We start from the raw sequence: 72089 nt of genomic DNA on the forward strand, positions 1-72089 counted from the left end.
TCTCTCACTACTTACTATATGTAGTAAAAATCATAAATATAAATTGTGATACGTAGTGATACGTAGTCAAGGCAATCTCATATACAACTCCGTAGGACCTCATGTACACCTATGCATGGAATGCATCGTGTGATCCTTTGCAGACAGAAAAACGGACGGATAGATGGACGGAAGGACAAAATTCTGACGGAAGAAGGCCTAGAATGCTTACGCATTAATATAAGTACGCCAGGAGTACCTAATAACTACCGGGCGTATGTAGGCTCTTCCACTTTTCCAGTGCGCTTGCGTATCCAACGCGATTTGCTTGCAGCAGGAGTTGCGCTGCAGGCCCCGCTCCTTGCGCAACTGTCTTGCGAGGAGGGGGGGGGGAGGTTCCAGGTAATTCTAACGCGCACTTGCCTATCGGTTATGCCTCGTTATTCTGGCCGCCAACAGATGACGCTACAAGCAGACGTGCTTCTCCTTGCTGCCACTTGCTGGCGCTCTAAGCAGCCTCCGTAGAGCACGGGCACGCATTCGCGTGTTCTCTTTCCTAAAGGACCACCCTGTACCTCGTTTTGTCGTGTAATGGCCATCGATGTTTTTGTAGCACGTGGGTTTGTACCTGTATACTATAGCATAGAAGTCATTTCACGCAAATGGTAAGATTGGAACGAATTTTATTACGGCCGGTAATAGGCGATGCCAGAATTTGCAAAATGTCGCCCTCATTTATCGTGACGGGCGAAGGAACATTGCGTTGAAGCGCTTTTGTATGTAGAATCACATTAAAGGAAACAATGAGCCCAGTAAATTTGGGTTCATCTGTGGAATTCATATTGAGGTAACAAAAACGAGCTCAGGTATAGTGGCGAGCAGCCAATAAGCTTTCCGATGCAGTGCACAGAGGTAAATTCTATCACAACTGGTTCAATTCGTTTCCGAGTCACGCATTCACACGAACACAACTGAAATTGCCAAAACAATTCCTTTGCTGAATTTTTGGAACCTTTTGGAAGAAACTCAACCTGGTGCGCTTGGTTGCTATAACCCTTTCCCCTGGTTTGAGAGATTCTGCAGGCGGCAGCTGTTTGCTGTGTTCCTCCCTCACTCGAATACTCCCCTCGAATACTCCCTCGAATACGAATTCCTTCCTCCCTCGACTACTGCAGACTGCGAGAGCCTACAAGCGCCAGTCAACGGACGCAGACAACCTTGTTACACGTATCGGCTAATTATATACAAAAAGTGCACCCCGACTCATAAACAGAATTCTCGTTTGGTCTCTCAAGACACACCGACCACGTAACTTTGCAGTTCCCAGCCACGTTTTATCAGTACACAATACCCGCATGCAGCTTCTGAAAGCACGATAGACGTCTCTGCTCATATAATGTCAGATGCTATATTTTATATGCGACAACAAAAGTCGCACTGTGGATTTGCCTATGAAGGTAGAAAACAGTCAAATATTGTACTTGTAGAAATAAATCAAGCCCTCGAACAAGTATTTGCACCTGTCGGAGGCCTGCAACACACAAACGCTTCCCTTTTTTTAACCTCTGACTCGCTTGAAAAGCAGTTTTTTTTTAGCAAAATTCAATGCGGTTCGCTGGTGATAAGGTGATCTGTTGCAAGTACCACGTGGCCTTTCACGAAACACCTCGATTCGACGTCACTAAAGTGCCACAGCAACAAGCGAAAGAGTCGCCATGAATCTGGATGTCGCAGCCATCTTTGTTTATTGGACAGTGTTGCCTGCTCAAATAACGGATTCTGAAGTTTCCATTAGGATATTTCACCATTTGCCATTTACGGCTTCTATATTGATCGTCAGGTGAGCCATAAGCGCAGTTTTCCAATTTACCCCACTGCCACACATTGTGCTTACGACACGACCACGAACGAATGCCAGGTATTGCAGCTAGGCTACAGCGTGTCTCGCACAGCTTTGATATCTTTCTTTTTATTTCCCGAACTTCAACCGCGCGCAGTCAAAATGTCTCAGGTTGCGTGGAATAGCTTTTGAGCTGTATATTTTTGTTTCTGGAATCCGTAGCGGAAGTTTCATACACGAGCCTGCAGCAGGTTGCCTAGCTGGGGCGTGTGGTCGCCCGTACGGAGCAGGTGTGAACGAGTCTGGTTTTGTCATGTGTGCGCAGCAGTTTCCAGATGCAAAATACATGCTTCCTCACCCACGGTCGATTCCCCAAGTAGAGTGGTATCTTGAGTGGCTCCGCACTTCAATGACTGCACGATGACTGTGGACTAACTAGCAACAGCATAATTATTGCAATTGAAACCTTAATAGTAGTGTAATCGCCGTGCCGAATGGAACGTATAACGAGTTGTGTAATGTAGTACAGCGGAATAATAAATACTGCTGAACAAGTAATTTAATACAAGTGTTCTTATTTGTTTTCTGATTCGTTTTATACTCCAAGGAATGCGGCAAAAATGCAATGTACAACGAATAGTGACCTGAAAAATGTGTCCCTTCAGTGAAACTTCATTCAATACGTGGCAATAGCAAGTTTACGTGGCGTGGTACATCGTAAGAAGACAACTAGGGTCAGAAACTAGGGCACAAAGAGCGCACTTATGGTGCTCGTTTTACATGGCAGCTTGCGACTAAGGTTCCTACGAGGAAAATATTTCATATTGCATATATCAATTTTTTTATACAGAAGAAGTAGCGCAGAAGATGAGCCACAGTAAAATTAGTGCCATTGAAACTGACATACTGCACAGAGCTATGCAGGCCAGCGATGAATTTACATGTGTTCCCCTACAGCACGTATTCCTGGGGAGGTTACTGGCAATTAGTGTGAAGCACGAAGTCATATGTTTAAGAACACGTGAGACCACGTAGTTCATAACACGGCATGCTCTCACACATCCTCAAAACTTTCCCGAAATATTCCCCTATTAGATATTCGGGTCTTCCAAACAACAAGCAATGACTATCAGTTGCTGGCGATAAGTATCATGACGGTAGACGCAATCGTATGTAGTGGAGCACATGACGGCGCGTCTCGCGTAGAACCTTTAGCTTTATCACAGCCTGCAATTACTTGGGCAGACGGCACAAAGACGCGATCAAGCTGAGGAAGCACTCAATTTTTGGGGGCTCGAAAAAAAAAAATACACATCAACTTTGTGTGGTCAGGGGCCTACCTACGATGAGGCTAACCTTATGCATCACGCCAAAACCAAGATAAGTATACCTGTTAGCGAAGCTTTCAAAGAAGCCCATAGGTTCAAGATATGGCGGTTCATCAGTGGTTCATGGGACTTCGCGCCATCTGTGGCAGAAGGGAACACTTCTGGCGGAGGAAAATACAATGTGACGTCATATACGTTGAAACAAAGTGACGTAATTTTGATCTCAATTGCGCGAATTTCATTTTTTTTGGCCGGCCACTAGAGCTGTATATTCAAATGCTCCACCATTCGACTTAATGAGTGTTTCGAGATTTCTGTTCGGAAAGCGATGCAGGAAAAGGCCAGCCGTACGGTTGTCAAACTCGCACCGCTGAACAGAACACACTTTCTTTGGATGCCGACGAAACATTAAGTATAGAGTGCTGGTCATATCACCGGACGACAAGCCGGTCAGCCTGCGCAGTCGCACGAAAATAGCTTAAGTAAAGAATTATCTGGCAGTCACAACTCACTATTTTTGACTGAACAGGTTATGGAACAATGAAGCTACCCGCGCCACCAAATCGACACAAACGTCGACAAGCGAAACAGCCCAACGTGCGAGGGGGGCGTATTGTAACAGGTCATTTTCACGAGTGCGAATTTGTGCCCACTTCAACAGCTGCATTGCATTGCAAGTGATAGCATCGTCTTACGAAGGGCGCTTGAAGAAAGCTGTTTATTGATCATTACAAAAAAACGGTGTTGTCTATTTTTTAATCATCATGCATATATCAAATTGTTTAGGAATGTTATTTTCGTTGAATAAATGGAACTGTATCATGGAATGAATGGAAGTGTAGCTTTCATTAAAGACGTTATAAAAACGTTTTAATTAAAGCCAACGAACCTATGAACCTATGAGGTCAGGTAGAAATTTGTACGGTGGGGGTGGTTAATGAAGCTGACGGCTGTACCTTGTGTATTGCCATTGTTTACATGCAACGCTTCTGGTTGTATTCGCAGTTTAACATGGAAATAAAGACGATTTATAGCCGGCCGAAGAAAGTTCTTCTACACGTGACCTGTCACGACATAGTTATTCGTGAATACCCGAAGTGATGGAGTTAGGTGACTGTCGATTGCCTTCCACCGACTTCCCGAGGTGATCTCGTTTGGTAACACATGAATATTATGAAGCTTGGGTTGCTTAGGTGAAACAGTTCACGGCGACCATTCCTAGGCTGGTATCGCGTAAAGCACCGCTACTGCAACCGCCCACTTCTAAGCCATTCTGGAATCCTGCTCACGTGAAAGTTGCGGTTCACCAGAAGAGTACGCATATGGGGCTCGATAGTTCATCATTGCCTGGCACTATCATCATCACACTGCCTGGCACTAATTCACCCTCACTGGCACTCACTAACACTCACGCCTTTTAGATGAGTGCGAATGAATGTGAGTGAGTGCACTCTTGAGTGAGTGTACTGCCCTCTGCCACTCACAATTCCTGTATGTTCAGACCGAAGCTTCGTGTTTAGCACCTATTACATCTGGAGTGCGAGAACGCAGTGCCTTGCGCACAGTTTGATCTTTAATAAACATACGCTATTTGTCTTGCCGATCACATGCAAACGTCCGCCTATTCGCTGACGATTGTTTTTCGTACCGCGCAATTGATTGCAATGATGATCACTATATACAAAATTCTGCCTTTTGTTGGTGTCAGTAGTGGCAGATGACCCTAAATGCACAAAGATAAGTAATGCTAGCAGTGAGTAGAAATAAGCAGATATCTGATTTTAGTTACTTTTAATGTGTATTTCCGGGTAAATATTTAGGTGTCACTTTACCACGGTGCTCTCCGATGGGAAACCCATGTTAACAACATAACCTCAAGTGGAAATCGATGTATACGCTGAGCACCAAAGCGACTCATCTTTCTGAGAAAACGCCTTCATCTTGCGCCAGCAGATACAAATCTGCTGGCCTATATTACGCTTATTCGACCAGGGCTAGAGTCGCATGTATTGCTTGATTTACGTATCGAAAAAAACTCTTAAGAGGGTGGGCAGAGGAAAGCAATAAGGTTCATTTATAATAGATACCAGTTAACGGCTTCATGGACTGAACTATAGAAAGAGCCCGTTTATTAACACTGCGAAATAGGGCAAAACTAGCACGACTAAAGCTTTTGTTTCAATTTATTCATGGTGACAAAGCGTTAGACACATCTGTACGAAGTTCTTTAAATCGTTGTAGGTCAACACGCCAAAGGCACTCTAGATTACCTATGGAATACACCTTGAACTCAAGTTGCTTTAATATTCATATTTCTTTAAAACGACGCCTAGAGAACGGCAGAACACTAGATGGCGCGACAAAATTAGGAAATTTGCGGGTGCTAGCTGGAATCAGTTGGCGCAGCACAGGGGTAATTGGAGATCGCAGGTAGACGCCTTCGTCCTGCAGTGGACATGGATAGGCTGATGATGATGATGATGATGATGATTATTTCCTTAAAAGAATTCGGGAACGGAAAGAACTTCGTCCTTCCATTACTAACGCTTTATATTTAAATACCTTCATGACTTCGAGCGGCCGCCAACTTCAACAGCGTTCGCTCGGAGTTGCCCCTCGTTGACCATCGAGGAGGGAATGGCACGTAGACGCCACGACGTAAAACAAACGGGTTTACTGCATCGCTACGGGCGAGCGGATATCGAGCAACAGAGCACCGTAGTGTATTCGAGGAACTACAACAGTTAGAAGCATTCTTATTGATAGGGCGGCGCGCTCTTTCTTTATATCGCATACGGGATATATATCCCGTCTTCACAGCACTGGAGTCTGGAACAAACAACCGCAATGCGTCTTTGTTCTTCGAAAGACGCATTGACGTTATTTGTGTACTGGCGCGCGGCGTGGCGTCCATTCCTTGTATTTGCATGGAAAAGGAAGGAAGCTACTGCCCAGCGTAACGCGCGCGCATAAAGAACGCGCCGCAAACAAAGACAAAAGCAACAAAGAAATTGCGCACGGAATCTAAGGGGGGGGGGGGGGGAGTAGGTGAGCGAAGCGGGTAGCGAGCCGGACAAGTCGCTATAGTAACTTTTAAAAAAGCTGCTTTAGAGAGGAGTTGCCGCGAGGCTGCTGTTCTCTTGCCAAGACGACGTAAACAACCATGTGCGCCGTCACCTTCTTGAAGCATCGCCCGCTCGAAAGGGCTGTAACTGAAGGGCGCATTGGCGCTAGCGTCGAAAAGAGCGGCTGCATTAACTCGACCAATGGGAGCCATGCGGAGATTCACACGGCAGTCTGGAACACGAGCACGGTTGCCTAGAATACTGGGAGAGTGCCCAAAACGCCTGCTCCAGCGTGAGGCTTTTACGGGGAACCGCCGTGCAGCGCCGCTGCTGCGCCGGACCCGTGGGCTTTCTGCGCCGGAGAAGCAAGTGGAAAGCAAGGGGCGTCTGCTACGCGCGCTAGTTTCCTTGCGTTCACTTTCTACGCGAGACACTTGGAGGCTATTTAACTACAATGGTGCGGTACGGCATGGAACTTACCCATGTTTAAGCGCTGTCTTAGTGCTGGAGCAGCAAGATAATGAAAAAATCATGCGTCGAACGGCATCAGCGCGGCCTATAGTTCCGGTGCTAGAGTTCGGAAACGGTAATGTGAAAGCTGCGCGTGCGCAGAAACGCACAAAATGAAGTCGCACGCACAAGGAGAGAACGAAAACGAAGTTATTCGCATGAGTAATTGGACGAAAGGGTGATCTATGCAATAGTTAAGAGTAACGAAAAATAACAACTAAATTGCTCGCGCTGTCAACTGCAGTACATAGGCCCATTTACAGCTTCGCTCAACACTATGAGCTTTCCAGTCACGGTTGCCAGTGGTTTATAGCCATATCCAAGTGTCTTCATTCGACAATTTGGTAGCATCGACTAGTGCTTTCCTATACAAAGAGCACCGAAAGAGAGCTTAAGGTAAACGAGATAAAGAATAGAGACGGCCGTAGCGACATAATCATGTTAGCTTATTTCGCTTCACAGATAGCGCGCAGCAACGAGACTCGCCGTGCTTAGAAGAAGCTTCCAATAAATTTAGACAGAAATAAAAATTATGCCAGTTAAGCTTTATTCCACAAGGTTTTACACAAGATGTGTTCCGAAGATAGAGACTTTACAGATATCCAATTAACTTAAATTAAAATCATACGTATACCAGCATTTTTGCTGTATAAGTTATGTAGCTGCCAAATCAAAAATGCAGCAACCAATGTACAAATCTAAAAGTGTTATTTTAAATACCTTAGAACATTGATCAGGAATACAAACCGGCCCTATATAAATAATGAATATAATCAGAAAATATAGCGATCTCCTATGTTCCATGCATGACAAAAACATAACATGAGACACCGAATAGTCATTATAAATAGGTACAGAGTGGACGTTTCGGAGTATGCTGGGGTCAGACGTGCATCAACTTTGTGTCTTTCTACTGTGATCACTGTACATCAATAAAGAATACCCATCCGAGGGGCTGAGATTGATTCACCATAAAAAGTGCAATAGGTGCGGACGTTCATAATAGATTCAAACAATCCAGTCACACGTACAACAGTTTAACTTCAGATATTTTGAAGATTCGCGGGGGTTAGCGTTCGCGCGTTTGAAGTACTTTGCAAAAAAAAATGAAGATGAGTGTTTACACAAAAAGCAATAATTTCAGTGGCAAATGAGTGGTGGGCATGGGACTCCCGACCACAACTTCCCGCTTTTTCCTGATGAAGCTCCCGAGTAGTTAAACACCTTCTGAAATGGTTCTCAAAATATCTGATAAATCTACAGAGATGGCCAGACGGATACACAGCAAGCCTCCCCTGTCCCGCAGCTAGACGTGTGTAATCTGCTGCGCTACGCAGAATAACATACTCTTTCTTGGTTAGTAGAATATCGCGACAGTGTTCACATTTTGTTTTCACAACATGCTTCCTAATCACATAGCCGCGGTAATGTAAAAAATGAGCCTTTCATCACTTTTTTTCAGACACGCGTTTGGCGTGATCCGGTTATGGAGTGGACTGGCTGCCTTCTTCTATAAGCCTTTCGATCAAGCCGCATTTTCTGGCTATGCACCACCTGCATCATCTTGAAATCAGCATTGGTTCTGAATTGATGCAATGATGTAATGCTTAGCAAGGTGGCGGAGGCGCGTAACTGCGCGATCAGCGAAGAGAAGAAAGTAAAGAAACATCGGGAGCGGTGATGCAATGTTGGGACGACATTACGCCGTATGATAGCTCAATATGAGAAGCGAGAAAGGTTAAGAGACTGGAAGTGATGACGTAATGCGGAGACAACATTATTAAGATTACGCCGTAAGAATAAAAAGGCGCAGGGGCTTTACTTTACGTATAATAGGTCAATTAGAAGAAAGGAAGGAGCGAGCTCTGGAGGTGATATGACGCAAAAACAACCGGTCAACCCGCCAAAAGCATTGAAGCATACATTTGCGTCGTCTGAATTTGTCCAGCCACTCTTCCTTTCAGGAAATTTTCCATTTATATAGAGATTTTTTTCTAGATTGCAATGAATATATAACTATTACTCGCCCAGCCATTTCCAAATTTATTATGTGAAAGTTTAACTGTTACAACAGCCTTGCTATACAATCTGTGAGTCCCCTCATAAATCATCAACATGTAACTTGCCTCATGCTGTCATATGCAAATGGCACGCCTGTGGGATAAGCGTAATTTATTGCCTAACGTGGATCGTTAAGTAAGCTAGCCAGAATGTATTGTGCATGACAATGTTATGTGTGTTTGCATTAAATTACCACCCTTGACGCACTCCTGATATTTCTGTTAACTTTATATATCAGTACTGCTATTGCCTTCAATGGAAGTAAAGCGTGAAAAGTTTACGTCCTTGCACGTTGTCTCTTGTCATTATGTAATTACAACTTCGTATTAATTGATCAGCAAGTGTAGCTGTATGTACGAACCGGTGAGTATACACCATAAATTGCTAAATTTACTTTCATGTTACGAAGGAAACAGCAGAGAGCGGCAGGCGGTCTTGTAGAGCAAATCCAATGCACGAAATAAAAGAAAGTAAATAAGGCGCAAAGCATTAGCCTGAGCAAGCTGTCTATATGTGCTTCTTTGTCCTGACTACGGGCATCGTCTCGTGCTTATTCTATTTTGCAGCACGTTTACGTTCGTCATGCCACACTTAACTAAAAACTTCCGCTCATAATGAGGTGCACGCTCAATGTGTGCCAGAAATAGCTCCCTAAGTGCGGACTACTGCGGTGACAAACCTGTAAGCATAAAGGGAAATATACAAAATCCCCGTATTTGCAGCACACAAACGCGTTGTCTGTATGGCGAGTCGCTGCAATATTATCTGACAGTTACGTAGTGTAATATAGGAGCCTAATTATCGCAATGTTGGCTAATGGCGACCAAATGTCAAGCACATAGCAGACGCCCGCCGCTTTTGCGCAGCTTCCACAGCGGAGTAAGCCCGCAGGTGCCGTAAAACTGTGCGGCGGCGTGGCAGTTCGCCGGAAAAGCTTCACCCTCCCAGTATTACAGCATGGTTTTTTGGTCTCATCAGGAACGCAGGTGCAAGATCGGACCATAAATGTGCATAGCAGTCTCCTACGCGCACCTGCAAGCACCCAGCGCCAACTTCTCGTGTCGGCAGACGGGGGGAAGGGGGGAGCGTGCCAAGAAAGAGTAGGCGCTGTTGGTGCCCACATGGCTCGCATGACTTCCAACACTCGTGTCTCGGGGAGTCGCCGGCGCCTCGCTAAAGCCGAGGTGCCTTACCCTTACAGCCCTCTGGCACCGTCCGCAAAGGTATTCCCATGCCTGATATTTAATGTCTGCGCGCTTTGCGCTCGCGCTAACAGTTGCCGCACATGCGAAGCGTAACATTAGCTACGGTGGAAATTGATGTCTCTGCTGAACAGTTTCTGTGAACAATTTTTAAAAACATCCGTATCGGCATTTTCTTTGAATCCTTCCATTGTATTTTGCATGATTTCTATTTTTATTCCTTCAAGCGTACTACTAATAATATTTCATCTATACAATCTGCTAGCGTTTTTGCATGTTTCATAGTATATATTACTTGATTGCGCTTGTTTTGTCTTTATATGTATGCCCTCCCTGCAACGATATCTTGCAAGATCGGCAGTGTTCCTGAAACAATAAATACACGCTACGCGATTTCCGCTCGCATGCTTGAAGGCACTCAATCCGCGCTTTTTCGCGCGCATGAAAAGAAATATTTTTCCACCTTTGGCCAACCTGATAACGAGGTTTAACCGGAAAAGCCATTTGCGCAATAAATGTTGAGAACACGAAAAAAACTGTATAATATACAGCAATGTGGTACGCGCAAGTTTCGGAGGGCTGGAGATAGTCGTCATCATTATTATCCTCATCATCATCATCATCATCATCATCATCATCATCAGCCTGGGTACGCCCACTGCAGGGCAAAGGCCTCTCCCATATTTCTCCAACAGCCCCGGTCATGTACTAATTGTGGCCATGCCGTCCCTGCAAACTTCTTAATCTCATCCGCCCACCTAACTTTCTGCCGCCCCCTGCTACGCTTCCCTTCCCTTGGAATCCAGTCCGTAACCCTTAATGACCATCGGTTATCTTCCCTCCTCATTACATGTCCTGCCCATGCCCATTTCTTTTTCTTGATTTCAACTAAGATGTCATTAACTCGCGTTTGTTTCCTCACCCAATCTGCTCTTTTCTTATCCCTTAACGTTACACCTATCATTCTTCTTTCCATAGCTCGTTGTGTCGTCCTCAATTTGAGTAGAACCCTTTTCGTAAGCCTCCATGTTTCTGCCCCGTAGGTGAGTACTGGTAAGACACAGCTATTATACACTTTTCTCTTGAGGGATAATGGCAACTTGCTGTTCATGATCTAAGAATGCCTGCCAAACGCAGCCCAGCCCATTCTTATTCTTCTGATTATTTCCGTCTCATGATCCGGATCCGCAGTCACTACCTACCCTAAGTAGGTGTATTCCCTTACGACTTCCAGTGCCTCGCTGCTTATTGTAAATTGCTGTTCTGTTCCGAGACTGTTAAACATTACTTTAGTTTTCTGCGGATTAATTTTTAGACCCACTCTTCTGCTTTGCCTCTCCAGGTCAGTGAGCATGCATTGCAGTTGGTCCCCTGAGTTACTAAGTAAGGCAATATCATCAGCGAATCGCAAGTTACTAAGGTATTCTCCATTAACTTTTATCCCCATTTCTTCCCAATCCAGGTCTCTGAATACCGCCCGTAAACATGCTGTGAATAGCATTGGAGGGATCGTATCTCCCTGCCTGACGCCTTTCTTTATTGGGATTTTGTTGCTTTCTTTATGGAGGACTATGGTGGCTGTGGAGCCGCTATAGATATCTTCCAGTATTTTTACATACGGCTCGTCTACACCCTGATTCCGTAATGCCTCCATGACTGCTGAGGTTTCGACAGAATCAAATGCATTCTCGTAATCAATGAAAGCTATATATAAGGGTTGGCTATATTCCGCACATTTCACTATCACCTGATTGATAGTGTGAATATGATCTATTGTTGAGTAGCCTTTACGGAATCCTGCCTGGTCCTTTGCTTGGCAGAAGTCTAAGGTGTTCCTGATTCTATTTGCGATTACCTTAGTAAATAGTTTGTAGGCAACGGACAGTAAGCTGATCGGTCTATAATTTTTCAAGTTTTTGGCATCCCCTTTCTTATGGATTAGGATTATGTTAGCGTTATTCCAAGATTCCGGTACGCTCGACGTCATGAGGCATTGCGTATACAGGGTGGCCAGTTTCTCTAGAACAATCTGTCCACCATCCTTCAACAAATCTGCTGTTACCTGATCCTCCCCAGCTGCCTTCCCCCTTTGCATATCTCCCAAGGCTTTCTTTACTTCTTCCGGCGTTACCTGTGGGATTTCGAGTTCCTCTAGACTATTTTCTCTTCCATTATCGTCGTGGGTGTCACTGGTACTGTATAAATCTCTATAGAACTCCTCAGCCACTTGAACTATCTCATCCATATTAGTAATGATATTGCCGGTTTTGTCTCTTATAGTCACATGGCTTCAAGTCACTTCCAACTAGCAGCAGACAGCAAACACAACGCGACAAAAGAAAAAAGAAAACGAAGAAACGCAGATATTCTGCCAAACTGCACTGAAATCACTTGAATCGGGCAGGTTAACAGCGATTTCTCATTGTTTCTCAAGTATTATACAATATAAAATACGAGAAAAACAGATGGGCAAACGGCAGAACATGTTATTTAATGCTTAAACTCACGTAACTCTATGGAAGCTGGTCTACGCCTCCCGAGCGCCGAAACTGGGAGGGAGAGAGTCAAGTGACCAGAGGAAGCCCACAAGGCGTTTGGGATGAGGAGATATATCTCTACGCTTAGTTTTTTCAATGGTGAAGAAACTAGTTAATGGGATCATTTTGCGGAAATTATTTCACTTTGCTACCAAAGCAGGTTTGGGCGGAAATATAACAAGGATGATGAAGAGGCCACAATACCTGTAATCCTAAAATTTACACCAGTAGGCACTTCGAACTGAGTGTAATAGATTCCGTTGGCTTTTGTGTTTGTGCTATCGGTTTAAACCATCCTTGTGGTTCTGCCAAGCATAACTATATTTGAAAAGTAGCACTGGTAAGCTCGCCCTCAACGGGTTCCAAATACCGGCCTGGGAATCTAACAGGAACGCCATCAACTTCAATGTCCAGTAGGTTTCCGCATGTAGGCAGGGTCAACAGAGGATTTGTGGGCCGGGTCGGAGTTGCAGCTTCACCTCCGGGAGCTGCGCAGCCTAGTTTCCCGAAGCGAAGCGACCGGTTGCAGAACGGGACGAAGAGCGGTGAACGAGAGGCGAACGGGAGCTACGGCCTTGCGGAGACGGGGAGCGGCTGGATCTTAGTGAAACACTGTCGAAGTTGAGGTTCCTAGTCCGCGTATAGGGCGAGAAAGTACGATTGTCTGGTGCTTGGCGGTATTGACTCGGAGACGACCACCGAGGAGGCGACGACCAGTGGTTGCGGCAATGACAGGCGATGTGTCCAATACCGGAACAATTATCGTAACTGACTTGGCCCATTGTTTATCTTATTGTGATTCTGCATGCAAAAACTCTTCAACGCAGTGTTCGTTCGCACTTCACTGCGTTTGAATGTGACTTGTTACAAGTTTTAGCATCGCCTATTAACGGAGCTGCTAAAATTTGTTTAAATCTCGCCATTTTCGTCTAATCATTTCTAGTTGAGTGAGAATGTCCTCTCGTAAATACGTAATCACCCATGTACTACGATACCACGAATGCCCATTACACGATAGAAGACTGACACTGACAGGAAAGCAATACTTGGTGGCCCTGAAAAAAATAATATCTGAGTGTGCTCAAAAGGCAAATGAAGAGAATTCTAGTCGCAGATTGCTTGACACATTTGAAGTTTCCTAAATATAGGTCACCTGTCTGCTTTACATTAATTTGGCTGCGGCTTAGCTCAGATAACCCTAGATATGCAAAGGGAAAGAGTGGTTTAGCCTGGTTACATCTTGCTTTGACTTGGTTAACATTTGATTTAGCTGTAGTTATTGAAATTAAGTATAAGATCATCGTTAAGCCAGATATGACAGCGGTGCCTAGGTCGGTGGCTAGGCATGATTGTAGTTAGGCTTGGGTCGACACTCGTCATTCGACAGTGCGACGCCTGTTGTGCCACTGGGAAAACGCAAATGCTCAACATGCAAAGAGATGCCGCGAACTTGCGCAACGTCGAAACACAAACGGAGCGGGCGCGAATGCAGTCGCTGTTCGACCGTGAGGCTTCTGTTGCATTCCGGAGCATCTCCAGTAAAGCAGTGCGCATTGCTTCAACCGCGGAGTGGTCAGATGCCGCTTGGCGACGACGGCTCAAGGCCTCCTGCTTCCGCGGAATGCTCAAAGAAGACGGCCCGGCCTCGCTCTCGTCCATGGCAAAGCTCGTACTGACTAGGCGAGTGCGGCGCTCCTCCTAGCTAGACGCGCGGCTAGCCACATAGTCAGGCAGCGACCCAGCTCCGGAGAGCGCATGCGCTATGCCGGCGGCACAGGCTAAGCTTGACGTGGCGAGTCACGTGATGCGTTGCCATGCTGTGGCGCACCTGCCTTCAAATGAAGGTCAAATTGCTGGCGACGGCAAAACTAGGCTCGACGTGGTTAGTAAAGCTTTCGCTTTAAAGATCACGTTTCCTTGATGCAAAACGTTTACATTGCTTATACGTGTTTGCATAACGTAATCCCAGTGAAAGAAAAGCCAGAGTGGCGAGCGATCGGCTGCACTTTTTTTGTAGAATTATCCTGCGAAGGACGACGTCGTATCTCAAATGAACTTGTGCACTTGCAGCACCGCGAACAGTGCATTTCCTCACAGCAAACACACAGCAAGAATAGACGTGAAAGGAAAGCCATGTAGGCAAAAGCGCTTAGCAATAGCCAAAACAAAAATATGAATTCGCTGCTTTGGTGTCGCTGAGTGACTGTACGCGCGTGGCTTAGAGTGGAACGTATGCTTAGCAATCGTGATATGTACGCTATATATGTTTCAAAAAAGTAAGGAAGTTATGTTTCGTAAGCACAATTCCCAGAAACAACCTCAGCGGTGCACATCTGAGAGAGCTCTCGCTTTGAACGCTGAAAGAATGCGCACTTGTGGCGGCTTTCTTTCCAAGGCCAGCGAGTGGGTATGTTTGCAGAAGTGGGACGAAAATCAACTGTTAGGACGCAAGATTTCTTCATTTTTTTAGTTTCTTTAATTATGCCTCAAAGGCGTTATAGATAGGGCATTTCATGAAGAATTGGCTGAGTTAATACAGGACATTGACTTGAGGGCAGCCTTGAATTGCTCTTCGTTGAAGTGGTGCGGGGCGTTGTAGGAGAAGCCGTTTCAATTCCTTGCTGTTTTAAATAGTTAGTGTAGACGGGTGGTGGACATGGCCGGCGGAGAACACATGGCTTTACCATGGTTTACGCGGCTAAATTGGCGATGAGCTTGTCATATAGCTGTAATTTGAAGTGGTGCACGATATATTTAGAGAGGAAAATCAAGGCAGGGATGTCAACCAGTCAAGAGTCTGGTTGGCTGCGCTGTGGTGGGTAAGGCAGAAGGCGCATGGAAAGAAGGGAGCGAAAGGAAGAAATGGGAATAGATAGACGTGCATGACCAGCATTGCAGATTCAAAGGCGCTTGCACAAACCAGGGCACACGATAACTTTTGTGAAGACACAGTGTCGAAATATGACTTAGTAACTCCTGATTGGTAAGACACAGTGTCGAAATATGACTTCGTAGCTCCTTATTGGTAAGATGGGCACGGTGTTTTACTTTGTAAACGCTTCTATGATAAGAATATTCAAGTGAATTAGATAGGTTATGCTGATTAGCATCTTAGGCACCGCGTGCATATTCTATATTTGGGCGGACACATGACGTAAGGTAATATTTTTACTGAAGGGGGAACGAGTTACGCTCCTGAAAAGATAACCAAGGCTTTGAACCGTGGCATTGGCTATGTTAATTATATGATGTGACCAAATTAGCGTAGTATAAAAGGGTAAGCGAAGTATTTATGTAATTAAAAGAATGATGTTAGGCCACCGTATGTGCTGTAATTCCCTTACTTGTGTTACCACGATGTAAAGAAACTATGGAGTTCTTTTTAAGCATTTAAAGACATCCGCCTTTGTTAGACAAGAATTCAATGCGTTTGAGGCAATACTGAAGCACGTCAATATCTGGATTATCAGTTATGCGTTGATAAATTACACAAACATCTGCAAACAATCGAATATTAGGCCAGATCTCCTCAGGAAGGTCACTAATGTAAATCTAAAAGTCGTGTTTCAAGAACTGTGCCTTGTGGCGAAGCCGAAGGCACAGGAGATCTTCTTAATCAGTGCGAGTTAGCAAATGAAAGCTGTTGCCAGTTAGTGAGAAAGTTACGTCTGGTTCAGATTGATTCATGTTGAGGCGGGAAAGCTTTAGGAGTAGCGGTTGGAGTGGGAAGTTGTTAAATGCTTTTCCATTTCAAAATCTCAGAAAATGGCGTCCAAGGGTAGGTTCAAGTCAAGGTTCGAAGTTATATCATAAAAAACAGGCTTGCTTAATCACATCTAAGACCTTTCGAAAGCCATGTTCCACAGGATGAAATAGGTTATTGGATACTATAAGGTTTAGAATCTGAGACTAAATAACATGCTCCATTAGTTTGTGACAAAGACTGGCGAGTGAAGTGATATGATAGCTACTGCACCACAACGGAAGAGCTTTTTTGTGGAATGGAACAATCCTGCACACCCTCCTGTTTTCTCGCACCACATATGAAGAAAGTCACTGCTGAGAAATAATACACAAGATCGTGCTCACACTTGTGTTTTTCTGGGTCTGAGCATTTTTGCATTTATTTCGTCAACACCAGATGTTGGCGTGAATTTTGGTGAATAAATTAGTTTCTCAATTTCGTAAGAACACAAAGTAATAATAGGCATGACTGCTTGATCGAAATATGGAAATTGAGGTAATATGTTACCATATTCAATTCTAAAGGAGGAAGACGAAGCGCCCTCAAGTTTCTCGGCAGTTTCGTGATCGGGAATGTGACAAATTCATTCATTCAAACACCTAATCGTTGTGAGGTATTGAGGGTGTAATTCTTGCCAAATTTTACGTTTATTTCTAAACATAGTCCGACGCGTTTGAGAAAAAAAAAATCGATTTTCATTGTTCGCTAGGGTTAAGAATTATTTTTTTGCAATGTACTATTTATTTCAGGTACATTCTTTGTTTGAACCTTACCCGAGGGGAGAACCGCTTTTTATTTCTAAGACTCTTTAGCGTGACGTTAAACCACGCGGTTGACCGCTTTTCTGTTAGGGTGATAACGGGTGCGCATTTTACAAGCACATCGGACATTTTGTCTTATGGTGTTGGGCTGCTGAGCATGAGGTCGCGGGATCGAATCCCGGCCACGGCGACCGCGTTTTGATGGGGCGAAATGCGAAACCATCAGTGTACTTAGATTTAGGTCCACGTTAAGGAACCCAAGGTGGTCCAAATTTCCGGAGTCCTCCACTACGGCGTGCCTCATAATAAGAAAGTGGTTTTGGCACGTAAAACCCCATAATTTATTTTTTTATTTTTTGCCTTACAAAAGGAGCGAATTAGTGCCGACCGAACGCATGAAAATATTGGCTTGAAATGAAGCAGAAAAATCTGCGAGCTCTGAGTTAATTTTCGAGCAACTCTCTTTTTAATACTGTCTGATCACTTTATCTTGGTGGATTGTATAAGCCTAGCTGACAGGAGCCCGGTGCACAGATTGTGGAATAATCACTGAAACCGAGAAAATGGGTCAGTGAATATACTTTGTCCCAATCAGAGGCAAAAATGAGCTCAAATATGGTAAATGAATTAAATTTTGTCGTGTCGGTTCAGTGGCAATTTGCGTAAGTCCAAAGGCTGGGCTTGAGTTGACAAATTCGCTTTCGGCACTCTGTTAGGAACCTCATGCAAGCAGTTCTTCCCGTCAGGAAGATCTGCTGTCTCCCCTACTCTTCAACGTGGCTATGGGAGGACTCCCCGAGCAATTGGCAAAGCTCGAAGGATTAAAATTTAGTATATATGCGGATGATATCACCCTCTGGGTCAACCGGGGAAGTAATTCAGCCGTCGAAAGCCTGCTCCAGGCCGCCACCGACATCATAGCCGATTACGCGGCCGAGAGAGGCCTAGCATGCTCGCCGCAGAAATCAGAATTGTTTATATACAATCCGAAACACTTAAGGTGCAAGGCACCATCGGAGATCAAAATTAAAGTGGCGGGTAAAGAGGTACCAATAGTCGAGGAAATTAGAATCTTCGGCCTGATTCTCCAGTCACACGGCCACAATGGCGAGACCATCAAGAGGCTGCAGAATCACGCAATACGGACCCTGAGCCTAATTAGGCGGGTGGCCAGCAAAGGCCGAGGGCAAAAGGAGAAAATTTTAATTAAGCTAATACAGGCGTACATATTCAGCCGGGTGAGCTATGCAATGGCGAGACCATCGAGAGGCTGCAGAATGACGCAATACGGACCCTGAGCCTAATTAGGCCGGGTGGCCAGCAAAGGCCGAGGGCTCAAGGAGAAAAATTTAATTAAACTAATACAGGCGTACATATTCAGCCGGGTGAGCTATGCAACGCCATATCTCGATTTGAAAGTGATGGAAAGAGAAAAGATTCATTGTCTAATGAGAAAATGCGTAAAGCGAGCGCTGGGACTGCCCATGTGTACATCAACAGAGAGACTGATGGCTCTAGGAGTGCACAACACATGGGCAAAACTGGCGGAAGCGGTGCGAACCTCTCAGATTGAGACTTAGCACCACGAGGACAGGAAGGGCCATATTGGCGAAAGTTGGAATAAATCCGGACAGAGGCCCCACCCAAAAGGTGGAAGTAGATAGGGAAGTTAGAAAAATCTGATTATCCTCCCCCGCCAAAAAACATGCACCCGAAACATAGCAAATACCGGAGGCATAAACGAGCCGAAGCATTAAAAATTACATTCGGTAATATCTCGGAACATGAGGTGGCCTATGTAGACGCGGCGGAAGGTAGCGGCAGTTTTACGGTGTGCAACAGCCGTCAGCGACCGGGGTATTCCCGTGACCGCTGTCACTCTGCGCGGACCCAACATAGAAGTTGCCGAGGAAATTGCGATCGCATTAGCTTGTGCTGGAACGGACGCGAAATTTGTGATCAGTGACAGCAAAACTGCCATACAAAATTTTAGCAAGGGAAGGATCTCGCCCTTAGCGGCCAGAATCCTAGGCCCGAGAAAGCTGCATAGAAAAATTCAAATAATTTGGACTCCGGCGCACGAAGCCGTCCCCGGCAACGAGGCGGCCCACGAGCTGGCTCGAGATCTCTACCGCCGGGCCGCTACGGGGCCCCTCGATGACCGAGGGAGCGGAGAGCGTATGCTAAAATATGGGGAGATCACGCAGCATTATAGATTGGCTCGTAGACTGGTATCCCCGCCAGACCCAAAATTAAACAGACAAGCAGTCGCGTGGAGACGACAACAAACTTACAGATATCCGCACCCGGTTATGGCGAACCACATGTTCCCCGAGGCCAGGAGCGATAGATGTAATCTTTGTGGGGCGAGAGGGACCCTCGACCACATATTATGGGAATGTCCGTATACTCTCCCGGGGGAACGCACAAAATAGGTAGTAGAGACACCTGGGAGACCCTGCTGCGCAGCTCGGACTCTGAGCTCCAGCTCCGGCTCGTCCAACTGGCTGAAGAGGCTACTGGGACCCGACCTCCCAGCCTGCATCTGAGACGGTGGTACTCGCCCCCTGAACTGCGTGTCGGGGGGTGGGTAGATCACCTTATCCATTGGACATTAAAGTTTATTCTATCTATCTCGGCACTCTGTTGCGAAGTTTCTGATTTCAGGTTAATGCAGTTTTTTGGGGCGAAAGTAAAAATCACCACACAGTAATATCTGCGGGTTGTGACATAGGGCCCGATAACGTAAGACAATTCCAATATGTTGTTGGTCCAACCTCCTGAACTCAGATTTGCGTAACCGCCGACACAAGCATCGGGCGGTTACCCGACGGTTTGTCTCAACAGACCAAACAAACGCTATCCTCGTTTTTAGGCGGTCACTTTTGTCTGCTTTAAAAAAGAATAGCATTGCTTACAGTGAGCGGCTTGTCTTATGGTATCGGTTGACATGAGGCGAGGAGCAGTCCCAAGAGGAGAGGGATTGGATACGGTCGAGCTAGTGCGCGGAAAATTTATAACTGGATGAAGAGGTGGTGCCGGCGTCTGCGATTGGTCTGCTTTCCCTTACTTAGCTTGAGGTTGCAGGTCGAAAATCGCGACTGCATGCAACGGAAGCTTAAGGGTGCCGCTAAAACTGATCCTCAGCCAAGAAGAGTTGGCAGAGCAAGGTCGTAAGCGTGCCGAAAGCGCTCGAAAACGTTACATGGTCACACAAAAAGCTTTATTGTACGCAAATAAACCGATGCTTTCCGACATGTGCGAGTACCCAGTACCATAGCGATCGGCGGCAGCCGCCTTTTACACTTTTTGGCATAAAAGCCGGCTGCCGCCGATTGCTCAGGTACTGAGTACTCGCGCATGTCGCACATGTCGCACATGTCGCCAACCGGTGGCAGGAATTCATTGAGAAGGAAGGCCTCTACCCTGACACAATGATCGGCTTCCTGCGCAGACTCAGCACACAAGATGCCATGCTACAACTCAAACAAGAAATCATCGACAACAAGACACAAGACAGCAAAGTAATTTTGGGGTTTGATTTACAAAGTGCATTGGACAAAGTCAAACACTCAGCCATATTAGCACAAGTATCAAGACTGAACATGGAGGTAACGAGCTACAATTATATTCAAGACTTCTTGATCAACCGCACGGTGGAACAGCACGCCGGAGACCTCAAGCTCCCTGAACACAAGCTCGGCAGTACGGCTACTCCGCAGGGTTCTGTCATCTCGCCGTTGCTCTTTTACCTCGTCATGATCGGGGTAGCGAGGGCCGTAGCGGGGACCGGCGTCCGGCATACGATCTACGCTGACGAGATTACCCTGTGGGCGGCCGGTGGCACCGACGCCGGTACCGAGCAACAGCTGCAAGCGGCGGTTACTGCCATCGAGTAGCACCTTGACGGCGCAGGCCTAATGTACTCGCCCGCCAAATCAGAGCTGTTCGTCCTCACACCGTTTCGACCGGGATGGAAGTGCGCTCCCCTTCGGGAGTGTGGCCACATCAAGATTGTGACTGCATCGGGGCAACGCATCCCCGAAGTTCCCAAGATCAGGGTCCTGGGCCTGCTGCTCAACAAGAGCGGCCACAACGAAGAGACCATGAAGAAGCGTACCACCAAGGCAATGAACGCCATCCGGCTCATACACCGAGTCTCTACACGACGGGCACGTCGTCACATCAGTCACATCGCCTACGTGGCGGCCTACCTCAACTGACAGGTCACTTACAGGACCAAGATCAACACGCTGATCAGATGGACATACAAGACGGCGCTGGGCTTAATGGAGACCACGAGTACGGCTGGGCTCCTACAGCTCGGCGTCCATAACACCCTAGAAGAAATAGTCGAGGCGCAGCTCATCGCACAAATGGAGCGCCTCTCTACCCCTAAGTCGGGCCGCAGTATATTGACGTACCTGGGTTACAACCCCCAAGCTCCCAGCCGGTAACCGTGCGAGATGACAGAGGAGGCGCGGGCCCAATTTTACGTGGACCCCATGCCGAAGAGCATGCACCCAGAGTACTACCAAGAACGGCGACAGGCGTTGGCCAAGACCCTCACCTAACAACACGCCCACGACCGCACGCCCGGTACGTGGACGCAGCGGAATACAAGCGGGACGGCTTTGCGGCAGCGGTCGTTGCGTCGGCTACCGGCAGCAAGACAACGCCAGCAAGCGTGACGCCACAGGCGTGAGGAGGTTGCCATCGCTCTGGCGATCACCGAGGCCGAGTGTCGCACCGTGCTCAGCGACTCGAGGAACACCGTGCGCAACTTTACCAAGGGGCGAATGAATATGCGCGCCGGCGGCCGCCATCATCGGCAAGCTCCAACTTCAAAACCGCGGCAACATCATCCGTATCAAGTGGTTCCCGGCCACGCCGGCGAGTGTGCATCCTGACCGAACCACAACGAGAAGGCCCATTGGGCGGTGTGAGCACTCACCTTCCGTGCCCCCGAGAGTGACCTTTCCGTGTGGTGGTTAGAAACCAAAGACAAATTGACCAGTTATGCCGAAGTAACCAAGTAAGTAAACAAGTAACGAAGATGCATGCGTTAAGAGACGAAGCCGGAAATGGCATTACTAATATGGGTGAGATAGTTCAAGTAGCTGAGGAGTTCTACAGAGATTTATACAGTACCAGTGGCACGAACGACGATAATGGAAGAGAGAATAGTCTAGAGGAATTTGAAATCCCACATGTAACGCCGGATGAAGTAAAGAAATCATTGGGAGCTATGCAAAAGGGGAAGGCAGCTGGGGAATATCAGGTAACAACAGATTTGTTGAAGGATAGTGGGCAGATTTCTCTAGAAAAACTGGCCACCTTGTATACGCAATGCCTCATGACCGATGGTAATTAAGGGTTGCGGACCGGATTCCAAGGGAAGGGAAGCGTAGCAGGGGGTGGCAGAAAGTTAGGTGGGCGGATGAGATTCAGAAATTTGCAGGGGCAACATGGCGACAATTAGTACATGACCGGGGTAGTTGGACAAATATGGGAGAGGTCTTTTCCCTGCACTGGGCGTAACCAGGCTGATGATGATGATGAACCAAGTGTTATCGATTAGCTCGACGGACAATGCCGTCTCCTCACGCAGCTCTCAGCCGGGAGGAGGCCGTAATCCTGAGGCAAATACAGACCGCGTCACTCCTCGCCCCCGCAATGCTGCAGGTGCTTCACCCAGAGCTCTATCCGAGTGGGATGTGCGGTGTTTGTAGAGCAAGGTCCAGCGGACCAATGGTACATCATGTGGGACTGTGCCAGGTTCCCCACGGCAGCTACCTCCAGGACTTACCCGCCCAAACTTCAAAGTGCACTACAGTCTGCAGACAAGGACACACAACTATGGGCCGTCCACCAGGCGCGGGGTGCGCTCGAAAAGCACAAGCCTCATGACCCAGTACAAACCGACTGCACTGGGGTAGTGCAGAGGAGGGTATAACCCCGGGCCGATGCTTGGCCATCGTAACGACGCGTTAAACCGTCGGTTGCCGGCACTTTCTTAGAGTTATTCCTATCCTATCCTATACCATTCGGAACGGGGTAGCCTGCGGCTATTCAGAAAAAAAAAATTCTGTTTTTTTGGCATATTAATGCATCTTTAATGTATACACGTCACTTTGACGCGGTGAGTTTTCGCGGTTTTGTGACGTCGCGTGACAGGCAGGTGAAGTGGCCGCAGCCCAAAAGCTTTTCACCAATAACCGAGGGCTAATGGCGAAAAGGCGTAGAATCAGAAATGACTATTTTTCTTTTGTTCGGTGCAATGATGCATAATCAGTGTGTACGCATCATATTAGATGGGGAGCCATCGCGGTTTTCGTGACGTCTCGTGACAGGTAGGCGAAGTAGGGGTGATTCAAAAAAGTTTTTGACCAATCGCGAACGGCTGATTGCCGAATTCGAATAGAAAAATTTGGAATAGCTTTGCGTTATAGCGCCCATAATTCATTTAACGAACGGATGTTTTCTGTAATTCTCCAACAGAGTTAGCATCAGTAATGGGAGTGTGGCTGCAGACGCTACACATGACAAACTCGTTTTCTAAGGATGGCGATTTCTTAATTTCAGTACAATGAAGGTTTATGCGCTCCAAATATTTCGCCACGACGACGTTTGTTAGTTTGACCATGCCGGAAGATACCGATTAGGAAACACTGCAGAATTTCAGAATATTCTACTGTATAATATAAGCCATGTTTCAGTAAATACGATCAGATCTGACCATGGCGTATAGGCAGAACTACTGAGTACATGAGGTTTCGGTAAGATACTTATAATACCAGGGAAGAATAGCTAGAATGCTAGAGTATTTATTGCTTCAAGTGGGCCGATTGAAGAAATTATGCTCTGAGGTTGGATAAAGGAATCTATAGGACTTCGTACATAACGTCAATCGTTATATCACTTCGCTTGTGCGGCGCGCTTCCCAGTACTTCTGTAGGGGACGAGTTGACACCGTAGCCACATGACAGTTTGTGCACATTTTAGAAATTACCGCTGACTACAAAGTAAGTGTCAAATTTTGCAGACAGAACACGTGTATTAGAACCTGAAGATGTTAGACCTGCTATGTGATGGAGTTCCTGCTTCTACGCTGATGTTCTCTGCGACGCTGGTGGTGAAAAGGGCGTTCAGTGTCCGACAGCTTGGTTTTGAGCAGCTCTGCCTTAAACTAATGGAACTAATAAGTTACCTGAATACCCAATTATGTGGCCAAGGAGTCGGAGACGCGGTAGCCTTATCAGGAAGCCAACAATTCGTAATGTGTTGGTCGGTTTCCACCTGCGGCAGGTTACATTTTCGTCCGCTTTCATTTTGCTTCACCTTATCATTTTCCAATTTCAATTAAACATAATGAATTTGCAGCCCAAAGATTCCGGTGGATTCATGTTCTGTCGCTTGATATGGTCATGGAAAGTTGTGCACTTCCGGTGCCTCTATTTTTCTAACTAATCTTAGACAAGTTTCATAAAATATTTTTAACAGGATCCATAGGCATTGTGCTGTTTGGAAATAGCCGAATGACAGCGAACGCATCCTTATTCACAGCATAATTCTTTGAGAGACAAAACGGAGAATATTTCTTTTCACCGTGCAACAGGATTGGTAGCTTTACATTTGTGAGCGCGTTATTTCAGGCCCAAGATATATAGGTAAGCTCTTATCTAAACGTAAGAATTGTAATGGACTGACAAAAGCATCAGTTTGAAAGCGAAATGTTTAGTTCAACGAGGAGAGTGTCTTATTGTAATGCCTGCGGTAACTCGAGAGTACGGTAGCCTCGGTAACACGGGCCCTTGTATACTGTTATCTTGGGACAGTGGAACCAACTATACGTAGTTATCAACGTGCCGGTGCCGCGCACACGATGGCAAGCACAAAAATGAATACTTATGAAGGAGAATCACGCCAGAAAGTCAGCTATCACAAGGCAGCCTTCCCTGGCATTTTGCTCTCCTTGCTTTCATTTGTGAAAGGCCCACAACGAGCATTGAATCATAGAGACTGTACGCCGCATCTTACCTTGGTAGTTGTAGATTTTACTACTCCCCGCCGCAGGAGTTGCCTCCGCTTTCTCTAGAGCATACCACCCGCTCTATGCTCGCTGCAGTTTGGGCCATTTGCTTTAGGCCACCTCAAAAGGAGTGGCGGCTTTGCGACGGCAGCGAATGCTACGTAATGCCGGCGTAGTTAGCAATGCGTTAGAGCTTCCGTGTGGCGCAGCAATAAACCACATGACATATCCAGCGTCTAAGCGCGGGGTGTCCTACAGAAATGATCGTTTCCCACTACACGCTTAGCCGCTTTTCACGTGATATTCTTATTTTTTTAGAAATAGGCCTCTTTATTGTCGCGCGATGGTCCCTCTTAAGTCTGCTTTTCACTTTCCTCCATTCCTGCACATAGAATTGTGGCCTTAAAAATCGGCGGTTTCAGTGTCACGGTCATAGAGGCTTCCCGCACGCAGCAATTAGAATTTTGCTTGCGTTATGCAACTTACGCATAGTAAGGTACGTTTGCGTACGCATAAATATATGCATGCAGGAGGTTGCGCAAGTGTACGTTAGTTGCTTCCTGATTTAGGTAGTGAAATATTTTTATCGTAGCACAAATGCTGGAGCTTTGCGCAGCACCTGTACCTCCTTTTCTGTTCCGAAATAAAGTGAGCTCTTCTATAGCTGTGGTAGCAGTTCCTTGCGGTTATGTAAATTGATAGTTTAGCAGAAACTTATGGGCTTCTTGTCACCACTGCTACTCACGTAAAAAAATGCTTTTTCGAGTCTGGCGTCTGTGCTAATGGGGGAAAGTGCGTTCTACGCAAAACTGTTCGAAATTTTGTCTCTTTTTTCTAGCGGGAAGAGTTTACAATCATCATCATCATCATCATCATCATCATGGTTACGCCCACTGCAGGGCAAAGACCTCTCCCATACTTCTCCAACAACCCCGGTCATGTACTAATTGTGGCCATGTCGTCCCTGCAAACTTCTTAATCTCATCCGCCCACCTAACTTTCTGCCGCCCCCTGCTACGCTTCCCTTCCCTTGGAATCTAGTCCGTAACCCTTAATGACCATCGGTTATCTTCCCTTCTCATTACATGTCCTGCCAATGCCCATTTCTTTTTCTTGATTTCAACTAAGATGTCATTAACTCGCGTTTGTTCCCTCACCCAATCTGCTCTTTTCTTTCCCCTTATCATTACACCCATCATTCTTCTTTCCATCTTTCCATAGCTTGTTGCGTCGTCCTCAATTTAAGTAGAACCCTCTTCGTAAGCCTCCAGTTTTCTGCCCCGTATGTGAGTACAGGTGCGTTCGCGTCTGAGTAACTTATTTTCTTCAATTCAAGATGTATCCTATTATTGCAAACAGCGTATAAATTCTCTCAGAACTCTAGACATATACAGCTGCCGCCCTCTCACATGTACGTGAAAACATTTCACGCCCCAGGAGCAATTGTAACTACTGTTTATGTGTTTACATCTTCATGTACCCTACGCATTACATGGCGTGCCCAGCACCTTTTTTTTCCCCTTAGTGTTGACTAGAATATCGGCTACCTGGTTTGTCCTCGAGATACAGAGAGAGGCAGGATGGGGATAGCTTCACAGACTGGCCTTTCAATGTAGCAACCTTTATATCTCTTCTTTAAGACATTTTATCTTCACGTTCTGCACACATGCATCTTTGGTGCTGTTTTATTAGTACGAAACATGTAAAAATGCGCGTGCTGCTATCTATTTTTCTATATATGCATATATCACCTGGAAATATAAGCCAAACGCTGTACTGAATTGAATTTCGAGGCCTTACGTGGCAAAACTATGGTTTGATTAAGACTCACGCCGTAGTGTGGAATGCCTGATTAGTTGCCACCACAAGAGGAACTTTAACGCGCCCACAATGCACAGGACGCGGTCATTCCATGCATTTGGCCTCGTAGAAATATCGCCGCCGGGCCCCGGGTTCGATCTCGCGAACTCGCGCTCGGCAGCGCAATACCAGAGCTGCTATGCCGCCGTGACTGATAAACCAAATGTAAGCTAGCGCTGTGTGCACGTCATTCCTTTCAGTCCTGTGCTCTATTTGTGTGCTAAAATTACTATGCATTACCAACATGCCCAAGCATGCTCTTTCAAAAAACTATATATGAGCTCGACGGGAGTAAAGTGTTCGTGCATGGCTCCGTATGGGTTTCGGTGCCAGTAATGCGCGAGGTGCTCGACGAGTGAAATCATTTACTGCTGCTAAACGAAGTCTGTAAATGACTGAAAAAACTGACACTAATCCGGATGCAAGGATTTGTGGTAGACGCAGAAAGCAGCCTGCTTTTGCTGGCTGCATGCAGAATGCGCCGTCCAGTTGAGTTCCAGGTGAGCTCTCGCGTCTTCCCCAACCACGCACAGGCACCGGTACACTTCATCAAAGAAAACGATTGCCTGCGAGAAATTTTAGCACGGTACTCCCAAAACCAAGAAAGCGAGTTTCATTTTAATTTTATCATTTAAATACTGCTCGTGCCCTCATTATTTTGGCTATTATACACCTTATTGAATGTAGTTGAGAACTTTAGCGTTGTTTTGCCGCATTTTCCGACCGTAAAATTGATTGTATTAATGTGAAAAAAATTGAAAATGACCTTTCGTGACTTGCTGAAAGAACCTGTTCAATGCTTCGCGTTTAAAAAGAAGAGGTACTGGATGGGCCGCTGCATAATGAGCCACAATAAAGCAAAAACACACAATTGGGAGACGGAGAACGCGCACGGAAGGAGAGAGAACTACGTGAAGACAAGAGAGGAAGTGCAACTAGAAAGAATGGGGGCTCAAGAGAAAGTTCGGAACAGAAAAAAGTCAACATGCTTTGAAAAATGTGAAGATGGAGAAAATGACTTTTGCAAAGATGCATTCAGTAGAGAGGCGAGCGTCTGTTTAAAGACGCACGACCACTGAAAGGCCTGCGTTCCTCGGTAGTTTTCTGCGGAACCCACAATGGAAATGAAGCTACTTCATGCGGGCATGTAAAAAAATCAACCAATCTCTTTGTACACAAAAGAGACGTCAATACGACTACGTCCGCCACTAATTGACGGAAGTTTAGCATGATTATTCATACTTTAGAAGCTTTTGGTGCGTGATGTGAGACACCGATGTTTATTATGTTCATGGGCGTTTTCTGAACACGCACAAATAAAATGCCAGTTAAATTTTTTGTGCCCTTCGAAACCTGTGAGGCACGTTCAGGTAATGCGACACAGATGTATGTTAACATTTCGAGGAAGGCAAATGGTCTAAGGAAATCTATTGTAAGTCCGCAAAGGAACTAGACGTTCGTATGTCTATTGTTGCCACGCGCTTAGTGGAGGCTGAGAGGCTTAACGTACAATAAAAAAAACACACCGCAGTCGCTTATTTCAACAACACTCGTGAACACTGCACAATCAACGGGTGAGCATAGTTCTCGGGCGGGGCTGACGGCGCGCCATACATTACAGCATGTCATGACCATACTTATTGTGTACAAGTGCGCATCCGTGTGCCTTGAAGGACTATATGCGCGCACGACGGCCTATGTGACGCAAGCCAGTGCGGAAGATAAGCCAAAGGCGGGGACTGTGTACACAGCTGCCGAGCTGTCACGCAAGCAACTCTCGCGCGCGAATAGGGAGGAGAGATCGCTGGATTTTTAAGATGTGTTGAGGGAGTGGTTTGTGCCCAGCGGCGCCGGCTGTGTCAACCGCTTTACGTGAACCTTACGCAACTGCTTAGCGCTCGCTCGAAATGGGTCCTACGCAGTGCGATGTCATCTGGGGCTTTGCTTTTAGCCGTCGCTTACTATGAAGTGCGGCGTCAGCGACTTGTGCATAGCAACCCCAGCAGGAGGGCGGCTGCACCACGGTTGGAATAAAGCACCGCAGATTAGATGCCTACCCCTGGTGCAGCAAAAGATTCAGAAGTCATCTTTGCTGAGTAAGTCGGCCCCGGCGCGTGTTGGCGGAAGACGAGGTTTACAGGTTGGTTGTCTTGTTTTCACATTGTATATGTGAGCACGCACTGCGGAGAAAGTCTGCGGGGGCTGCACTAAAATTTGTTTCAATTCTGCTGAGTTCATGTATTATGCTGTGAGCACTATTATCACATATACTTTGATTCTTGGGTGTCCGTACGAAGCCGTAAATTTCAGCCCATTAGCGATTTCTCCTCTCGCCCCGAATGAGATAAAACCACCGGTTTAACGTGGTTAACCTTCTCTCGCGTGCCCCTGTTAGGTGCGCAACTACAGTAGCGGTTTCCCGGGGGCCGCGAACATTGATGCCAAGTGCCCGAAACAATAGTGTAGCGGCTGTGGCATTCTACCACTGAGCAGGAGGAAGCGGGTTCGATTCCTATCCGCGGCGACCGCATTTAAATAAAGCGGAGATGCAAGAACGCTCGTGTTCACAGACTAGGTTCACCTTACGGAGTGCCAAGTTGTTGAAATTTATGCAGAATCATACACTACGGGGTCTTTCATAGCCGCAGTGTTAGTTTCGAATGCTAAACCCGATGAATCAGTAAACAAAGTTAATCCTAAAGGTCGTGAGCGCGAGTGGGCGAACATTGGCGGAAATGGTGGCGTCGGTCGTTGACAGCCCATTTTGTGTGCTCTCAACGTGTGCATATCTCTGACATAGCACTACGCTGCCACTTTGGTGCAGACAACGTAGTTCAACGTGATTTGGTATATTTTGGACACATGAGATATTATGATTGGAAGCAGCCAGCTCAGGCGCTGTTTCGCGTGAGTTTGTGTATTTCTGTGTGTGTATTTATTACCTCATTTTCTATGCCTTCTCATCACGATGGTTGAGTGGCTAATGCGTTCTCGTGCAGATAAAGTAATGAGTCCGATTCTCGGCCGCGCGGCCGCATCCCGATGAGGGCGTTATTTAAAAACGCTTGTTAACCAAGGTTTCGGTGGTCACTAAAAGTAGTTAACTGCTATTTACTTTGTTCCACTGTAGTGCGTCCCATAACTCGCGGCGCTCATTTGTTTAAATCCTTATTGTGTGCGTATGCTCTTGGCATTGCTAATAACGATGAAGGATCCCAGGTGACGAAAATACTCACTGTTTCTTTTTTTTTTCAGATCTGTCTTTTAAATAACGCGATATTCCGTCAAAGGCAGGATGACGTACGCCAACCGTGCCTAATGGACCTATGTACCTTCAGGCGTATGATGGGAAACAGTGAAGCGGCGAAGTCGATGGATTGTGCCCCTGTCAGCTTTCGTAAACCAAGTAAGCGTGAAAATTGGCGAAATGAGCGCGAGTGGATCGCAACGTTGTCCCGAGCAAATCATCTGTTATTGCTGAAAAATAGTATGCGACTAAGGCGTTGCAATTTACCTTCGCGATATGATATGGCCCGGTCCCGTTATGATTTGGGCCGGCCGGTGTATCGTCACGAAGGCGCTCAACGCAGCGCAAAGCGTCCGGTGTGCGTGTGCCTACAGCATTACCCACAGTGAGGTATGCGTGCCGCGTTCTTTACGTAATTGTAATATTTGCACTGATTGAGCACATTTAAAAAAGGCTACAGCCAAATATACTTTTAAAGTACGATCCGTCTTAACTGCGGCACAGCAGCTAGAGGCTCGAGACAACGCTGCCTTTTTCCGTCCACAACTTACGCGAAATTCGATAGCTATTGCTGCCACAGTTGCTATAGTGTTCTCAGGCGAACACTTCATTTGGAGCTTCATCGCTGCAACGGTTAAAGGAAACATATCGGCAAATCCCATCTCTGCTAGAAAAAAGGAAAAATTGTGGTGTGGATGACGGCGATTTTCTTATGATAGGACCCACCCACCAGGGGGTTTGCCAGGAAGCGGTTGGCACGATTAAAGTTGCGTAATAACAAAGGAAGCAATAAAGGGAAATATAAATGTACCAATGATAAGCAGAAAATGAACCTTGCAGTATTGATCAAAGGTGAACGAAATAAAACTGAGAATCTTATCAGAGAAACTCTCAAGAAATGAGAGTGAGGATAATATTAAATTCTTGCGCCATTCTTTCTCTGTTGCCGTTGAAATTGCCAATGGCAAGACAAACGTTCCTGTCGTTGAAGCCGCCTAGAGCTGAGGACCCGAAAGCAAGCATAATTTGGGAAGGTAATGGTATACTGAGATTGTGAAATGACGCCTCAAGATGTCTTGTCCGTTGCAGCAAAAATCCCCGACAGTATAACAAGAAATTATCAGTTGTTTCAGGTTCATTAAGAAGTGGCAGAAAGTGCGCTCCCTCAGGCCCCCAACCCACTGCAAATAAAAATTTACCTGTGTAATGCTGCATCGCAATCGCGTTGTTGCAAACTCAGTTGACCCCATTGAGAATTCCAGGGGAACTGGAGAGTCCGCAAGCCCGAATTCAAGAGAATTGTTTGCTTTGGAGCTGTTCGATTAAGGCTGAATTTTCTGTATCTTGCTGAAGTGAAGTAACCGTAACCGGCAGAACGGCAACTACCGGCTCACCTAGGAAAGCTTTGGCAAGAGCGTCTACCATTTCAACTTATTCAGCAATGACCCGGTATAGAAATCAAGTTTACTACCTGCAAATCAATGAAATGTCCGCAATATATTATAGTCTGTTCTAGTGATTGCTGAGTACTCGGATAGCGCATCTGTTAAACTAATTGATGTCCCCACATTTGATGGCAACCTGTGCAGGGCTAGAATGATGCCCATTAATTCGCCCTGAAATGAAGGCGCAAAATCACGAAGTCAGAGATTGAGAGACCGGCTCAGGTGTGGAGGGGTTATGCCCTCTCTTTCCCTCTCGTCGCGTATGGACGCATCAGTAGCGATTATATAGGTAACTTAAGGCAAATTAAAACAAAAAGGCATGCGTATCCGGACAGAACGAATTTAATGTAGTTTGCCGTCGTTTGGAATACTCAGTTTACCTCTTGCATTCCTCCTAATTACATAGTCTTAATTATTTAGCAACTTCTCAAATACTGTAATTGTATAAAAAAGTGTCAACAAGTAAGTTGTAAAGCAACATGAAAAACTTCCAATACAGCTTTCTGTTGCCGAATACGGGCTGCATCAAAATACTTTTTCCCAGAATCAGCGAAGCCCGCGAATGCACGCACAGTGCTTCGAGCAGCCCTTCGCACGTTCATATTGCGCGTACTCGCGGACGTCCTTACAGTGCGCATCCAGAATCTATCTGCTGCAGCAGCTAAGTACGCTTCCTGGCAAACCACATTATATGCCACAAACATAGGACGTCCCAGGTAATCTGGCAGCCCTTCTCATCCTATTACTGCCAATAGGGATAATTTTGTGCACTGGAGCACCAGAAAGGAGCACACGACCAAATTCTAGTATTAGCCAAACATACACCTTGTGGGCCATCGTCCAGTAGTGTCTGCGAAATCCGTAACTTCTGTGGTAAGCGAGCCGGCAACGGCGAGCGGAGACCCGCGCCGAGTAACGGCAACTTCGAGGATGACGTAGGCCCTCGTCGGGGCGCGCGAGCGCCCAACTGCAGGCATAAATAAAGTTTTCTCCAATCCAATCCAATCCAATTTAAAGTTTACCGAAATCCTTTGTTTCCCTTCTTCCTCGCTTACATGTGAGAGTACGTTTCGAGCTCAACGCACGCAATAGTTCCACATTGTCCAGTCAGCTTCTTTTTCACACTCGGCCGCTTTTGCTGCCGAATCGTTGTAATCGCTTCTTTGTAGCTCAATGCTCCCTTCTAAATACAATATGTGATCCTATTTTGTTACCATTGCATATTCCCACTTCCAGTTTTGGTTCAAGGTAAAAAAAAATGTAACGGAAGCCGGCTAATTTTTATTCGGTAATTATAATTTATAACGGAGCAACGACCGGCACTAGAGAGCACCCATTCCAGTCTTGAAAGTATTTTCATCTCTTTGCAGTATATACGAAGCACGGCAACCTCTTAACAGATTTACCAAAAAATGGGCTAAGTGGGAAGCTAGATGATAGTAGCCTCCTCTATAGCTGACAAAGTGGAGGGAAGGCCCCTGAAAGGTGACGGTGATGAATTTCCCCTCCATACGAGACAAAATAGTTTCTTATCGTAGCCCCCTAATGCCGACAAAATATCAATTAAAAATCAGGGCGGCCATTACCAATCGAACCCATCTATCGTACGTCACCGATTCATGTCCAGTAAACAGATGTCGTTATTCTCAGTGCAACGTCGCTACCGGCTAAGATATAAGATGTAGCAGAGCTTTCAAGAAGCATGCGCATCAAAGGAATAATTTCCATAGGCCAGACGTAAGAAAACAGGACAGAGACGACCTAGCACGTGGACAACGGAAGCCGATTAGTGCTTAAACCTTGATTTATACATAAAGGTAATTTCACGGAAATTCTACAGTCACCGCGGCATTGCCGCAAACGCAAAGATTTGTCCCCCTCACGGCACAGAATTCTTAGAGAACTCGTGCAAAGGAACGCTATTGTAATAAAACGAGCAGACAAAGGCAGCAGTATCGTAATCTGGCCTACAGAAAAGTACAAAAATGAGACCTCCAAATAACTGAGCAACCACACCCATTATAGAAAACTAGACTCTAACCCAACTTTAGACTACACCAATATTGTGCAAAGCACAACAGGGGAGCCCCTGTCCAGGGAATGAATCACGCAGTCTATATGTCGTTTCGTGATCGCCAAAAACAAAGAAGCAGGTAGCTTTTACCTTCTTCCTAATATGCGTAAGGTTCGCGTGGATGAACTGTTCACAGGAGAAATCTCAGGTCGACCTATATTGTATAATATAAGCGCGCCTACCAATTATCAGTGCAATTTCTTAAATCACCACCTGTAAAATATCCTCACCACCCTACAAGCCCTTGTTCAAGACCCGCCCCACTTCGTTCGAATTCCTAACCGCAATAACGCTGTCGGCAAGTTCTTTCCGACCGCGCCATTCTAGTCACTTTAGATATTTCTGCCCTTTACACTCACATACCCGTGAGTGAAGGAAAAGAAGCCGTATGGAAATACCTCGCCGTGTATCCCCAAGCGCAAGCTCCTCAAGTCTACCTGTCACTTCCGAGGTTAGTTCTCAAATATTTCCAGTTCGACTCCATTCGCTACATGCAAATTTTCGGCGCTAGTATGGGAACACCATTAGCTCCCACGTATGCCAACATTTTCACGGGACAGCATGAAGCAAACCTGATAAATTAAAGGCTGTAAAACCCCACACATATCTGCATTATCTTGATGACATATTTATTTATTTACTTAGGTCAAACCGAACTGGCTCAACCGACTGCCCAGTGGCGTTTGCTCATCGATTGGACATTAATTATCGAAGAATGTGTCCGGAGTTGCAAGGATGCTGGTTAGTGTATATCATAGCGACCACAAAGCCATTGTGACGGTCGTTACCAAGTGAGAATGAGTGATGCAGTGTAGTCTTTACCACAAGTTTTGTTACAGCTCTCTTATGCTTACAGTTTTCTTATGCTTACAGCTCCGCCGGTCATCCACCTTGGCAGGGTGAACTGGCCTTAATTTCTTTATTCACCTACACTACAAGATAATGCTAAGTAGCATAAGCTGAGGTCTAAATCTTTCATGACAAGCGACCACCAAACATCTAGCTTAAACGGGAGCTGCGATACGAGAACAGTTCAACTGAAAGCAGCGCCCAGCTGCTGACGCACAGCGAGACAAGCCTGTACTCAGGCATCTAGGCCCACACACCGCAGATGTCAGCCAGCCTCTCACGTTTTGATGCATGAAATCAGGAGGAGGAGAAGGTTGCGCTGTTTGAACTGCTCGTATTTGTGGCCATTGTGAAGCGCCATCTGCGACGGCTTCGAAGCGAAAGCAAATTACCTTTGCTGGCGCCGTCGGCACGTAGCTGGGCGGTTTGAGCCCATCACCGCCGCAACCGACGCCGTCAAATCCACAGCTGGAGCACAAACCCGGCCGCCAGAGCAAGGAGGCGCTCGAATGTACCATGCAACCAGATATACAGCTGTATATCTAGCGTCACTCGCGTGCCGTTTCCTCTGCGTCTCCGCCCGCCAGCGGCGGCATCTCCGTGATGCATCGTATAGCGCCGACATTGCACTACAGAGACAGACACTGCACTACGACACTGCCGAGACAGGAATCACCGCCAAACAATAGAAGATGTATTTCCTAAAAGACGGGGTAAAAGCAAACGTACGAAGAGGAAGTATACAGAAAATAAATTTCAAAGAAGCTTTTACAAATTTCTGACTTCTGTGTTGCAGCTTTGCGCGTACGGCTGTCGGCGTCTGTGAAGAAAACGAGACACTCTCAAAGACAGCATGTAGAGGGACAATTGAAACTACAAAGTACGAAAAGCTTATGAAAGGGGGAAGGGTAAGGGGCAAACTGATATGCCTAGACGTGAATGGGAAACCAAGCTAATAGGACGCACATGAGTGCGGCAGTGTTGTGCACTGTGTCGAGCGCCAAGATTCTAGAAAGCTGCAGAGCATTCTTGAAATCGAACGTCGGTAGGAAGCCAAAACCACACTCTCTCTAGCAGAAACCACCCCTAGCACGGCGCAGACACAGATTTGCAATGGAGGGGTTCGAAGAAAGAGGACATACTTCAAAGTCGGAGCTTTCTTTCCGGGTCACATGTCGCGACGGTTACGCTTCAGGCACTTTATTTACGCTATGATTATAATAGTTGTAGCCTAGTACACTGCATCGCAACAATCTTCCTTACCACGACGCTCCTGGAGATGCATACAACACAACAGACACCAGCAGTTAGACTTCTGATATTGTCAATCGTGAGCGCGGCAAGTCACGCCTACCGTGTCGACTAATCTTTGGTTCTCGTATGTAGAAGTATCCTGACATCGCGCCGAGTAACCTGTATCGTAACCTCCTTGGATGCTAGCAACTATTTACGTCCACTCTACTCCAACATGCTTTCAAATTGCATGCACCCGCTCAGCGTGTAGCAGCGAACGTCCTCGACGTAGCAGAATACTCTTAGACTGTCGACAGCAAGGCAAAAGAAGATTTCGAAGGCTTGCTCGAAAGCGGTGGCTGCAGCGTCCTGGTCGGATTTATCCCTACACTATACGCTCGAACTCAATTCCAGCCGCCGGCACACCACGAGCCGGCTCGCACGTACCCGCTTTGCAGAGGCGTACGGGCGCCGCGCATAGCAGATTGTTTGCCATTTCTGTATGAAATTAGGGGAGAAAAAGTTGAACCGATCTCAAGGGAATGTATTTTGTGAGCGTCAGTGGTTCTTGAAGTGCCATCCACTAGGGCTTCGAAGTGAAAGGCATAGATCGCCGTCACCACCATGCTGATAATTGAAAATTCCTAGTGAAAAGCATTCATTATACCGCGGTTTTATATTAACAGGTCTGTGTGTATTTTCTGTACCTATCAGGTGGCTATACTCAAATAAGTTTTCTATGGAATGTTTTTGTTGATTTACGTATAAAAGAAAGAGTCAATCACTGGCACTCCAATGCAGGTCGACACATCAGGGCTATATAAGAAGTTTCCAAGGCCCATGCATTTAAGAAGGTCGAGGAGGGTTCGTTTAAAAAAAATAAAAGGATCGAGCAGTGTTTGTGTATGTTCCGTGTGCTATGTGTTGTGGTTGCTCTGTTCCGCGCACCATGTGTGAAAGTGCTCCTTGCTGTTTATTGTACATAGTACGTCTGTGAAACTGTGTGTTACTCTGTCGTAACTTTGCCGAACGGAAGGTGCAAAATGGAAGGGCAACCTTTTTGTATGGATGGATGGATGTTACGAGCGTCCCCTATGGAAGGGGGTGGTGGGTTGCGCCACCAAGCTCTTGCTATTATACTGCTTAATGCCCTACCTAGGTTAAACAATAAAAAAAACGCCATCAACTCCCACAACCAAACTTTCTGATACCCTATTGCGAACTGTGCTTTTGTACGTCTCGCTTTTTTTGTCATTTCCCTACTTTTCTTCCACCAATCCTCCAAGCGGCTCTTACTAATGCCTATTGCGGACATAATTACTTTTGCACTGCTCACGCTGAACCCAAGTGCTTCAAGGAGGCCAGTGGCGCCTAAATCGACCTCTGGGTAGACGTCTTCACTTTCTGACAAAACACGCTCCATAGTCTCCCTAGCTTTACCGCAGCAAGCACATGCTTCTTCTTCCGTCTTATATATCGCTTTATAGGTGCGTGTTCTAAGGTACGCCGATCTCGCTTCGGAAAGTAATGAGCTTCCCTTTGAGTTATCATAAATCATTTCGTTCCTGATGTCGTTCTTTTCCCATTAAGTAGTTACGCATGGCCAGTTTCTTTTCCATTGCCGCCACCCATGAGATTATTTCAGCCTCTCTGACTTTCCGCTTGACCTTCCTTGTTGCTGTGTTGCCCACCCTACAGGCCGCATACTTGCTGGTAAGTTTCCTAGTCCTTTTCCTCCACTGTGAATCAATGTTTTTCCTGTACAGATACCTGAACACTTTCCCAGCCCATTTACTTCCTTCCATATTCCTCAGCAGTTCTTCATACTCAATTTTACTGCGAGCTTCCCTTACTTCAAAACTAGTCCAGCCCACATCACCCTGCACAGATTAATTTGTAGTCTTCCCGTGAACGCCCAATGCGAGGCGACCCACTGACCTCTGGCTCCCGTCGAGTCCTGATTGTACCCCTGATTTAAACCAAACAACCGCATTTCCAAAAGTAAGTCATGGAACCATTACACCTTCCCACATACCTCGGAGCACGTCGTACCTATTGTATTCCCATAAAGCTCTGTGCTTCATTATGGCTGCATTTCTCTTCCCCTTCATTGTTATTTCTTTTTCTCTGTTTCCTTATATCTGTTGCCTTCGCTTATCCATATATCAAGGTATTTATATTCTGTTACCCGAGGTATCTCCTGGCCCTGTATCGCCACTGTCTGTTCACTGCTTTCACTGAATGCAATAACACCTGATTCTCTAACACTAAACTTTAAACATAAATTGCTACCTTTCTGTCCACAGATATTAGCCAGACATTGCAAATCGCTTTGCATGTAAGCTCGCAACCGATATCGTCCGCATAAACTAAACCTGGAAGTTGCTGCTCTACTACTATACCCGCCTGTTTGTATGAGAGATTAAAGCCGATATTACTTCCTTCCAGCGCCCTCTCCATCCTCACCATGTACATCACAAACAGCACTGTGGATAAAGGGCACCCTGCCTCAGTCCTTTGTTGATATGAACTTTCTCCTCGCCCCTCATGCCTTACCATTCAACGCAAATGGTATTTTCTAGGTAAATCTCTCTCAATATGAGTGGACAATCATCACCTAAGCTTTCTCCTTCTAGAATATCCCACAAAATGTTGCGGTCTACGTTGTCATAGGCTCCTGTAATGCCTAAAAAGCCACATATAACGGCGTGCTTTCTTCTTCTGATATTTTAATGCAGTTAGCAAGAACAAATAAGTTTTCCTCTAAACGCCTGCCTATTCTGAAGCCATTCTGAAGTTATCCCGAACTGCCATTATTCTCTGCCCATACTTGAAACTTTAATTTGATTGCCTGCATTGCTAGCCTCCATATTACCTATGTAATGGTCAACGGTCTATACGAGTGAATTCTATCTTTCTCCCCCTTACTTTTAGAAATTAAGTTCATTCTACTTTGTAGCCAACTATCTGGTATTCGTCTATCTTTTAAAGTTTCTTTCACTGCTTTCACCTTCTTTACTTTTTGTTCCTAGTTCATTAATCAGCCTAAGGGGAACCTCGTCTAGCCCTGTGGCTTTGCGCTTACGAATTTTCTCTTCGGCTTTCTTCCTGTTGAAATTTGTCAGCACCAGCTCCTTTTCCACCTGGGTCTCTTTCAGGCTCTTTTTTTCTTCAAATACAACCTGAGCATTGCCTTGGAAAGATTCTGCGGTTATTTTTCGGATGTAATTTATTGCCGCTTCTCCTTCCAGTCTGTTTTCAATTTCGTCTAGGATGTGTTGTTGTATTGTTGTTCCCTTCCTGCCTAAGAATTTTATGTGTTTCCAAAATATTCTAGGTGCGGCCTTCTTTTTCTCACATATTTCTGACAACCAACGTTCACTTTCACCATGTAATTTTGCTTGCACCAGTATTTGAACAATATACGTTTCCTTCCGGTATATTTCACATCTACTGGCTACCTCATCCTGCTGCAACTGCGCATTCTTTGCCTGCCTGTGTTCTTGGGATGCTTTCTGTCGTTCAGAAATCGCTTCTGGTACCTTCCTGTTCCATCAGCTTTTCGGCTTCTTTTTTCCTTTCCAACGAACATGTTGTTTCTCTTTCCGTATTTCTGTCGTTATTACACTTAGAAGCTCACTATATTCCGACTCTTTATTTTGCCATTTACCGCGCTCTTCCTCGACTCTAGTGACTATATTTGTTATTTGTACAGCGTACAAATTTGGACTGGTCATTTTTCACTCCATGCTCTCTTTCCGAACTAAATATCGCATCTTCAAATGGATGCGTTTATGGTCACTCGTATCATCAGCTTTTTGCGCCTTCTATCGGGCCGTGCAGTAACTGTACGCTTTAGTAATTTGAAACCTCTCTAGGTGGCGCTAAGTGAGTGGTTTACATAATGTTCCTGTACAAACTCCCACAGGGAGCAGAGTTACTCATTACTTTTCCGGCGCCGCTCGCACCTCTACACTCTTAGGCAAAGTTACACCCTTTGGCTTGCCCCTTCTGCCACACAACAATAATCGTTATCTGCCTTGATGCGTTTCCTTTCTTTAACGCTGCGAGCCCGGTACTTTCCAGTAACGAACGGCACGCGCGTTATCAGCATAGAACAGTTTACACCCTTTGGAGTGCCCCTTCTGATAACGCGCGTGCCGTTCGTTACTGGAAAGTTCCGGGCTCGCAGCGTTAAAGAAAGGAAACGCATCAAAGCAGATAACAATTATTGTCCTGTGGCAGAAGGGGCAAGCCAAAGGGTGTAACTTTGCCTAAGAGTGTAGTCGCCGAGCGCGATCACGTGGTGCAAAATGACGTCAAATGATCAACTGCGCGCTCCGAAGCCAACATTATGGAAACGGCGCCGACTCGTTTCTGTCAGTGCCATCGAAATTGCAATCAGCGGACCGTCGAGCGTGCGTAGCAACGATCGGCTTCAGGTTGCAGGTGCGGTATTCGAAGATATCAAGTGAATAACTTTGGTGAAGTGCTACGAAGCAGATCATTTGACACTTGTATTCCAGTATGACGGGTTGCAGCGCACCAAACTGCGGAAATCGCACGGAAGGTGGCAAAGCTTCTTACGCGGTGCCGTGCGGACGGACGAGACCGGCCGGCTCCGAAAGGGACCAGGAGATGCGAGGTCCGTTCGCCTTGTTTACAGAAGTGAGTTCGGCTTTTTTATACCAAAGCGGCATTTATCTCGAGTAACACTCCTGTACACGCTGAAATGCGTACGCTTGGCTTGAGAGGTTGTTCACTTGTGCAATTTTTGGTGTACACTCTAAAAACAGTTGCACCCTTTGGGGTGTATATTTGTCCCACAACGATAATCGTCATCTGTTTTGCCCGCGTTTCCTTTCTTTAACGCTGCGAGCCCGGTACTTCCCAGTCACGAACGGCATGCGCGTTATCAGTGTGACGCAGCATTCTCGACAGGAAAGTAGCCAGAGCCGAGTTTTCAAGAAAGGAAACGCAAGCAAGGCAGATGACGATTATCGTTGTGGGACAAATACACACCCCAAAGGGTGCAACCGTTTTAAGAGTGTATAAGTGCAGCGCGACACAGGCGCGGTACAAAGAAAGGACGACACGTCTATGTCACGCTGCACATATACGCCAAGAATGTTAACTTGCCAACACGCCTAATTCGCTTTGTTGCTTGTACGATTCTTCTGACTATGCGACTCCAGAAAAGTGTGTTCAGAACAGAATAAATACTAGCAGGTACAATTTGCCCGCTGTACCCTGGCTGTTCTCTTCTCCGCTTTTTTAAAATTTTTTTGTCGGCGTTCTGATTTTTCATGTAAAGTCGTTTGATGTGCTGGTGTTCATTGTTTTGTAAGCGCAAACACCGTGCGCTCTCGCTTATGAGACAGCTGCGATTACTTCAGCATTTACCGCCCGCAATATGTTGCTTGTTCCATCAGCCTTAGTCGACGTGAGGAATGTGAAATTGTTTTTGTACGTTTAATAAGCGCTATGTTATAGTAAATTAACCTGAGTAGTATGCAGAGATAAAGAAAAAATGTGCTGTCATATTACAGTCTGCAATATGTGGATAATTACTTTGCCAGTTTGTCATCTTATGTAATTATTCTAATAAAAAAAACCTGTTGTTACTCTTAATATTTTTTTTCCTTTCCAGTGGCTTTGAATTCTGCCCCCCAAGGCTCCAAGAACCAGTACTCACCCTCTGCTGTCTCCAGCCATTGCTCATCCATTCCCTTGTACGAAATAAATTTGATCTAGAAGCTCGTGCATGTTAAATCTTTTTCCACTTGCAGATTTGCTGCTACGAAGCGGCTGTTAAGTTTGCGGTATCAATCGTTAAAAATAAGCTTTGCATAAGATGTGCGCATGTGAACATTTCAAATGCGCTTAAATTTACGTGTGTGCACCCCATATATCGAAAACGCGCAGGTGCTGTGAACGACGTTAAGTGATAATAGTTCGATAGTTCTGTTGGCTGCATTCATTATTCGTCTCGTTTCGGCATTAAGAAGGTGCTCACATAACTGTCTACCACACGTGGATGAAGTTTTCTTTGAACACCCTTTAAAACATTTCTTGCCTTCCGCCTCCGCGACAAAACTTCATATGCATGCTGAAAAACATTGCACCGCTTTTTGTTGCAAGGTAAAGCGCGTTTGCACGCGAACTTTTGAGCTGTTTGAGCCACGGGCGTAGTAAGGGATCGAGGGGGGTCCTATTCTTTATAAGGTACATTCGTGCGTGTGTTTGTATATGTGCGTGTATATACGTACACACAAACTAAACATAGCGGGGGGGGGGGGGGTGTTGGCACCGCCTCGGCTACGCTAATCGTTCGAACTTAGCCTGCATTAAAGAATGTCATCTTGCTCAGCGCTTGCGTACAGTAGCCGCATGCAGCTCGCGACCAGCAGACAAAAAAGCAAATGGAACACCGCTGGGCATTTGCCTCCTGCGCGCGCGAGGAGTCGCTCCACTGCAGAGCTGGATCATCAACCGGACCTATGCGCAACTCTGCTCCTTGCGGGAGCATATTGACACGTGTACTTATTTGTCTTTATCGCGTAACATGTTTCACGGCCTAACAAGTGTTATCGTACAGCGCAGGACGCGCCTGCATGCGTCGGAAGCTTCTGGAATGTTATCGATGCTTCCATCCGCTGTCTGTGACCGAACCTTCTGTAATCTGAGCGCATGTGCGCGAGACGCGAATAATGTAGAACTTTGTGGAAAGCATGTGGGTCCCAACGATTACTCTGGAACATTCGACGACTGATGTATAAAAGCTGACGCGCTTGACCCGCTGATCTGATTTTCTACGACCGCCGAATGTGTTCGCCGCTCTCGTTGTGCTTTAAGTGTAGCCTGTTTTGTGGGCACAGGTTCGCCCAATAAAAGCCAGTTTTGCCTTTCACACTATTGCTACTGTGTTCTTTGACGTCACGACCACGTGACAATATACAGGAACACCAGGTTTACATAGACCTATGTGTATGTGCGTGTGACGTATTGATGTATGGCTATCCCTATGTTTAGTTAAGTTCAACGCCGTGACGTTCTATCGATGCCATTCCTTTTTACGCTTCGGCAGTGGTTAGAGCGGCGCTCCGCCCACGTTGTTACCCTGATCAGCTGACTGTCAGCGGTGGGCGATAAGCGTGGCAGTCGAGCGAAAGGCATCGCGGCAAAATCGGGTCGTACTTGCACCTGGTTCCTCGTTTGCGCCAAAGAAAGCTTAGCTATGTTTCTTTTTTTTGTTTTTTTTTTGCAAATATCAATAACATACACCATGCTAATGACGAGTACGTTGTGGACCAGCTGGGAACTAGCACAGTTCGTAGGCCTAGTCACCTCTATCGCTTCGCATGCCTGGAGTCGGCCATGTTGGTTTTAGGGAGGGAGAAACCGTTGCTCCCATGCATGAGGGAGGAAATTCGCTCCGTTTAAAGGCGAATAGAGTGGACATCGCCGTTTCTCCCTTAGTGGAGCAAAGGTCACTCCTTCCTTTTCTTAGAGTGTAGCTCGAAGTTTGGCTCAGGAGCACCTTAAAGGAAGTGTATTATTATGTAAATGCTAAGGCAGCGTTGTGGTCTAGCTTTCGAATAGCAACACAAGTTTTTTCGTTCCTTTACACTGCTTAACCATCTTTTTCTAGACTTGGACAATGCCTGGTGTGTTCCTTTGTTGGCCTCGATTTCGACCTTCCTCTTGACAATGCCATTCACCTGCTTTGGTCTCCTATTCGTGATCATCGTGGAGAAGTTCGGGACCACACGAGAAGAGACGTCTTGGATAGAAAGCGTATTCATTATGTGCAGCAATCTATCAGGTACTAAATTAGTGCCCATGCTAAGCATTGCGAGAGTGGGAAGTATAGAAACTGCCATCATCGACTAGCGCGAAACGTGCTTGCGTTACTTCATACAGAATAAATAGAACGGTGTTCGCTTCCCGTGATCCAGGACGAAGTCTAGTGCTTTAATTGCTTTGAGCTAATTTATGAAAGTTAGCACAACGGGAAAAAGCCCAGTTGGCGCCGCTTTATTGCTCTGTTATGCTGTGGCGGGTCCGATGACAGTGCGAATGATTGATGAAATCGGCCTTGGCAGTTAAGTTTGTCGCGGTGGTCACAAAGAAAATGACGATGATATTCCAATTTCAGGTAATGCCGTCTTGCACTCGTTTTCCAGCATTTCTCCTGAATGTGGTTCTGACTGTGATAACAGTTTACCCCGCCGTTGACACGAACTGTTACAAGAGTGGCTAATGAAGTAGTTACATGCTAGAGAGGATGTTTTGCAATAGCCTTTTTGAAACTCTCGCGAGGCTAGCAAGCTGAAATCGCAACAGCAGTTCCGTGCTGTTTCTATGTCGTCTAATATTCACCAGCTTACGTGGTGTACAAAATTCAATGCTATCTACTGAAAGACACATATACTGTGGTCACAAACTGCAATAAATAATGTTCGGCGGATAGCTATAAGCTGTTTCCTTAAATTGAACAAAACCTGCCTCGAGGCTTATACTTGCACTTAGGAAAACGTTCGCTTGAGATAGTTCGTTGCATTTAACTGTGTCACTACCACATTAGTAATTTGTCCTGAAATTCTAATATAAGTTGTAATGAACGGGCGTAATTGCAACGATGTGCAACGAAGCGCCGCTTTCAAAACCCGCCCTTTTCTGAGGACAACTTCGTTGCCCTCTTGTATGCATTTGTTGTGGCATGCTAGGGCGCTCAGTTAGCACCACTTGAAGATGCTACTATTTTTGCATCTTACGTAGACCGCAAGTTTCATCGCTTGGCAACTCCATATTATCCGTACGGACGCTTGAAATATATAAGGCGGTGTTAGATTGGACGCACGCTGTGCGAAAATTACCACCCTCGAAAACAGTATTCAAAAACTTCTAAGCGAAGCCAGCAGAAAGTTCGAGACATCACTCGCCCTCACAAAAGTATAGAATGCTCCGCTCTTTGCAAACGTAACAAATGTACTCGGTTATCCTTTTGTTCCTAATGTTGCTATAGGTAGGGAAACATTTATATTTTATGCTTGCAACTTAAAAGTATTTTTGCAATCATTTTCGAGGTGAAGAATTAGAGAGCTTCTTGTAATTTTGTTGCTTGAGATCGGAGAACTGAGTTTTATCTTGATTGCACGGTTACAGCAGTGTCCGTTCTGCATCTCTATGCTCTCTTGTGTGGGCAGTGGCGATTTTCAAAGAATGCAAACAGGAACGTAAACAAATATTCAATTATAACTTTGCAGATAATGAGGCAAACCTGCATATGCAGTTTTTAGGCACGTGAAGGATACCCGCTCCAATCTGGAGATCAGTAATTAACAGCGATCTCGTTCCCTAAGGGACGTCACCCTCTGAGGGTAACCGTGTTCCTTAACGTATCTACAAGAGTTCTTGTGAGTAGTAGAATAAATACATCGATTTCAAACTTTGTACACACCGAGAAAACCCGTTATTGACTCTATTGAAACAATGTATATTTACTGGAACAAATCCACAATTGTGTTTATAGCAAGATTGCAGGAGGCTTTTTTTTGCATCACGCAACCCTTTGACGGATATGGTGAACTTTTTTTGCGAGGTGGCGCCGTTTTTAATATGCGCCCACTAAAGCTTTCTTTGTTGTATAGATCAAAGTGGATGAAAGTAAGGTAGCATCTTTTTTTATATGCACAATTAACGACGTTTGTACGATTCTAACCGTCAAATAGAATGCGTCGTTTCGAAAAATTATTTGGTCACGGAAGCCTTGTCGCTAAATAAGCACGAATATTATTAGCACGTGAAGCCGCCGTTACATTCATACGCTTTAAAATGACGACGTGTGATTTTTCAGTTGTCTTCTGTACGTTAATTTACTGACGTAATTTATCAATATACAACGATGACACTTCGACGTTCGCATTCTTTGCAGCCCTTGCAATAGCTTTTCTTCAGCTGCGTTACACTCTCTCCCACATCGCGCTGATGGCCGCCGTCTTGACCAGCACAGCTGTTATCGCTTCTGCATTCGCTCCGAACGTGGTTTGGATGAGCATCATTTTTGGTGGTTTTTATGGTAAGAGATTCTATTTCAATATCAGTAATCTCTACGCATTCTCAAACCCAGTTCCGTAGTGTGTCCAGCTCTCTAGCAACTTTGGACGCACGTTGTCATATATCATAACGTTAGATTTAGTATAAGTAAAATGAGCACACAAGCTGCACTAAACCTTCTTCCATTAGAACGAACACACAGATGCTATGTTTGTAGTGCAATGGGCCTGATATAATCATTTATAGGGAGTTGCATTATTTGCAGTTTTGCTGACAGCAAGATTTTCCTCTCAAATTACGAATTATTAACCTTCAGTGAGCCATATAATGGAGACAAACGTGCAGTTATTTTAATGTATTGCTGTGTCGAGAAAAGAGCTAGTGACTTCATATAGTAGAAGAGTTCAGTATAGTATGCACCCCATTGTCAGCACGTTATATCTTGTCCCTACAAAATCCCGATCACTGCAGCCACATTTTCACGGGGCGAAAAGTCAAAAGATCCATGTACTTAGATTTAGGTGCCCGTTAAGGAACCTCAGGCGGCCAAAATCAATCGGCAGCTCCCCACTATTGCATGCTTCATAATCACATCATGGTTTTATTACGTAAAACCCCATAATTGAATATTTTGAAGTGCGTAGAATTGATGTTCAAGCGAATTTTTCTGATGTGCACACGTTTTGTGCGCGCACAAACGATTGCGACGTCTACATCACCTCAAGCAAAACCAAGACACATGGAAGATGGTCATGATGCTGCACGATGACTTCTTTGGCGAATTGGTGTTTACACTAAAAGATTATTTTTGCTGCGTAAAGATTTAGAACACGAAATTCTAGTGAGAGGAAAGCGCAGACAGCAAAACCTAACCATTTATTTCGATGGAAATCATGCTCCATATCGCCATAATAATAATAATAATAATAATAATAATAATAATAATAATAATAATAATAATAATAATAATAATAATAATAATAATAATAATAATAATAATAATAATAATAATAATAATAATATGTTTATGTCCACTGCAGGATGAAAGCCTCTCCCAGAGATCTTCTATAACTCCTGCATTGCGCTAACTGACTCGAACTCGCACCTGCAACTTTTCTAATTTCCTTCCCTCAGCTAAGTTTCAGCCTTCCTGGACGGCACATCTCTTCCGTTGGCACACATTCTGCAACTCTAATGGTGCTCTAGTTATCTACAATACACTAAGGATGGCATCCCATCTTCATTTTTTTTTGTCTTAATGTCAACTAGAATATCTGCTATCCCCGCTTGCTTTCCGTTCAACACCGCTCTCTTCCTGTTTCTTAACGTGCCATCGTTAACGTTCCATCACTCTTTGCGCAGTCCTTAATTTGTTCGAGCTTTGTCAGCCTCCAAATCTCTAACCCATGTGTTAGAGGCGGTAGAATGCATTGATTGTACGCCTTTCTTTTCAATGATGGAGGTAACCTTCCAATAGAATCTGGCAATACCTGCCATATGCACTTCAACCGATTTTTATTCTTCTGCAAATTTCCTTCTCATGAGTAGGGTGATCTGTGAGTAATTCACTTCGATATGCGTACTCCATAACCGACCTTACTAACGTAGTGGTGATCATGAATTTGTTTCCTTACCAGGCTATTGAATATCGCCTGGTCTTCTGCATATTAATCTTAACGCACACCTTTGCACTTTCTTAATTAAAGTCCTCAATCATTTGTTTCAGTGCATCTGCAGCGTCACTGAACAGAACGATGTCATTGCAAACATCAGTTTGCTGAGATATTCGTCGTTGATCCCCATTCCTGGGCCTTCTCAGTCTTATAGCTTCTATACTTCTAAGCATGCAGTGAATACCATTTTAGAAATTATATATCCATGCTTAACGCCCTTCTCGATCATTATTTTATATTTTCCTGCGGATAAACAAGACAGCTGTGGAATATTTATAGATATCTTCCAAGGTATTCATGCATGCTACCTGTACGCCTTCATAATGCAATGCTTCTATGACTGCTGATGACTCTACTGAATCAAATGGCTCTTAATAATCTATGAAAACCATACACAGAGGTTGAATTAGCTCCGCTGTTTTCTCAATTACCTGATTGATGACATGGATATCATTCCTTGTAAAATATCCCTTCCTGAATCCAGCCTGTTCCCTTGTTTGAGTTAAATCAAGTGTTGTCCTGATTTTATGGAAAATTTTCTTTGTTAATATGTCATACAATTTTGAAAACAAGCTAATGGGGATATTCTCCATAAATTTTTTGACAACTCCCTTCTTGAGAATTAGTATAAGGTTGGCCTTTTGCCAGCTCTCTGGTACACTTGAAGTTTTGAAGAACAGAGTAAAAAGGATCGCAAGCATTTCAACCATTCTAGCTCACCAATATTCGATTAAATAGACTTTTATTCCACCTTCTCCTGCCGCTTTTCCCATGAACCTGTCCGACAAGGTCATACTAACTTAACTGCTATTTATAAAGCAGCCTCTGTATCGTGTCCATCACTACTTCCAATGACGGTAGCGTGGCTTCTGTATGTACAGGACATGTCCCCATATAAGCGTTCTGTTGCTTTTATCGTTGCGTAGAAATTGCTGTGGACATTACCCTGTTTTTACTATCACTGCATGTACCTTGCCTTGTCCTATATCAAGTTTTATTCTGTCTGATTGTAGGCAATTGCAATTAAGCATCAGATAACGATATGAAGGGTTGGTTCACATCCGAATGTAAAATGCTCCGAACAATTACTCCAGAGTTTAATCCTTGCTTTTGCCCGGGATCCCCAGATCGTGAAACCGCGACTCACAGTGGCAAGTTCAGAATTGCGCTGAAGCATGTACACTCAAATGCTTTATTTCACTGGTTGTACGCTCCCTCATTCAGTCGTTGATGCTGCGGCTACATTGTCCGACATAGCTTTCACCATAGCTTAATGAAATGTGATGTACGATTCCTCTGGAACCAGGTGCATAGCCGTTGACTTGCTTCCCTGCGCTCTGTTTCACAAGGTTTAGGGGGCATATATGGGTAAGTTTGTTTGTGGTGGAAAAATAGTACAGCAGCCCTGTACCCGTTCAACCCCTTCTTAGGGTTGCGGCTAGCCTTGCATATGTATGACACAACTTGTGGTATTTTTTTAACATTCCGATCGACTACTTTACATTTGTTGGTTTTCATACTCCACTTGAGCTTCCGTAACAAGGCTCGCACCACTGACGTCAGCAGCGAAGCAGGAAAGCCGCCTCTTAATATCCACGGGACCCGAATATCAAAGCTAACCTATATCTGGCGGACGCACAATTTTCTAAGCACGGATCCCGAGCCGAGCATTGCGATGCCTTTGTTTACGGCCTTAGAGTGAGCGGAGTCATTAGCCAAAAGTTATTATTCTCGCACGTGGTGAATAGTACCAGCAGACATGATCTCTTAAAAACTTCATATTTAAATCTTAGAACTGCTGCTCATTCTCAATCCGAATGTCCTGCGTAAAAGACAGGGCAATCTGATGAAGCTGGAGGATACTTAATACCTTAAGAGCCTCATGATTATCAGTTAAAGCACAATGTTGGTGCATGAAAATAAAGTAAATCATCTGCGTATCTAAGAACCATTAAAACTTGTGTGCCCTTGATGCGATGGTCAAGAGTTGTGTCAATTTTAGACAAAAAAATTAGGTCATGTATAAAAGCTGCTGTGCACGAAGCAAGGCATATGGACTTTTTCTAGAAGAACATTTGGTTTTCAAAAAGGATAAATATTATACTTAGACAAGCATCCATTGAAGCTGAGAATTCTCAGTGCTAAGACCATCCTGAAAATCTGATCCACCTTCAGCATTAATACGTGATCTGAGGGAAACAAACTTTTCGCATGGTGGGATAGAGTTAAGCAAACCGTCATGTCAACAGAAAAGGGAAAGCCAACGTTACAGTTGTCATGAAAAAGAAGATGCTCATTTGAACTAACCTGGAACGAAGATGACTTCAACTTCTAAATTCTGAAGCTACTTCAACAAAAAAGAAATACTGACCTGATGTTGGCAAGAACCATCTTCGCTATATACACCCTTAGAAACAATGTTTGTGTGTTTTTTCTCTGACTAAAAGTGTAAGCCAGACACTTTTCAAATTTCCTGCATTCTTCGCTACAATAATTAGGTCGTTGTCTTCAAAGAACTATAGTAGCTCTTGACGCGGGACGCACTAAAGTTAGAGAAAGTTGTCAATGGCGTATACCGCTTTTTTTTAAAGATACCGAACAGCATGACGAGAAAAGCGCATTTTCTTTGTTGGCTTCCAAATTCAGCAAATCATGTCGTTTGACATGTTTAGGAATACCGTGTATGGAATAAATTTTATGGCCCATACTGCCGTTCACAGCACATTTGTACAGACGATTCGGACCTTCAAGTTAGATCCTCTCAAGCTGTCCCGAAAGTGCTTTACCAGTGACATTTATTTTGGTGTTGTGGAATCAAGTGCTGATGTTCTGGGTTTTGGTCCATATTTAGGTCCTCTATGAGGAATTTTGTCCATTCCTTCAGGGATGTGAGCGTTGCCCTACACACATAGCCTGCTTTGATGCATGTTGCTTTGCCTGGAATGATCGAGCTGCCCAAGTACTCTTATCACGATGCTCCTCCACGTACTTCGATCAATTTGGTGGACGAAACACCTACTGTCCTTAAGTTTTCTAGCGAACCACTGGGTCTTGTGCCAGGCAATGCGTGCCAAGTTAATGGTGGATAAGTATAATCTGGCACCAGAGTTCAGATCACTTTAGTTGTAGACACATATTTGTTTCACTCCATCCTTCCTCGAGCATTGTTACTTGCCCTCAGGTAACGTTTTGATGCCAGAGGGGAAACAGTGCTTCAGCGCGATGCTTATCTCAACAGGAAATTAATCCTTTTCGACTACTATCAACTGCTCATGCAAGAGAAAGGCTCATACATCGATTCTCGCGTAGCGCCTTTGTAATGTGGCCTATTTCTTTCCCAACTAGAAAGAAGTCCTCACGACGCCTTTAACCTTTTCCCTACCAGTGTCCACATTGGTGCACACGTTTTATTAAGGAAAGTACTCCTAGGCAAAACTAGGACGGCATTTAAATCACATGCCGTTTTTTAGCCTTGACTATGGTTAATTTAGCTTCCCAACGAAGATACTGTATATCGAGTCAGGCGGCGGCCAAGTAAAAGAAAACATAGCTTGCAGCGTTTTCGCAAATCGTACTATTCGGTAGCAGTGTCCCTAATGGTCGACACTTTTTCTGAGGCCAAGTATCTCAGCGAAAAGTCCCAAGAAATTCTTATCGCTTGATTTATCAGCCTGAATAATGGTTTAACTTGCCTCCAACGAAGGGTGCTATAGTTAGCTGGTGCGGTCGTTAAGAAAAAAAATAAGAAAATGGCTGCGACGAGCTCACGAGGTACTTTGGCAACATGTGTGCACATTGTGGACCCGGCTTTAAGATTTCAAAATGATTTTTAAGTCCGTGATTGCTTTCTGTGAACACCTCCAATAGTGTTAAATAATAAAAACAGTTGCTCATGTCCTTGCCATCATGTTTTGGGTAAGGACCAGGTTAAAGGCGCACACGTTCTAAAGAGCTTTTGATACGCAAGTGTTTTTCTATTTCTGATCAACTGAAAGTGTTCTTTACCTGATAATTATGAAGTTCTTGACGTTTTAAATATTTTGCAACTTATGTAAATGGCCTTTACTTCACGCAACACCTTCTGTATCACACTGAACTGGAGTTCTTAGATGTAAAATTGATGTTTTTAGCTGAACTTGTCAGCTGGTGCTATTCATCGCTTGCGAAAAATGAGCTTTTTGCCTATGACTCCACTCACTCTACGATTGTAAAAAGAGGCATCGTAATGCTCTGCTTGGGACCGCGCTTAGACATTCCTGTCTAAGCGCGGTCCCAAGGGACTAGGGACGTCAGACTAGATAAAGGTTACCTCTGATAATGAGGGCCAGTTGCTTCTAAAAGCCAGCTTTCCTCGTTCGCTGTTGACGCCAGTGATGCAAACCTTCTTACAGAAGCTGAAATGGGGAAACGAACCCAACACGCCAGAGAAGTCCAGTTCAGCTGTCGAAAAAGAGCACAAGTTGTGCCATACACACATAAAGGTAGCCGCAAGCTTAAGAATGTGTCGGACAGGTATGGCGCAGGAGTCATCTTTTTTTGTTTAAACAACTTGCCCGTCTCTGCCTACGAATCACAGGATGCGTTACGCAAGGATCAGTGTGAATGGATTTAACTGCTACGCTGTCAGATAATTTTCACTCTCAAAAGTGAAAAATTGAGTCACCATCCCAACCGTGCGATTGTGGTTGTCCAGCGAAGCTATTGAAAACCGCCACTATAACTGCTGAGGGCGTAATGAATGCTTTATCGCTTTAGAGTAATGGCAGTAATTGTAATTTTGAATAATGGTAGTAATGGTAATTTTGAAAGCACACCGCTCCACATAGAGGTGCTGCAACAACATTGAAAACAGTTGCTAGGGTGGTTCTTTTATATACGAAAGACTAGGGACGTCATTCCCCACGTCGCAAGCTGCTGTCGGCGCATCAGTTTGCGCAACTGTAAGCGTTACCAGGAAAAACATACGTGCCAAGCGGTACGTGATTCGAATTCTTATCAGGAGCGCCTTATCAATCATGCGGTTCCGTTAACTGTTCTGTGCTCTTTTTTTACTGAAACATATGCTGTTCTGTTTGTCGTATGCGTGATTCGAAAAAAAAATGAATGCAGCGTTCACATCACTTTCAAGTTCAAGTTCATTTAAACATCAACAACCTTGCTGACTGCTTGAGGCCTCTGCCTGAAGGCAGTACGAGCGACTGCTCCTGGCCCTGCAGTGCCAGCAGGCACGAAAAATGCCCACCGACAAGAGGCTAACAGTTTCGCTGTATTAAGGCGTAAATAAAACTCACGCCCTTACGCGGAAAAATCCGCGGAAACCCAAGTACATTTACGAGTTCTGAATGCGAAGCGTTTATTTTTTTATTCATTAAGCCCTGGAGGTAAAGTTGTGCATTAGAGAGGGGAATTATTCAATTAATGTAATCAACACTTCGCACGCTGGTGTTACAGCAGGTGTTCTGCGTAACCCGCTGTGCTGCGTCAAGGGGCGAGCATGAAGCACCAGTCACCGTAACGAGCACCCGACGTGCGCTCGTGACATGGCGTCGCAGCCAAGGAGAATTTGGGGGGGGTTCGACCGCGGCGGCCGCCATCGGCTTTTTCGCTCAAGGGAACGTTTGACGCTATCACATCGAAAGCGAGTGCGGGTGTGAGTTATATACACATTTACACCCTTATTTAAGTTCAAGGGTTTAATGTATCTTACAGTGCGCGTGCAGTTTTCCGATGGGGTAGTGTATCAAATTTCAACAAGCTGCGAATGAACCTACCTCGGGCAAAGTGGCCGCTGCATCTGCGACCAAATGACAGTTTACTGAAGGATTTGATTGAGCACCTTTCGGCGCATTGCCGATCTTGCCTTTCTGCGCCGCAGTTTTGAGATGTGAAGATCCCGGGCAAAAGCACAGATAAAACTGCGCGGGAATTGTTAGAATCTTTTCACATTCGTATCATACTTCAGCTTATTGTTATCTGAACCCTATTTATATATATTTTTACTCGAAGGACGACTAAGTGAGACGAGCAACTACTTACAGGTTATATTTACAGCAGCGGTTGCAGCGCTAACCGGTTATATTCACAGCGCGAGCCCAATTTCTTCTTCCTCCTTTTTTCTCGAGTGATGGCGCCCACGCGCCTCGTTCAAACAAGAAAATATCACAGGCGTGTGGCATAATTCCCCGGTGGCAGAATCGACGTCCCGGAGCGTCTCAAAGTCTTCACTGGTAGGGTGATACTGCTGCAGTCGTGTAACGTGCACGATATTACTGGACTGGGAAGCAGATGAGGCGTCAGGGGCGATCTCGTAGGTGACGGGAGTCACTGGGCCTGTGACGGGAGTCAGTGGGCGAGAATCAATGGGCCTGTGTAACGAGACAGCAGTCTTTCTGACAGGCCAACCTAACGCGATGAAACCATAGAAGCACCAAAGAACCAGGCGGGAAGTGCACGTCTCGGTGTCGCTGGTCGTACAAACGCCTTTGACTGTGTGTCTTGGGATTTCAGAAGGCGGTCATGGGCAATTTTCCTTGCGTGGGCACAGCGGGCGATGACGTCATGTGCACATTCACTGGTTGGTGCCGCGTGAACAGGGAGGGTTGTGTCGAGGAGCAGTGCTGGTTCTCGGCCGAACAGAAGGCAATAATGCGGAATAACCGGCTGTGTCGTGGCTCGAGGAATTACGAGCAAATCTGACAAACGGTAGAGCGAGGTCCCAGTCAGTGTGGTCTGAAGAGACATATTTCGCGAGCATGTCTGTGAGAGTGCGATCGAGATACTCCGTACACTGGCGGTACACTGGTATCTATTCCGCCTATTTTGCTGAAATAAAGGGAATTGCTATAAGGTTTGCTTTTCCTTATTGTATATCCGACACTGCCTAACTGTACAAGCATGTGTTTGTTTTCGTAATGACTTATGTACCTGAAAATTATGTTGTATACCATGACATCGTTGAATATGGTCCCGATATGACAAATGATCGCTAATATTTACGCCCGCATTTTTCAGGTTGACACATTGTGAAAAATATTGTTATTTGCTCTTGAGAACTGTTAATGCTTAATGTCCTCTGTGTTCTCTCAGGCCATTAAGTTTCGTCCTTTCTCTATCAAATAGCGTGAGTATACAACGCTCGTTAGGTTTCATGTTGCACATATTCTAACTTACAAGATATTGCGGAGAGACTTGTGGCTCGAACAATAGCCCTAAGGCCTATATAATCTCTTATTCGTGGAATTGGGGGAGCCTCATTCGTAGAAATTATGGAAAGCAAGCTACTTCTCGCTCTGGTCAAAACGAATCGCCTTGCCAGAACATTGGCTCTAGAAAGGGTCATTAGAAATTCGTCTTTCAGCTGTATACTGATCAAGTAGATGGGAGAAACACAAGTATGGGGAAAAATCGGGCACGAAGACATTACCGCTTACTAATATATATTCGAATATTTTATTGTCAGGTTTCGCAGTCAAGCTATTCGTGGCAGCCGTTTCAATCTACACAATGCTCTACTTCGACAAGTGCCGGGCTACAGCGCAGTCCTTCATCAGCGCCTCTCAAGGAGCAGCTGGCATGGTAGGACAATCCGTGCTGTCGTGCCTCGAGGAGAGTTACGGCCTCACAGGAGCGTTGGTGATACTCGGCGGGATACTCATGCACGCTGTACCACTCGCCATGCTTATGAACGAGCCGCGCCGGATACGGCTCACTTGCTTCCGACGAAAGAAGTTACTAGCGTTTGACGCCGACATCATTGTTACACCTGTGACCTCTGGTTCAAACAAAGCCGCCTTTTTAAAGTCGGGACCGCAGCGGGATTTCTCGGATGTACAAGGCAGCGCGGAACAGCAATTTAGCTTTGGGGCTGCAAATAATAATTCTATTACAGGGCAAGAAGTATTGTCACCTGAAGTTCCTAGTACAGGTGGAAAATTATCATTCGATGCTGCAATGTTTCAAGGCTCTAGTGCGAAGGATTCTCTGAGCAAGTCCTGCAATACTCGAAGTGAAAACTTGTCCCCTTTAAAAGCAGAGCACAAAACTCCACTACCAAGTTTGGAATTGAACACTGCAAGGAATCGGACGGTTATGCCAAACCAAAGCTTCTCCTTAAAAATTGCGCTTTCACTCTTTCAAGAACCAGTGTTTTACGTTTTACTCTTAGGATCTTTAGTTGGAGATTATACTGAAATGGTGTTCCTCGCCACGGCCGTGGAATATGCTGAGGATAAGTCAATGAGCATCGAAATTAGCGAACACCTAGTCACTCTGTGGTTTTTAGGACAGTTCCTCGGGAGTGGCCTATTACCGCTGTTAGTCGACTGCGTGGTGTATAGCCGTTCATTTTTCTATGTGGTCACTTTCGCACTTTCCTCCGTCTCTCTGGTGGTGCTGCCTCACGTGATGGATATCCCGAGCCTTTCCGTTCTTCTGCCGATACACGGCATGGCAATGGGCTTCATCAGGTGCGTCAAGTGCGTAGTTATGGCCGATCAAGTTGGCCCCGAAAGGACGGCAGCTTGTTGGGGCATCAGCGGGCTGGCGATAATCCCCTTATCTCTGGCGAACCCAAGGATCATTGGTAAGTACAACGACGACTTTTTGGTTTTGGTATTCGAGGAAATGCAATTGAGATGGACGGAGAAAGCTCACATTTTCTGGTTAAGCTTTTCACAACACGCTGATATCACTTAGAACGCGCTAACATTAGACTGTATACCGTGTGGGCTCCACTCACACGCTGCCATTTCTTTAGACATCTAGCTCATGTATACTATACATTAAAGGACAAATCTCACTGTAGAGGTGAAGAAAACATCGTTTCAGTGCATAGCATAGTCCTTTTATGCTTGCAAAGCCATGTTTAACGCTTCTGCTCGTCGTAGACCAGACCTATACCAGTCAAAGAAGCACGGAAATACAAGAAGACATAGCAGATCACTGGTTTTCAGCCACATTTCAGATGGACGAGAAAGGAGATATCGGAAATAACTCTGCAAGCGGGCTCCTAGAATAATCGCCCCTATAGTCTACCCACCACTCTGGCCAATGGAGCGTTTTTGTCCGTGTTTGTACATGATGCCGCATGTTCACAAACGAAGTAGCAAAAACCACTGCCATTCAGGTGATTAGGGCACCTTGTAATGACCATGGCCACCAAGATAAGACGTAGCCGAACAGTGCTATGAAGCACGTTATATTTTTGTACAAAAATGCCCTTCCAAGCGTTTCGTTGCACCGTTACTTGTTTAACGTCCGCTTATAATTTGTTATTTATGAATGTATTTGGTGTTGCAGGTTTCTTCCGGGATTCGGAAGGTTCATACGACAACTTCTACAGGATGCTCGGTGGGATCAACTTCTTCGTCATGGTTCAGTTTGCTATCTTCCTTGTGTGTACCAAAAAGAAGAATAACGCGACCGTAAAGGCGGTCATTTGTACAACTGGCACAATCACACACGAGGAAAAAGCGTCGCCACCTCCCCCGATGACGTCATTCAAAAGCTCACTTGCTGTTGGTTTAGAAGGGCATTTTAGGAATAAGATCGGAAGTTTATCAACTTGAGGCTTCCCTTTCTCCTATAGATTTTACAACTTATGTGCCTAGGAATAGCATAATGATTAAAATGCGCGCAGGGGCCTCAAATTCTACTTACTACCCTACTAACTTACGTCAAAGCAGGAAAGCTTGTTCTGGCAGCTTCAATCCAGTGCAGCAATATAAAAGAGCGCGCCTAGGTTCACACAGCGTCGCTATTGAATTCAAGATGGTAATAAAAGGGCGCAAGGTTGAACGAAATTGACTCTGCCAGAGGCATCATTAGAAATTGCTTTCCGTATTATATTCAATAAAGACCCTTAAAAAATTTCCATGTAATACATAGATATAGAGGGGCAGGGTTGGCTGGCGTCACCCGAGGGCAATAGGAGATGGCTGGGCGAGGTTATGATTGAGTGTAGAGGGGACAAGAAATAGGCGCGATATGATTATTTTTATTATGGTGTAAGCAATAATGAAAATATTTTTAACGGCCGATAGGCACTGCGTCTTCAGTTTCCGCATTACGCATTGTTCGACAAGGTGTGCAAGGAATCGGACCCAACACTTTTGATTAGATTAAGTTCAAAATGGGTACAAAACCCTGGATAAACTAGCAACTATTGAAACCAAAGCGATATGTCGCTGAGATGTTTGGAGGTAGCGCGCTGAAAGGTGAAGCAAGGCCTCTAAGGTCATCCATGCGCTGATAATTGGGATCAAGTTGACCTCCAGAAGACTTGCGAAGCTACAGACAAAAGCTCCGTATAACAACAAAAAGAAAGCAAGCTCGCTATTTAGTAGAAGCAAGTGGCGCCAACGAGAGCAAAATCGTATTTCAGCGTCCATATCACGAATTAATATGGAGCAGCATGAACGTCAAGAAGCGTATACTGCAAACTTGTATATACTACTATAATCAACATTCATTCCAGAGGCTAACGCTGCAAGCCACTGTCAAAACCAATTTCTTTCAAAAAATTGTTCCTGCAGCCGCCCGTGCGAACACACTTATTTCAGCGCTGTGGGAGTATATAATCCCAGCTGCAAAATTGTAGCCGATAGGTCATTACTTACTCGTCCCACAGCAAAGTGTAGTCATCACCCAGCCGAACTGAGTCTTCTTCTAGGGAAGCACAGCCTTTCTGACAAACCACTCACCCACGTCAGCTGGCTAGCCTCCTGTTGAATATAATTAATATTTTGAAAAGCTCCCACAAACGGTAGACCCGTTGCGTCTTGTGGTCTTCTCACACGCATAAGGTTGCGTGCCTGCCTTCTTGCATATTAAAGCGTACTAGCACAGGTCAACCTACCTGTCTTTCCTACCAATAAATTATATACATTCTTACATATTGTGTAATAGAAAACGTGTGTGCTGCGATTAGTCAAGGAGTAGTGCACTGCAGGGGCATGTACTTCCCCGTCAGTTCGGGCCGAATAAAACGTTCTTTTGCAGACCTTGGCCGGTCCTGATGGCCTCGGGGTGGTCTGACCTGGGGTCTGAAGTTCCAGTATTGGGCGTGGGCCGATGGCTTATGTACAAGCGCATGTTATGCATACAACCAAATCAGTCGTTATGAATTTAGGGTGCCAGGACAAAGTGACTGCTAATTACGTTAGCGACCAAAATAAAAGAAGCATTGAAGTTCCACTTGTTTTTCTTTCTGCAAACGAATTGTTTCGCAAGAACCAAAACAAAAATTAAGGCGGAAACCATGTTTTGCTGTTATCGACTCATGCGAAAAATTTCTTAACCGTCTAGAAAGCGTAAATTTCTGCGAAGAGTGGCGACGATGGTATCACGACGCCAGCGTGTCGAATAGTACATGACGTCGATGGGATCGCGACACTCGAGTGAAGACGTTGGTATAATGAAGATAGTGTGACGACGACTGCACGACGGCCATGCGACAAAGATGATGTGAAGACGACTACTTCGCGCCCATGAAATAAAGGCGCTGGAGTGACGATGGACGTATGTCGACTGTGGTGTGATAACGAGAGCATCATGCCAACGTGATGTCGGTGCTGGAGTAATGCCGACTGGATGACATGCTAAAATGATTACGGTGGTATGAAGAACACGACGTGAGTGCAATAATCTGATGACAACTGTATAGCGGCGACGGCGCCTAGAGAAAACATGACTACAGAAGCACGACTAGAATAGGATCACGATGGCATGTCGACGAGGATACGACCACAACGGATAGACGACAGCGCGATCGCTACGAACAGCAAGACGAGAATGCTGGTGCACCGACGATGGTGCGACATTGAAGGCGTCAAGGCAGTGTAATGCCTTTGATATGATGCGCATGACATCGGACTTGCGTTTAGACGTTGTGTCGACGACTGCAACGCAATCCCTGGAGGAAACAAGCAAAAGCCCGGAAATAGAGGCTAGCAGACAGGTGGCGGAAGGTTGGCGAGGAGGAGAAAGAAAAAAGCGCGAGGCACAAGGTGGGAGAGCGTGCCCTTCGGGGGCTCGGAAGACTGGTGGCAAGGAGGCGGTGCCGGTTCGTGGAGCGGAAAAAAGAAAAGCGTGCCTACCTAGGCAGAGCCAGGAGGCAGCCCTGCTATTCCAAGGGACCGGACTGTTACGGGGATACCGATGGACGACGGTCCATGGTCGAGCTAAGCGTGATGGATGGAGGGGAACTGGCAGGTTAGGCGAGTAGACCCGGGCCTGCCGCACAACCAGGGCTCTGCTGCCCGTTGCTTAGCGCGGCTCCTGACCACGACCCGACCTACGCTTTTTTGAAGAGCTCGGCTATGACACGTGCGCCAACCATTCATCACTGCTGATCCAGCACCCTGCCCTACTGACGTCTCCCTGAGTACGCAGCTGGGCCCCATTAATCAACCGTGCTGGTCGCGACTACCAAGCGTCGCGTTGAGGCCAGCGTCGACAAGGGACCCTGCGGTTTATCCACGACCGCATCCTCGGCAACGTCCCCGATATCTGGGCAAACCTATGTTTCTCGGTGAACCTGCCTTTTAAAAGATCACTGTGACTCTGACTTATCGCGTCGTTAGGGGGCGAAGCAGCGAAACGTACAGAGCAACTCTATAGCTATGATCGCGCCCTGATTGTTGATTCTTGCCAGCTATAACGACGTTATAGGGACAGCCACAAGCGTTATGCGGCCCCCACTTAGCTGCCTCCAGGACGTTCATTAATAAAACGGAGGCAGCCTTACCTTACCCCTTTTGCAATAACACCCCTCCTCTTCACACCGCAGTGTCTTCGGCGCATTTTAATGCGGAATAAACGTGGTTTCATTCATTCATTCATTCATTTATTCATTCATTCATTCATTCATTCATTCATTCATTCATTCATTCATTCATTCATTCATTCATTCATTCATTCATTCTGAGTGCTCCTGCATGTGCTGTAAACATAGCTTATTCAATCTCATGAGTGCAGTAAGAAATATAGCATTTCGTCTGCAAATGGCTCTTTCTAATATTCGCACCATGGTTGCCCTTGCGCGCACGATATCAAATCAAATCAAATCAAATCAAACATGTTTATTTTGCAGGAAGAATACAAAATTTCCCTGCGGGAGGCAAAGACTAAAGGCGAGAAAGCCTGACGAGGTCTTGGCCCCCTGATGAACAAGACAGTCTGCAACAGTTGACACGACTCAATATACGATTCATTAAGTACAATGCGTCTGCATCTCTACATCGGATCACATACGTATTTGTTTATACATGTATATGCAACACGCTCTACAATACATTATACATTTACAAAAGATACATTGAAATGGAATCTAACAATTTTGTTCAATTAAATTCATTTCAGAATATACAAAACATAATTTGACTACACTTATGGATCGACTATGAGGTTAGTAGTCAGGAGGAATGATCTATAATTGCGCTTGAGCTTCTTGGCTTGTAATGTAAGGTCAATATTCGATTCATGGAGGTTTAATAATTGCACTGCTTTATATTCAATGGTCTGTTTGCCATAGTTCGTGCGTACTTTTTTAGTTTTTCGGCTAGAGCTTCTGAACCCATATTTCGTGGATACAGTTCTTGGGAAGGCATCCTGTAATTTGTGTTTATGTATGTGTTGCATCAATTTTAGATTATATACTTTTTTTGCAGATAGGATTTCATGTTTGAGAAAAAGTGGTTCAGTGGCCATGTCCTTGGCATGACCTTTATATTTTTCCAGAATACGAAGCACGCGCTTCTGCAGGATTATTATCCTATCATAATTTGTTTTAGTTGTTGTTCCCCACACCAACATACCGTATAGTAGTTTCGAGTAAAATAACGTATAGTAGAGTGATTTAGTTAACCACGAAGGTAGAAGGGAAGCAATTTTACTGAGACATCCTACAGAGCGAGCCAGATCAGTTAAGAGATGTTGCACGTGTGGTGTCCATGATAGGTGTTCATGGAACCAGACTCCTAGGAATTTCTGTGTGTTTACTTGTTTGATGCGTTGGTCATTATAATAAATTATTACATTGTCGCGGATGTGCTTGTTAATAGGCCTGAACATAACAAATTTAGTTTTTTGTGTGTTTAGCTTTAGTTTATTTTTTGTTAGCCAACCTGAAAGTTTAGCGAGGTATAGATTTGCTGAAGCTTCTATTTCATGAATAGTAGATCCTGTGAAGAACAGGCTAGTGTCGTCAGCAAACATTGTAATTTCCGGTGTATATTGAACATCCGTAATATCATTGATATATAGAAGGAAAAGCACGGGACCTAATATAGATCCCTGTGGAACTCCTTTTATTACGCTTAAGTATTCGGACTCTACATTTTCTATGCCAACAAATTGATATCTTGACGATAAATAGCTTTTAAATAAGTCTAGGACAACACCACGGATTCCATAGCGGCTTAATTTCAGCAATAGGATATGATGGTCAACTGAATCGAAAGCTTTACGCAGATCAAGGAAGACACCCAAAGTAAACATCTTATTTTCAATATTTTCTATTATGTGGTTTTTTACACTTATTAGAGCCTCTTCCGTCGTTTTGTTTTTTCGAAAACCATGTTGATATGGCGATAATAGGCTGTGTTTGTCGAGATATTTCGTAAGACGGTTGTTTACGCATTTTTCATATATTTTCGAGAAGACTGGTAGCACGGATATCGGTCGATAATTTGTTAATTCAGAAGTAATGCCGCCTTTATGGATAGGAGTAACTTTCGCCACTTTAAGTTTTGTTGGGAAAGTTCCCTCCAGAAACGAAAAATTTATAAGATATGCTAATACCGGGCTAAGTATAGATGCAACAGCCTTAACTGGAGCCACTCTTACGTCATCGTAACCACTTGAAATGTTGGTCTTTAGTTCTGCTATGTATCTGCGGACTTCTTCTGGTGATACCTCGTTCAACACGAGAGAATTCACCTGGTTACCTAGTCCAATTTCATATTGCATTGTATCCTCATCGCTAACAGCCATATTCACGAAGTAATGATTAATTGCATTCGCAAGCTCCCTGCCTTCTAAAGCAATATCATTAACTTTTATTTCTTTGGGTGTATTGCATGACACCGTTCTTCCAGTTAAAGAATTAACTTGCTTCCATATTTTTGCAGGATCTGACTTTATGCGCAAGAACATTACTTCATAATAGGCTATTTTTGCTTTTCTAGTGTCACTGTTTAACCTGTTGCGAAATTGTTTGAACTCTCGCAATATTGTAATATCTCTGGTTGCTAGAAATCTGTGAAAAAGTGCGTTCTTTTGCTTGATTCTTTTTAAAAGGTCACTATTTATCCATGGCTTTCTATTTTTACCCTTTCTTGTTTTGAACTGTTGTAGCGGAAAAGCAGTGTTGTAACATTGAACGAAGATTTCTAAAAAAGTGTCATATGCTTTATCTGGATTTTCTTGCACATACACACGTGACCAGTCAGCTCGTTTAATTAATTCGCTAAACTTAAGAAGAGTTTTGTCAGTAATACTTCTATATCGCGGGAGATTTGGACGTTTTTCTTTAATGAATAAGTTTTGCGCAAAAATATAAATAGGTAGGTGATCACTAAGGCCTGAGCACAATATGCCTGCGTTGTAATCGTTTTTGTTTACGCTTGTTATACAGACATCGATAGATGTGGAGCTGTTGTGAGTAACACGGGTAGGCTCTGAAATAGCATTTTCACATCCATAGGATGCTATAAGGTTTATCAGATCAAGCGCATACAAATCTTGACTCATCATATTAATGTTCACATCACCCATGATGAAGTATGGTTTTTTTATGTCATTAAAACAATGCATAAGTTGTTCTAAATGGCTTAGAAAACGGCGCTTGTATCCAGTTGGGGGTCTGTATACTACAGTAAGCAGAAACGAGTTCGTTTCTATTGCTAGACACTCTATGTCACCACTACTCATAGAAAGGCCATCAAGTACTTGAAAGGAATATTGCTGCTTCATGTATATAGCTAACCCTCCGCCTCTTCCAGCGCGATCCAATCGCACTACAGAATAATTGGGGAATTCAGGAGACATGTCAATATTACACAGCCATGTCTCTGTGAACAGTATTGCATCAGGGTCAGCATGAAGAGAACGCAAAAATATATCAAATTCTTCCTTCTTATTCTTAAGACTTCTTATATTTTGATGTATTAAGGTAAAACCAGATCTAGAACAAGCATCACTACTCATCCGTGCTGTTTTTTCCATTGACAAGGAAAAATAATTTTTGTCCATTTTGTCCTCCCTTTTTTCACTTGATGAGATCTAAGTCAGCAGTACTTGTTATGCGGATTACATCTGAAGTTTCATCTTTGCGAGCCAGAATTTTTCCTCCACTCGTCCATACATATTTCCATGTTGCGGATTTTTTTTTTGCTATGGCTGCACCAAGGAGCTGCTTGTTCTGTCGTGTCAGGTGCTCGTTAACATAGATAGCACTTGCTGTGCCCTTGTGGCCTAGGTCAGTCGAAACCACCTTCTGTTTCTTTGATTTCGCGAGTAGCGCATTACGTTTCGTGCGTGAAATGAACCGGACAACAATGTTTCGTTCATTCTTTTTTGCCGTGGATACCCTGTGGCAGATGTCAATATCATTATCACAGATTGGCTCGCCTACTAGCTCACTTATCTTTTTAACCACGACAGTTGAGTCAAGCTCCTCGGGTGCACCTTTTATTTCAAGATTGTTGCTTCTTTGATATTGCTCAAGTTCTTCAATTTTCTTTTCGAGCCGTTGGTTCTCGGTCTTTAGTTTTTCGTTCTGGGAAACTAGTGTTTTTATTTCGGCTCTGAGTGCCTTAATGTCGGTTCCTATTTCCTTCACATCATCACATGTATCACTGCAGAATTTTAAGCTTTCTTTCAGCGACCTTATCTCAGCACGTATTTCCCGTTGAAAATCAGATATTAGTGTCGAAACATCTTTCTTATCACCCTTACTCATGGCAAGAAACTGCAGGCAACAAGTTTCAAAGTAAAGTCGTCAGTTCAAATTAGCAGTTCAGCAAACACTTGTACAAGAGCTTGGCAGCAGCGGCAAGGAAAAAAATAGAACAAAATAACAATTGGCTATAAATGATTGCACAAACCTGGGTATAAAATGCGCAGATTTAGTGAACCGGTCGGCACAGCCGCTGCTGCCAAGTGAGGATCAACGGTGAGGCACAGTTCCTTTTGTAGTCAGCGCCTCTTTCAGGCTGCCAATCCTGGTCCGCGGCTCGCTGACGTCACACTGGAGGCAACGGCAGTTTTTAGATGAGCGGCAAAAACGTGCGATAGTCTAAGAGGTACGGCACGTGCAACGGTGATCCACCGACGATGCAGATCCAAAGCCACCGGGAAAGGCGGTGGTGTCCTGGGTATAAAATGCGCAGATTTAGTGAACCGGTCGGCACAGCCGCTGCTGCCAAGTGAGGATCAACGGTGAGGCACAGTTCCTTTTGTAGTCAGCGCCTCTTTCAGGCTGCCAATCCTGGTCCGCGGCTCGCTGACGTCACACTGGAGGCAACGGCAGTTTTTAGATGAGCGGCAAAAACGTGCGATAGTCTAAGAGGTACGGCACGTGCAACGGTGATCCACCGACGATGCAGATCCAAAGCCACCGGGAAAGGCGGTGGTGTCCTGGGTATAAAATGCGCAGATTTAGTGAACCGGTCGGCACAGCCGCTGCTGCCAAGTGAGGATCAACGGTGAGGCACAGTTCCTTTTGTAGTCAGCGCCTCTTTCAGGCTGCCAATCCTGGTCCGCGGCTCGCTGACGTCACAGTGCAACGGTGATCCACCGACGATGCAGATCCAAAGCCACCGGGAAAGGCGGTGGTGTCCTGGGTATAAAATGCGCAGATTTAGTGAACCGGTCGGCACAGCCGCTGCTGCCAAGTGAACCTGATATTACAAATTGGCGTCCATGGCAACAGGAGAAAGTCGGTTGCAATACAGTGTGCTTGGAGTAGACACAAAATGAGTACTCACGAGATCTGGCTCATGGATCTTGTGGGTCCAGAGCTCAAGGAATGGATTGACGAGGAGCAGAGAACGGCGCGTAGGGAACGTGTTGCGGAATGTGAGGCTGCAAAGGATGCTCTAGAGCGCGAGCAAAAAGATTCTGCAGTTGTGGATAAGGCTAGCGGAGATGGGTGGAGCAGATGGTCACGAGAATATGTCTCAGTCGCTTGCAAGTAACCAGGCAGAATCCTCAGTTTGTGTGAATCCACAGAACATGATCCCTCTGTTCAACGAGCGCCGGGTTGACTTGGACGTATATCTGAAGCGGTTTGAACGAGTAACCACCGGACAGGTTTGGGTAAAAGCGAAATGGGTTAGAACGCTCAACCTAGGACTGAATATTAAAGCGTTTAGAAAGTGTTTCTGGAGCATTCTCTCAATTATGACAAGAATAATCTAGCATTGCTACAACGTTTCAAGTTTACGGCGGATGGTTACGGAGAAAAGCTTCGCCAGAGCAAGCCTCAAGATGGAGAGACTAGTAAGTAGTACGCTGCTAGAATATTTAGCTTATTTGTGTGGTGGGTCGAACTCTCCAATGGAAGACAGAATTTCGATTCGTATCACGACTTAGTTGTTGCAGAGCAGTTCACGAATAACTGCCATAGCCGATTAGCGCTGTTCTTGCATGAAAGAATTCGCAGAACAGTCGAGTCAATCGCAGAAACCGCTTATCATTGAATGGAAGGGCCGCGGCAATACAATTTGCTCCCATTTAAAGAGAAAACGGTAGACCGCACCGTAAAGGAGGACGAAACGCCGAGAGATATAAATCCAGTCAAGTGATTCCTCTATTAAAACTGGACATAAGCCTTCTGACTGTCAGGTCAATTCGAAGAAGCCTTACTGCGGCTATTGCCAATCGCCGGGACATGACACGCAGAACTGCAGGATGACGAAAGGCGCCACAAGTACTTATTCAGCCTGCTGTATGTCGCCGTAAAACGAGGAAGAAAAGCAAACGGTCTCCTGCGTCCTCCACAGTACCATACAGAGAGATGAAAAAACCTGTCCTTACAAGTCAACGGTATGCCGGTACAGAATCGTGAACTCTACGGTCAAGTAGTGTCCGTGTGGCGGGACATTGGCAGCAACACCATCGTGGTGCACCATGCTCTCATACCCAGTACTGCTCTCACGGGTTCGACGGCAATAACGTTACTGGCGTTGCTGGCGTTACTGGCCGGAGCATCGAGGTCCCAGAATCCCGAGTGGAATTAATGTGTCATACTTTTCAGGTACCGCGGTAGCTAAGTGATTGGAAAATCCCTTGTAGGATGTGATCATTGTTCCCGGTTCTCATCAATTAATGAGTCCTGACGGCGAATGGAAGACACCGTGAACTCTTTTGATATCCCGAGACCCAAACGAATATGTCGACAAGAAGAATATGCCTATGGCGGCTTCTTCTTTTCTCAGGACCACGGAAGCAAGCGCAGAAAGAGGTAGGTTTCAGTTCCTTACAAGTGACAAAGCCCACTTTTTCTGCCGAACAAATAAGGGAGAAATCTCTACGTTGGCGCAGAGGAAAAGTTGGGAAACCCATCTCTGGAAGACAAAACTGCAAATAATACATTCTTTTACGACGAGGGCGTCTTGTATAGGACGGGCCAGTTTTGTTCGGGTAAATCAGGGCAGCAAGCCGTGGTACCAAAGTGTCTGATACCCCAGATGCTATCTCTGGCACGCTAAACCCCCCTGGCAGAACACCAGGGCATCAAAAAGATGACGGACCAAGTCCTCGCATCTTTTTACTCACCCGGAGTGCAAGAAGTTCACCGATACGTACGCTCATGCGACGTTTGCCAACGGAGTTCTCCCAAAGGAAGACTTGGCAAAGCGCCATTGGGACGCATGCCACTAATAGACACGCTTCCGAGCGAGTGGCCGTCGACATCATTGGCCCGCTGGCCACTGTCTCAACCAATGCAAACATATATATTGAAGCTGGTGGATTTTTCCAAAAGGTACCCGGACGCTGTGCCTCTACCTTCCATCGACGCAGCCACCGCAGCCGAATGATTGGTGGAGATATTTTCTTGCATTGGCTTTCCTCAGCAGATTTTATGCAACCGGGCATCTTGTTTTACGTCGAAGTTGATGAGAGAATTGAGTGAATCGCTGGCGATGAAGGACTTGACCGGACCATCCTATGCGCAACGAAATGGTAGAACGCCTTAATGGCACGCTCAAGCATATGCTGCGTAAGTTATGCCAGGAACAGCCGAAGTCCGAGGTTCGTTTCCTTGCGTCCCTTCTGAATGCATACAGAGAAGTACCTCAAACAAGCCTGGGCTTTTTGTCCTTCGAATTTATACATGGAAGACGTTTTTAGTCTTGTAGCACAGCTCAGAATGAGCAAAAGGAAAGGTGGAAGAGGTAGTTAAAAAGAACGGAGAACAGGGTGAGTGCTAACTTCCAAGTGATGGTTTATTTCGTGACTCGGAAGCCTACTCGTGCCTTCAGAAGGAACATAGTGCTAACAAACCACTTCTTCCGTTTTATTCTTCTCTTTCTAAGTTGGTTAACAGAGCTAACTTTTGCCTAAATAATGCTTTGACAAAATCGTGCCACCATACTATTTTGTCCAGCTTTGCTTCTAAGTGGGATCGGCTTTCGCAGGTTTGTTATCCCGTGTCCTTACAAGCGTCAGTAGCAGAACGGATTCTAAAAAGTTTTGAAAAACAACCAGCACGAATATAATCCTACAATAACTCGGAGTAGGACAAGTATTATTCCTTAATTCGACACCATCTCACATAATCTTAAGCAAAGCGACAAGCGAGCGAATATTCGTGGGGTGTTTTCTGCACTTAACAAGCTTATGACGATTTGCAAGCTCGCTAATCTGGATAAAGAGGCTCCTCCTAGCTGTGTTAAGAATCATACAAAGAAGTTCGTTAATTCCACACATTGTGTTGTTATTGTTTTTCATTCAAGTATGGAAAAGGTTAGGTCGGTAAAACAGGCCAATGTCTGAATGGTAGGCTGCGCAAACATAGTTACAATGCTAAGAATTGCATTACAGCTGGGCGGTTTCTCGCGGAGCACTGCAAAACATGTAGTTGCCAACTTTTTTCAGAAGAATGCATCACTCCGGGTTGTAGTCATAATCAGCTTATCAGAGAAATCATTGAAACAAAAGCTAGGTCTTGACCATGCATGTATAAGCTCAGCTTCGTTATCGTTATCAAGCAATGAATTGGCGTATCTCGGACTGCCGCCACAGGCTGTCTGAATATGTTTTCTTTTTCACACGGTTACTTTTTGTTTTGTTGCTTGGTTTTGTGTTCTTATCTCTTCATGTCACATATTTCGCTGAGTGTATAGTAAACTTCTGAGTGACGCAACAAACCATCTGTTAGAAGTTGGCGCTCACCCTGTTCTCCGTTCATTTTCAATACCCCTTCCACCTTCCTTTTTGCTCGTTCTGAGCTGCGCTACAAGCGTAAAAAAGTCATGACATACCAACTCGCCCAATCTGCTACGCTTTTGATATATGGAAGGCACGTGCGGACACCACTGGCTGTTCTAAAGGAGCTTCGGACTAAACAACACCTTAGTGGCGAGGTCAAGACTACACATTATTACGTTTTTGATCTTAGGCAGCCTCTCGAACGAAACTCGGAACTAGCACATCAAAACTTGCTGCGAGCTCAAAAGTATATTTGGACAGGGGTTCCAAGCGCCGGCAACTCAAGGCCAGAGACCGAGCGTTGATCGTACTCCCAACATATAACAACAAATTGCATATGCAATGGAAGGGGCCATTCCCCGTGATTGCAAAGAAGAATGACTATGATTACTGGATGGATGATGATGATGATGATATGTGGTGTTTAATGGCGCAAGGGTCAGGTTTAGCCAAAGAGCGCCATGACAAGTGGTGATGTTGACGATGTATTATGGAGATGTGACTTGGCTGTAAACTGGCCTAAAAATTGTCGCCGTAAAGTGCCTAAAATCTACGTGCTATAAAATTATGGCGATGACTGATGACGAATACTATGAACATTAAAATCCATCGTAGAAGAATGATGCAAAATATAAAATATATAAGATGGTAAAATTACTTGGAGCACTGCTGCCTCGCCAGAGCCCTTGAAACACAAAGGCCTAGAGGCGCGTGCTACACGAAAGACCTATCACAGCGGCATCCTCTGAAGAGAGGACCCGCCACGAACATGTGGGGCTAAAAACATGCAGGACAACATCTTTCAGGAAATTTAGTACTGTGTTGGTGTCAAATAAAGGTTCTGGGCCGAGTAGCACTACGGGATGTAGGGGGATGTGCTGCCGGTATGCTAGAGAAAAATGTTTCCTTCTTTCAGATTCGGCTGCCCGACACTCCAGGAGGACGTTGAGGACGGTCAGCCTCTCCCCGCATCTACCGCAGGTTGGAGGATCATTTTCAGTGAGTAAAAAGTTATGTGTGCCAAATGTGTGTCCTATTCTGAGGCGACAGAATAAGACATCTGTCCGGCGTGATTTTGTTGCAGGAGGCCAGAAACCTAATTGTGGCTTTATTAAATGCAACTTATTATTTGTTTCCAGGTCCCACAATCGTTGCCAGTAGTTTCGCAGTTTCCTTCTTAAGAAGGGTTTCAGGTCTGTGACAGGGACTGCAGCGGTAGAATTAACAGTGTGTGATGTAATTGATGTGGCCATCTGGTCCGCTAGAACGTTACCCTGGATGCCCCTATGGCCAGGCACCCAGCATATAACCACATCCTGGTTAGATACATATGCTTTACATAAGACGGAATAGAGTTCAATTATTATAGGATTTTTGTGCTTACAGAACGACATCAAAGACTTCAGAACACTAAGGGAGTCCGTATATATAACTGATTTTTTGAGTTTTGATTTCCTTATATGCTTCACGGTCGACAATACTGCGTAGGCCTCAGCCGTGAAGATACTAGTTTCAGGATGCAGTAAATCGGATTCCGAGAAGGATGGACCGACGGCTGCATATGACACCCCCTCGCGTGACTTCGATGCGTCTGTGTAAAACTCCGTGCAGGAGTGTTTGTATTGCAGTTCCTGGAAATGCATCTTGATTTCAATCTCTGGAGCGTGCTTTGTAACCTGCATGAAAGATATGTCGCATTGTATCATCTGCCACTCCCAAGGAAGTAGCAGCTTAGCTGGAGGCATTAGGCAGAACTCGAGGAGTGGGACATGCATTTCATCACTAAGCTCCCTCACACGCAGCGAGAAAGGCTGTCTTACGGAGGGACGATTGCGAAAGAGTGTAGCATATGTCATGTCATTAACGGTTTTAAAACAGGGATGTTCAGGATTTGAGTGGACTTGCAGAAAATATTGTTACGGTTAATGTTAAACCGGCTTTATTCAAGGGACGAGATGGATGGTAAAGTCAAGATGGCGTCCTGAGGCTGCACCAGCTCACTTCTTCTTCCTCTTCTTCTCGCCCGGCTCATGCCGTAGCAATCCCCGGTTGCCAGACGAAGCCCGCTGGGCAAGTCCAAATCACTCGGAAAGCGTAGGGTGAAACCGCTTAAGACGGGCAACATGTACTAACTGGGTCCGGCTAGACCGACGACCAGTCGACGTCAAGCGTGCCACTACGTACGTCAAGTCACTCAAGCGATCTACAATGACGAATGGGCCCGTGTACTGAGGTAAAAACTTTTCGCATAAGCCACGTTTACGTTGAGGAGTCCACAACCACACAAAGTCTCCTTTGGCGTACGAGACAGACTGGTGTCGGCTGTCATAGCGCTCTTTCGATCGGTCTTGCGATGCCACAGTACGAAGACGAGCGATACGCCGGGCTTCTTCGGCAAGACAAAGCGTCTTGGCAACAGAGTACTCGCTGTGAAAGTCAAACGGTAGTATAGTGTCAATGCAGCTTAGCGGTGAACGTGCGTAAAGGAGATAAAAAGGACTGTAATCGGTCGTCTCATGCTTTGCAGTATTATACGCATAGGTGATGAAGGGGAGTACGTCATCCCAGTCCTTGTGATCGGAAGATACGTACATGGCCAGCATGTTAGTTAGAGTTCTGTTCGTACGTTCTACAAGCCCATTTGTCTGAGGGTGATAAGGCGTTGAATGACGGAATTGCGAACTGCAGAGACGAAGCAGTTCTTCTACGGCGTCCGCAACGAACTGACGACCGCGATCGCTAATGATCACACGGGGGGGACCATGTCGAAGAATAATGAATCGAAGCAAAAACGTTGCAACGGACGCAGCTGTTGAAGATGGCACGGCCGCCGTTTCCGCGTAACGGGTCAGATGGTCGACACATACGATCACCCATCGGTTGTCGTTAGATGATCGGGGAAATGGGCCCAGAAGATCGATACCCGCTTGTTCAAATGGCAGGCGAGGCGGCGGCAGAGGTTGGAGAAGACCTGGCGGAGCGGTCGTAGGGCGCTTGTAGCGTTGACATTGTTCGCAACTGGCGACGTAGTGCTTGACCGTGTCCCGCATTCTGGGCCAGTAAAAACGCTCCTGTGTCCGGTTCAAAGTTCTTATGAATCCTAGATGGCCAGAGGTCACATCGTTGTGCATGGCTCTCAGTATGTCCGTTCGCA

General features: G+C 45.4%; 1 protein-coding gene and 1 long non-coding RNA gene across 3 annotated transcripts; both read left to right on the plus strand.

Moving 5' to 3' along the window:
- Positions 1-30181: 30181 nt before the first annotated feature.
- On the plus strand, positions 30182-58693 carry LOC142576396 (uncharacterized). Of its 2 annotated transcripts, XM_075686515.1 has the most exons (5): positions 30182-30326; positions 43420-43593; positions 45706-45849; positions 54960-56081; positions 56798-58693. In XM_075686515.1, exons 1-5 carry the CDS (start codon positions 30239-30241, stop codon positions 57064-57066), a joined length of 1797 nt encoding a protein of 598 aa, XP_075542630.1. In that variant the 5' UTR covers positions 30182-30238; the 3' UTR covers positions 57067-58693. The 2 variants fall into 2 exon arrangements, with proteins under 2 accessions (XP_075542630.1, XP_075542631.1); XM_075686516.1 differs by lacking the exon at positions 54960-56081.
- On the plus strand, positions 40035-41529 carry LOC142574266 (uncharacterized). The gene is made up of 3 exons (XR_012826482.1): positions 40035-40217; positions 40295-40436; positions 41419-41529. It is a non-coding gene; the product is annotated as an uncharacterized LOC142574266 (long non-coding RNA).
- Positions 58694-72089: the final 13396 nt, after the last annotated feature.

Source organism: Dermacentor variabilis, chromosome 3, assembly GCF_050947875.1.
Source record: "Dermacentor variabilis isolate Ectoservices chromosome 3, ASM5094787v1, whole genome shotgun sequence".
Taxonomy (NCBI): domain Eukaryota; kingdom Metazoa; phylum Arthropoda; class Arachnida; order Ixodida; family Ixodidae; genus Dermacentor; species Dermacentor variabilis.

Coding starts and splice junctions, on each gene's coding strand:
- LOC142576396 (XM_075686515.1), top strand. CDS start 30,239: ATGGACCTATGTACCTTCAGGCGTATGATGGGAAACAGTGAAGCGGCG. Junction 45,850..54,959: donor CATTTTTGGTGGTTTTTATG/GTAAGAGATTCT, acceptor TTTTATTGTCAG/GTTTCGCAGTCAAGCTATTC. Junction 56,082..56,797: donor GGCGAACCCAAGGATCATTG/GTAAGTACAACG, acceptor TTGGTGTTGCAG/GTTTCTTCCGGGATTCGGAA.